The 72,089-nt window shown below is 40.4% G+C and overlaps 1 protein-coding gene and 1 pseudogene across 3 annotated transcripts; both read right to left on the bottom strand.

Annotated features, from left to right (window-relative positions):
* Positions 1 to 6,422: 6,422 nt before the first annotated feature.
* On the bottom strand, positions 6,423 to 27,053 carry LOC311090909 (alpha-2-macroglobulin-like). 2 transcript variants are annotated; one of them, XM_084126543.1, is made up of 34 exons: positions 26,897 to 27,053; positions 26,322 to 26,502; positions 26,056 to 26,212; positions 21,222 to 21,274; positions 21,079 to 21,099; positions 20,739 to 20,904; positions 20,536 to 20,620; positions 20,217 to 20,328; positions 19,996 to 20,116; positions 19,780 to 19,889; positions 19,517 to 19,687; positions 19,202 to 19,435; positions 18,885 to 19,094; positions 18,648 to 18,797; positions 14,528 to 14,653; positions 13,390 to 13,483; positions 12,198 to 12,306; positions 11,825 to 12,050; positions 11,628 to 11,754; positions 11,426 to 11,547; positions 11,276 to 11,327; positions 10,678 to 10,761; positions 10,418 to 10,594; positions 10,197 to 10,272; positions 9,849 to 10,005; positions 8,637 to 8,708; positions 8,393 to 8,555; positions 8,094 to 8,287; positions 7,798 to 8,010; positions 7,566 to 7,684; positions 7,177 to 7,258; positions 7,011 to 7,094; positions 6,808 to 6,913; positions 6,423 to 6,686 (listed from the first exon to the last, which is right to left on the bottom strand). In XM_084126543.1, the coding sequence occupies exons 1-34, from the start codon at positions 26,980 to 26,982 to the stop codon at positions 6,646 to 6,648; spliced, it is 4,281 nt and encodes a 1,426-aa protein (XP_083982669.1). In that variant the 5' UTR covers positions 26,983 to 27,053; the 3' UTR covers positions 6,423 to 6,645. The 2 variants fall into 2 exon arrangements, with proteins under 2 accessions (XP_083982669.1, XP_083982668.1); XM_084126542.1 differs by having other exon boundaries at positions 10,678 to 10,764.
* A 6,226-nt stretch (positions 27,054 to 33,279) lies between these two features.
* On the bottom strand, positions 33,280 to 59,963 carry LOC311090337 (alpha-2-macroglobulin-like; annotated as a pseudogene). The gene is made up of 26 exons (XR_014609633.1): positions 59,950 to 59,963; positions 58,482 to 58,659; positions 58,339 to 58,359; positions 57,999 to 58,164; positions 57,796 to 57,880; positions 57,477 to 57,588; positions 57,254 to 57,374; positions 57,036 to 57,145; positions 56,773 to 56,943; positions 56,458 to 56,691; positions 56,141 to 56,350; positions 55,904 to 56,053; positions 51,445 to 51,570; positions 51,136 to 51,273; positions 49,102 to 49,195; positions 48,729 to 48,954; positions 46,416 to 46,542; positions 46,206 to 46,335; positions 46,056 to 46,107; positions 45,456 to 45,539; positions 45,175 to 45,369; positions 44,995 to 45,047; positions 44,651 to 44,807; positions 43,443 to 43,517; positions 43,172 to 43,361; positions 33,280 to 33,362 (listed from the first exon to the last, which is right to left on the bottom strand). The product of XR_014609633.1 is annotated as an alpha-2-macroglobulin-like (transcript).
* Positions 59,964 to 72,089: the final 12,126 nt, after the last annotated feature.

The following is a 72,089-nucleotide window of genomic DNA, read 5'->3' on the forward strand; positions in this document are numbered from 1 at the left end:
TCCATTTTACTGCTAATCTTCATATTGAACGAGCGCCGCTGCGCGCATGCACGGAAAATAGGAGCGCAATAATTCTGACTAAAATATACATTTTGCTTGGAAAATTAATATGCGATATTTTATAACACTAGAAATATCTTCTAATTATAATAATTTATCTTTAGGATGTTGGATAAGTTGCAGTGAACTTCTAGCGAACAGAAGTACTTCAGTGAACAGAAGTAGCCTAATTCAGGGAAGATTTTTTTTAAGAAACTAAATATATAAAGATACAAAATATAGTTTTGGGTAAAGGACCTATGCTACTTAATAAATATGATGTATATTTATTTAGAATGCTGAGAATTACAGCTTTTAATGCAATAATTTTTTGGATAAAGCAAGAATCCCCAGTTTTAAATAAGTGGTTAGATTTAGTTTCTAGAATGTATTTTTTATATATTATACATATAATATAATATATTCTTAATGTACTTTACATTATGAAGAGGATAACATGAAATTAAGAGCAAATGTATACATTTTGAAAAGATATGTGCAACTCTAAAATCAAAGAATATTCCATAAAATAAAGGAATATATATTAGTCTACATTAACTACATTTTTATATAACCCTCCCTCCCTTTTATATCTAGGCTAGTTATTTGTTATTTTATTTATTTGCTTATTTTATATTGAATATTTGATATTCAAATAATATTACTTGAATAACTATTAGGAATTATGTGTCATTATAAGAGTTTGATATAAATATGTGAATGTTAAATTTGTATTAATATTTATTTATTGTTTTTTGTCTTTTCCCCCTTAAATCATATGTAAAAGTGTCTAACTATGTACTTCTTGGTTATTGTTCTAATCATGTGTGTTGGTGGGTATTATCACAAAAGAAAAAAAGTAGAAGGAAAAATAAGGAATATTTATTGGGGGGAAATATGATGTCTTTAAAGGAACTGTCAATTTGTATAAGTGTGTTAAATGTGTTTGAATTGAAAGACATAATAAAGTACATAATATAGGCTATATATATATATTCATCTTACCAGTTAAAATTCATACTGTGCTTTTGTAATTATTTATTTTTTATTTTGTGATTTTAACTCATGCTTTACAAAGCTTTTTTTTAGATTGTGTTCTAATGTTCTTCTAATAATCATAAACATATACTACAGCTGCCAAACAAACCAGAGAGAAATGTATTCATAAGTCTATATTGTCTAATTTATCATTGTAGCCTTATTTAAGTTGATTTTCTGTATACTGTGTATTTATGTTTGGACTAATAATGGTTAATAAAGTCCAATAATTGTATGAGAGAGTGTCAGTGGTAATATCATTTTGTTCTTGTTGGTCAGTGTTAGAGGATCTGTGTAACAACTGAGGCTTAGCCTGACAGTTAGCCTGCCCTGGACCAGGCTAGTTTCCCAGCATAAGTTGCCAGGGTAACTGAGTTTGAACTTTTTTAAGTTTGATTTATGAAACCGAATCTACCAAAAATAAGCCTGACTAACCGAAATAAGCCTGGCTTATACTCTAATCTTGGTTTATGGAACAGCCCCCAGGAATTTTTGTCATCAGAAATAAACCTTTGTTTAAAAAACAAAACAAAAACGTTTTGTGGGATAGCAACGATGCACCATTTTATAAGACACTTCTTTGATTCTATTGTATACAAAAATATTTTTTGTGGCATATGTATTATACATTGAGATGTGGCACAATCTGAAATAACTTGTTATTAAATCCCTTCATAACAATCCCAGAAGGGATATCTTAAAAAAAAAAAAAAACAACAAAAAACATATTCCTTTGCTGTAATTGGGATTTTAAAATGTGACAAAAATTCTTCATATTTTAAAGGAATTCCTTGGTCATTAAATAACTGACTCACTAAAATAATATTATTTTTAACCCAATTATCAAAGTGCATTGATTTATTTTTGTACAGCATACCTCTGTTTTGCCAAATTATATAACTGTGCGGAGAAAAGTTATGCTTGTAAATTAAAGACCACATTAAGACACATTGTTTGTGAAAGTAAGATAATTTGGAAGGAATTTGTCAGGATTTGTCAGATAAAAAATTAGACTCGCTAATTTAGAAAAAGTTTAATTTTGTATAAAGTTCCACAAAGAGATGGGATTTTTCAAATGTTGTTTAATCCGATTAATTTTAAATGTATGATTAGCGTAGAGAAGTGGATAAAATTAAGTCTATTCTATAAGAATTCATAACTACAGATTTTCTAGTGTTTCTTATTTTTCCATAAGAAATTAAATAAACATTGGTAAACTATCTTGGAAGTCTGAACATCAACATAAAGAGATGTGGCAGAGTAAGCAAGACGTGAAAGATGCTTTGGAAAGTAAAGTTCTACCCTTGAGAGACAAATCTCTGTGTAACCAGAGATTTCGTTTCTTTTATTTTTTTTTTCCAATAATCTGAGAAAATTATCAACACTGACATCTGTTCTTCATATCCTTAGAAACAACTATATCCAAATATATGCCTTCTATGTATGTCAAACAACAATTTTTGATTGAAAAGAGTTTATGGATATTTAAGGGGAAGCCTGATGCCCTGAGAAATAAACTAATAATATTAATAGCTAAAGAAACCTGAGCAGAGTTGCGTAAAAACAGTGTAGTATCATCTGCAAGTTGACTTATTATCATCTCTCTATCTGCGATATTAATGCCCTGTATAACACTTGCCCCAAGATGAACAGAAAGTAATTGACCAGCTAATAGAAATAAATGCAGTGAAATCGGACAGCCTTGTCTTATTCCACGTAGTAAAGTAAATCTGGTAGATGAGCCCGTCTTCAATTTGATAGAACAGTTTGCATTTACATAAAGTTTTTGAAGAGCTTTCATAAAAAACGACCAAAACCAAACTTTTCTAAGGCACGAAAAATAAAATTATGTTCAACGGAATCAAATGTTTTATAAAAGTCTAAAAACAAAATAAAGCTCTCATCTACAATTCAATCAGAGTAATCAATAAGATAACACTTATCTAATATTATTTGAAATATGCTTCCCCGATAAGAAACCAGGCTGGGATTCATATAAAAGAGAATCTATTACTTTTTAAAGACGTTTAGCAAAAATTAAAGGAGCTGTATGTAAGATTGTGGCCAAAACTGGTACTGCAATCACTTTCTAAATACTGTAGAGCGGTGTATCCCCTCCCCCTCCCCCTGACTTGAGGTTGCCAGATAGGCTGCAGGATCCAGCAGGAACGTAGGCTGCTATGTAGCTGTGGAAACTAGAGCAGAGCTGGCAACCCGGCTGCCGAAACACTACTGACTTTGTGATTGGTAGATAGGTGGAGGGTGGAGCATCAGGCCAAAACACAACATGACAACATCAACATCAGTTGAGGGCTGCAACTTCACTTTTTAAATGACAATATCCTGGCCGGACTACTGTTGTCAGTGATATAAGTATTTGAAATGAACATGATTTCTTAATGTCTAGTGACATATCAGGGCCATTTTATGATTAATTGAAATACATTTCTTACATAACAGCTCCTTTAAGGCTAGAATTTTATAACCATTATTAAGAAGACATATTGGGCGCCAATTATCAAGACAAAGAACATCTTTTTGGGGTTTTGGAAGTAATGTAATAAGGCCTTGCGTTATTGTAGGGGGGATTGTGCCTTTTAAAATACTTTCTCTAAAAATTGCAATAGAAAAGGAGCTAATTGTTTTTTAAATAATTTGTAGAAATCTGAAGACAAGCCATCCACTCCTGGAGATTTGTTAAGTTTGAGACAATTAATGGCTTCAGTGACTTCCTTCTGAAGGGCTGGATTTTGGAATCCACTGCTGCTTCAATGTGTATCTAATTACTAATAGAGTGATTATAATCAAGGTATTAATTTTTCTTTCTAAATATCAAATGAGTTGAATGACTTCTCTAGGCTTGTGAGATTTTACTTTGTTATAGAAGTCACCAGTGTGATTACTGAAATGTTCTTTTCATGTATTTAATGTCTGTATTTGATATGAATGCAGTGACAGTGCTTGCTCATTTAGCCCGGCTTCCAGAAATGAAATATGGACTTCTTTAACGTGTCAATACATCCATCTGCTTTTCTAGGGTACTCTGACAGCTATGGTCAGAGGGGACATTGAAGTCTATAGTTTGAGCGACCATTTTAGCTAAAGTTTTTACTGTGTTAGATTAAAGTCTCCTCTCCTTGAGAGAAAGAACGTATTATCTTGATGTTTTGAGAATACTCTCCTGTTTATAGTTAAAGCCCGGCCAAATCCAACCTTGTGGAAGCTGTGTGTCGGTGTGTGTGTTAGTATTCTTGCTTACAGGTTAAGGAGCCACTGGCATTATTGGAGATTGACTGAGTTGTTGTTCTGGACATGCTGGCGCCCAGCAACCCAAATCTGCGACCTGGAAGGTCACGACGTGCCTAACTTCAGGGTCTGAGTGTCAGCTGCATAATCTATGGATATGCTTCAGTCTATCTGTTTATGTGTGGAAAATTACTATGTTTATCTATTTCTTAGCCAAAGAGAATGATTCAACCTGTAAGCAATGACGTAGCTTAGACCTTGGTGTAGGATATAACTGCTGTGATCTTTGTAACTGTAAACGGGGCGGCCTACAAACTCTTTGTGAGTCTTGAAGCTGACTTCTGCTGCTGAAACCATAGATATCATATAATAAAGGCTAGATGTCTCGTCCGCGCTGCTGGCCAATGGAGGTTGACGTCCGCACACGGCGGCCATCTTGCCACAGGGAGCTCGCTCACTCGTAACATTGTGTTTTAATGGTGCATGTACTTTTAAATAACCATAACTTGCTAAATTTTCTACCGATTTTCAAACGGTTTGGTTTGTTATAAACATCAGAGATGTAGTTATGACACTGCATACATATGAATAATTATAATAATTATAACAATGGACTCTGAATTATAGCCACGTTAATAACGTTTGTAAGAAACCAAACCATTTGTAAATCCATCAAGATTTCAGCGAGATAAGAGGATTTGTGTTCGTGCTGATCACTCACCTTACTTCAGATACCACAGAGCACGCCAGAAAGCTTCCCTGTGGCAAGATGGCCGCTGGTTGATGCCGGAAGAGAATCCGCCTTAAGACATCTAGCCTTATATGGATATCTATGAATGAAACTGCAAACTATCTTCAGTAAAACTTTTCTTCATGACGAGCGAACATCCAGGTCATGAGATAAACTGGACCGTCTCTTTTAAAGGACTCTCATGCTAAATGAGGTCCATCAAAACATTTCTATTGATCATCTGATAAATTATTCAACAATGTAGGCAATGCTTGAAAACTTTTGCTAAATTAGCACGACTAAAGCCTTAAAAATACATTTGAGACAAATACTAAAAATAGTATTCAGGCATGCAGCAAAATATAGATGATTATATAAATTATATTCAAATTATATAATTACTAATACACTGCCTTTTTTTCCCTACCTACTCCATTAACACGTTTAACAACTTAAGAGTTAATGCATGTATTAGTATATAAGAAAATATTTTCATTATATTAGAAAATATATATTTTTATATTAATGCCATTTACAGTTAAAGTAGATCTGTTGTACTGTAGAAAATAGTAAGATATACACATCATATCATCTGAACAATCTATAGGCTCATACACAGAAAAAACAAAACAAAAACCAAAGAACATGCCACTGACTTGTTTCCTGAAAACAATCAATACTGAAATCAAGGGTCAAGAATCACCTACACCCACTCAGTCAGAGTGAGAGAGTTACTGTAAATGTGTTTATATTTGCAAATCCCTTGATCCCTTCTAATATTGTGTCTGAAAAGATCTTATCATTAAAATGTCAAGTAAATCTATTAAATGAGCAATTAAATGATACTTTTACTTGAGATTTCACACCATGATTAAGATTTTACCATGTTTGTTTTTCTGCCTGGGATCACTTATAATGTTAGTAACAATGTTTTGTAACACTGAATGCAGATTGGCAAGTGCGACAGGAAAAGCACAAGGATTGGCAAACTTTCCTATGTTATTGTGAGTTCTTCTGGTTTTTAAGAATAATAGTCTGTCTTTTCCTGATTACCCATTCTATGATGAGATGAGTGAAGTTTCTGACCTCTCAATTACTTTAGGTAAGGTGATTTGTTATTTGTTCAAATTTTTCATAATTTAGTTGTTTGATGATGCTGTTCAGTTAATGCAGGATAAAATTAATATTCTACAGCATGAGGACCTTTAATGGTCATAAATAACCCTCTTACAAGACAAGATAACTGAAGCAGAGCTGAGACCAGATAAAAAACAATCCCAACTATAATCAAAACATCTTGTCTGATTCTAAAATGTTGCCATAGCATGTAGCTACTACACATTCAACAATTCAACCAGCTCACTATAACTTGTTTTCATCACTTTTATTAATCATATGCATTGTGAATTGAACAGTCATGTTCTCAAGAGACGTGTCCAAAAACTGATGAGAATTTGGGTTGTTGTTCTAATTTGGGATGATATTGGAAATAATTTTGCACAGGATAAAGAATAAACATTATAATATTATGCATTAGAGTGTTCAAACATCTTTATCCGAGCTGAACTATGAGGTGATGCACTTCAGCAGCTTCATTCACAGTGAAAGGAGTACTCGGCCTCTGACTGATCACCTGAAGGAAAAGAAAGATGTTCACATTCATACAACAATGGAAACCTGTACATGGAATAAATCTGAATAAACAATGTGCATCGCATGATCAAAACATTCAACACATGCATTTTAAATCTTACTTTTTTGGTAGTAATCGTACACTTTGACCACAGCTGGCTTGAGATTCTTCACTGGAAGAATCTGTTTCATTTGTATCTGGTAATTCATTGGAATATTTTGTGGGATCTGCAGGAGGAAACAAACACATTAGTCATGGACATTATCGATAAAAGTTTTATGGATCGACCTAATTAAAATAATATGAATGTTGCTGTTCTCTCACCTCCTTCAAATACACAATGACATGATCATCTTTAGAATCGACCCGTTCCACAAGTGGTACGTATGATCTGGAAGAACTTCCAAGCTGTGGGGAAAAGTGCTGGTTAATTTCTATATAGGGAATTCTAAAAATTGTACAAATTTTGTTATGAATCACTCAAACACACCATTGATGTATCAGCTGTGAATCCAGATAAGAGTTTAATATCCACAATGACCATGTTAGTCCTTTCCTGTAGACCATCGTATCTGGAAAAGAGCAAATGAAAAGGTTTGGTTCTTAAATGCCTCATAAATTAATAAATAAGCGAGAACAAAAGCCAGTCATTTACCAGACATGCAGAGTTTATCACTCAAATCACTCATAATGTGTCAATCATAAAACTGTTTTCTTGTTTCTCAAGTAAGTGTTTAGTGTTGCAGTTTTAACTACTGAGATATGCCTTTTCAGTTTATATTGCTTTTGTGTTTATTAAGATGTTAAAAATATTCAGTAAAGCCTTATTTGTTAGTTGATCTTATGTTATAATCTTTTGATTTGAATAAAAATTCTTACTTGACAGTGAAGTTCAAAATGAAATTTTGTCCCAATGTTTTGCAATCTCCCTCAATCTTAGCGTCAATGCTCAATGTTTTAGCTTCAGTAGGAGTGGGAATGTTGTAGAACTGAGCTATCTGAGAGAGTCAACACAAACAAAAATAAATGAATAAACCATTTCACAGCAGAATAACCACAATGCCAAGAGAGAAAGAGAGAGTGAGTAAATGAAGCTGAACACACTACAGACCTGCACCGACACACAGGTTGAGCCCTTCACTTCAATGCTGTATTTGGCTGGAACAGTCTGCAGCTGCTTCTCCTGGTACAGTAACTTGTTGTCCTGATTGACATCGAAGTGGTGAGTGTCTCCTGCTGACTGTACAGTCACTGTGCTGGAGCCGTCAGAGCTGAACACTTTGGTGGCGTACAAAGACAGAGCCTGAAGAGCCACCACTGTGTCCTGGGAAATAAATGTGTTCAGTAATGTCACTTTTACTCATTCACACCGCTAATAATGTGTTTGATTGGAGTAGTTTGAGTAACCTGTGTGGAGGAGAATCCTCCATAGGCATTCTGCTGCTTCACAAGCCAGCTGACAATCCTGTTAGCATAGCCCAGATCAGCTGTAGTGACTGAATCTGCAGAGAGAACAGCTAGCAGCACATATGAGCTGATCTCCACTGCCAGAGAATCAGAGTCATCAGCAGATGCAGACTGAGACCAGTGGAGATGAGACCCTTGAGGACAAAAGACACACGCATAACTCAATGATCATGACAAAAAAAAAAGCAAATAGTCCAGTCATAAAAGACAACAGAAATCATCAGAAACAAACCTCTTACCGTCTGAAATAGCAACATCCTCCAGTTTCTTGAAAAGCTGCTGTCGAGTGTCCGTGTCATTAGCCAGACTGAAAGTGTAGGCGAGCAGAGCAGTGGTGTAAATGTTTTTGACATCCTCAATGACGGACCTCAAGCATGACAAACCTTTACTGACGACAGGATCCTGTGACAAAAACAGAGAAACAGACACTGTGAGTGTAATTTTTCTATGAGTTTATACTGTGTTTCCTGAAGATGAACTTACTGTGACTGTTTCCAGTTCAAGCAATGATGCAGTAATGTAGGCAGTCATGGTCACATTATCATTCACTCCACCCTGGAATATATGAGAAATGAAGGATAAAAAAAGCAACACACTCAAACTAGGCTACTAAAGGAAAGTTCTGGTGTTTCTGATGTCAACAAGTGGATCTCTGAGCTGACGTGATTGACTGGGGGTCAATTTGTTCATTTGCATATTCATAGAACCACGTATGCTAAATGAGGCAAGGGTGTAGTTACATTCAAGCTATTTTAAGGCATGACAAATGTTTTTCCAAGGAAAACACATTTAACCCTCTACCACACGCATTATGATAGACCTATAGAAAAAAATATTTGACTCTTTGACTATTTAGAATGGCTTAACTTGAAGTGCTGTAAAAAAATGTTTAAAAAAATTGGAAAAAATATTGTTTTAAGGTACTTTATGATATGTTGCCATACGGCAACAACATACAATAGTGGAAATTTTTTTGAAAAAAATTGCCATTTAAATTTGAGTGGACCAACATTCCACAGGCCACAATCAACAACCTGATCAACTCTATGCGAAGGAGATGTGTTGCAATGCGTGAGGAAAATGGAGGTCACACCAAATACTGACTGGTTTCTGGGACAGCAACTACCGACAAGAGACCGCAGTCTGTCAAAAATCGCGCCACAGAAAAAAACTGCATGTCATGTGACTTAACCAAAGCACATCATTGGCTAAACTAAGGTCTTCTCATTCCAACAAAAAACACGAGAATGTTTTCTTAAAAAGACAATGGCAAGGAAATGAACACAAAGAGTATGTTCTTGTTGCCATATGGCAACACCATGCGGTAGAGGGTTAAATATGTAATTTTGGTGATTAAGAGTGAGTTTTATGAGATCAAATGATTGACTACAGGGGGACTTTAAAATATTACACTGCCATTGTTTTGTCTCAAGATGCACACCAGTAATGTTTTTTTAAGGCACGTTTAAAAAAGGTACTTAAATATCCTAATTTAACTAAGGCCTAATCCTGGCCTAATCTAAACCATGTCTGTGAAACCAGGCCTAAAATGTTTTTTTTTTTTAAAGCTTAAACATTTACAGGTCTAAGATTCCAAGTTTTCTAGATAGTTACTAGACCATTTCTAGGTGGCTGCTATTGTGTTCTAGATAGAGAGAGAGATAGAGAGATATAGATAGACAGAAGTTGACAGACCTTCATTCTGTTGTTGAACAGTCTTCCCTGTTGGATAAAACAGCCGTCTGAATCCCGTCTACTTATTAACCAGTTTTTTGCACCCCGAATAATTTTTGGATCAATAAATATGTATTTCTGTGCTCTGCCAAAAGACCTCAGCACAAAGGCAGTCAACCTGGTGGTGTGGAAGATATAATAAAAAAAAATGTCATCAGGTGTTTCATCCATCATACATTTCAAAACAAATTATTTGAACCGAGAGACACATTTTTAAATGTGTTTTTTTTTTTGTACCATACTCTTGGGTTTATTGCAGATTACCTTGATATTTCTGTTTAACAAAAGTGTAATTGAAAATATATTTACCATGTATTCCCATCACCATAACCAAATGTGCTGTATGATCCATCAGAATGCTTGTAGTTCATTTGTCTCTGGTATCCTGTTTAGTGTGATAATGGTTAACACTTCAATGGTTTGTTTGGGTTGATTCAATGTGTCTGATTATTCAACTTTACTGAATGACTTTCAGGTGTGTTGAAAAATGCATAATTTGGTATTTTCTTGACATGATTTATGTCTCTCACCGCTCTTCAGGAAGCCTGTGGCTCTCTCTCGGATGGCTGAGGTGAGCTGCTCTGTGTTCTCCAGATACTGCAGAATGTAAATATTGGGAGAAAGAACAGCCATGTTTTGCTCTCCACAGCCGTACGGCATCCGTAATAATCCGTGAAGATTCCTCAGTGCACGACCCAATATGTCTCCTATAAACCATACACAAATAAAACTCACATTTTATAAGTCCAAACCCAATCTCCTCATATATGCTTGTATTTGTAAATGTTACCAATGACTGAAACAGAGGATCTGGCTGATCCCTCTATCACATCTTTAGGGAGAGTCAGAGCCACTTCCTCTGAGAGACTGTCACCTACTGTATGAACCATAGAGACAGAAATAAAATTAACATTCTAATACCATCTGTGAAGTCCAAATTATTGTGATTCAAGCACTTTGGAAAAGGGGGAGAAAATAGCCCAAATTTCCAAATTTGCACACCTGAACAACTAAACTTGTTGCATAAAAGTTGTCATGAAAGCCTGACAAATTTCTGCTTTCTCAATTTAAATGTCAGAGACATATAAGAATATTTTGGTTACTGTATATTTTAGCTCCTTCTATTGGTCTTCAAATATTGTGTGTCCTCAAAATGTCCTCTATGCAATGTGTACTAATTTTCATGAAGTTAGAGTTTATGTTTATAAGATAAAGAGCCAATTAGTCTTTTATATGGCAAACATATTGACAGCCAAAATTCTTTGAGCAACTTTTTGTCAGTTAAAAAATCTTCACCGCTTGATCTCTCCAAAAATGAACAAAAGCAAAAGGGTTCTAATATTATTGGTGCTTATACACCAAAATATATAAAATATTTGCAGACTAACCCTTTGGACACAATAACCAGCTTTGAGTCTCTGTCTTTTCAGTTCCTTCCGCCTGCAGCATAAAACAATCACATCAACACATCTTTTTGACATAAGCAGCATTAGGATAAAGGGTAAATAACATCTAAGAGACAGTTGACGTGCGCTGACCTGTACAAGCAGACTTCGTGTGACCGTGTCAATGCGTCCTCTCTCTGGGACGCTCACAATCTCGTTGTCACACATAGTCTGGGACGCCTCTGCCTCTGCACTGACAGTAATATTTAAGACTCCTAAAACATAAAAAGAAATATACGTGAAGATACAACAGACACAAACACTGAGAAACAATGAGTCATACTGGAAAACTCACCAAGAACAGATGGAGTGAGGATCCATTTAAAGGTTTTTCCTCCATTAGCACATAGACAGGATGAATACTGATCATCAGAGGAGGCTTTGAGAGTGTAGTCTGAGGACGGAGCTGGAGTCACTTTAACCTGTCAATCAACCTCACATGATTAAAGGCATATTTGATATGATTTGATTAGAATGAGTCTGAAATCTCACCATGATGCACTTGGACAGATAGTTGAAGACAGTGGCCTTCAGCTCAAAGATCTCCCCACGGATGATGGAGTAAGGCAGAGAGAGCTCCAGGAAGAAGGGCTGGAAAACTGTCAGCTGAGCAGGAGGAGCGAGACCCAGACCTTCAGAGGACAGACAGAAGACCTCCGTCTCCCAAGTGGTGATGGTGTCAGGAACCGTGACAGGAACCTGAGCTGATCCAGAGTCCCTGTGGAGGAATTACAACAATAGGCATATTTGATTCTGACTCTGGTATCTGGTATTTTCTGTCCTGTGGGTGTGAGGGGAGATGATGTATTAAAGAAAAGTAATAAGATAAATATGATGTTAAATGTACTGATTACGCTTCACATACCCCACTTCAGCAAGTTCCCAGATCCACGTTTCTGGAAAGAAGGTCCGAATCGTCACTGCTGGAGAATTTCTGTCATTTCCACTAAAACTAGCCCCTCCCCAAGCAACACCTTGATACATAAATTGAAAAAAAGTTACATTTTGTAGTTTTAAGTGATATGTATGTGAAAAGCAAAATAACCAAGTCTATATAAAGTCATAAGTGAACAGAAAATGGATGGCAGATCATCATTTTAATACACATTGCTATTTTCATAAACAGGTTTATTTTGTGTTGTCAGGGTATTTTTATTTTACAAAATTTGTTTTACAAATGGTTAAGTTTTATAGTTAGAGTTTTTGTTACCAATGATAACACTGATTCAAAGTTAGCTAATTTCCTATAAATACATCAATACAATTGTGGAATTGTACGATTTCACAATTTCACAAATTGAACATATATGTATATATACATATATACACTCACCTAAAGGATTATTAGGAACACCTGTTCAAATTTCTCATTAATGCAATTATCTAATCAACCAATCACATGGCAGTTGCTTCAATGCATTTAGGGGTGTGGTCCTGGTCAAGACAATCTCCTGAACTCCAAACTGAATGTCAGAATGGGAAAGAAAGGTGATTTAAGCAATTTTGAGCGTGGCATGGTTGTTGGTGCCAGACGGGCCGGTCTGAGTATTTCACAATCTGCTCAGTTACTGGGATTTTCACGCACAACCATTTCTAGGGTTTACAAAGAATGGTGTGAAAAGGGAAAAACATCCAGTATGCGGCAGTCCTGTGGGCGAAAATGCCTTGTTGATGCTAGAGGTCAGAGGAGAATGGGCCGACTGATTCCAGCTGATAGAAGAGCAACTTTGACTGAAATAATCACTCGTTACAACCGAGGTATGCAGCAAAGCATTTGTGAAGCCACAACACGCACAACCTTGAGGCGGATGGGATACAACAGCAGAAGACCCCACCGGGTACCACTCATCTCCACTACAAATAGGAAAAAGAGGCTACAATTTGCACGAGCTCACCAAAATTGGACAGTTGAAGACTGGAAAATTGAACAGGTGTTCCTAATAATCCTTTAGGTGAGTGTATACATATATATGTTTTTTTTTTTTTTTTTTACATTTCAAAATAAGCACCTACATATTAAAATATTACAGTTTGGATTGTGATATCAGTACATGTACCTATATCATGGTATCGGTGATACATCAAGCCTCTGTATGACAGACACTGAGGCACTCGCACAACCAAATTTGTTGCCATCTTCAATCCCACTCTCTGTCAAATGATAATAATGACAAAATGATAAAATGATAAAAGTCGTGAAAATACAAATTACTTTTTATTGTCAGTATAACCAAGGATGCTTTTTATGCATTTAATTGCACATGTGCAGTATATACTTGCCCAATCATTATCTAGTGCACTGCCACACATATACTGTAATCCACCTGTTACCTTTAAAGGTCCCGTTCTTCGTGATCCCATGTTTCAAACTTTAGTTAGTGTGTAATGTTGTTGTTAGAGTATAAATAATATCTGTAAAATTATAAAGCTCAAAGTTCAATGCCAAGCGAGATATTTTATTTAACAGAAGTCGCCTACATCGAACGGCCCGTTTGGACTACATCCCTCTACTTCCTTCTTTAATGACGTCAGTAGAACAGTTTTTTGACTAACCTCCGCCCACAGGAATGCTCCCTCAACTCTACCGAAATTCGTGTATGTACTTGCGCACTTCTTATAACTTACTGTGTTTACTCAGCTCTTACGGTGATTTTCTGAAGTAAAACTGACGCTTCATCTTTTGTGTGATGTACAATAAACTTTATTAAACTCATCAGTGTTGAGTTTGATCATCATTCGGACCTGGTCCGAAACAGCAGACTTGTAGGCTATTAATAAATAATGGATACATACAAGCAGATGACAAATACGTTATAATAACCGTAATTAAACTACTAAACTATACCTGTTCCATCTCTGTACAGCACTCTGACTCTGTAGGCATTATTGTCCGACTCGAAATGAACACCGTTACTGAGAGTTTCTGATATTACCATCATTCCGTGAGATGAAATTGTCCTGACAGACTGAGCGCGAGCTCATGAAGCTCCGCCCCCTGGGTCGTCCAGCAGCAGCTTATTTGCATTTAAAGGGCACACACTAAAACAGCGCGTTTTTCTGAGCCCCAAAAACTGACAATTTAAACATGCTGTAAAAAATGATCTGTTGGGTATTTTGAGCTGAAACTTCACATACACACTCTGGGGATATCAGAGACTTATTTTACAGTTTGTGAAAAGGGGCATAATACGGGACCTTTAAGGATTCATAGGCGTTGTCTGTCGGCACAGCTCGACGGGGTCTCACATGCAGACACTCCCGCTCATCTTCAACAGTATAAGGATAATCTGACCCCGACTGCACTGGCAGCAAGTTGAAGACCTGTGACGGGATGACATTCACACACTATCAGTATATCTAAATAATTAATTTATTTTTCAACAAAAGTTTAATTCCATTTTGGTGAGAAAGAATGAAGATTAATGTTAAATCTCCTGAGATTGGGATGTCATCTTAAACACTGATGGATCATGGCAGTAATATCTAATGTATGTTCCCTTTCGTGGTCACCACGAGTTACACCGTGACAACGAATGGGGTTTCGCTTAGAAAGCCTCTCACCTTCGAGAATACAAAATGAGCCAATGGCAAGAAAACATGCAGTTATGTTTTCGCTTCGGAGCCATGAGTTTTCTTCACTCCCACAAGCCATTCTGAATTATCTTCACTCTACGAGACGAGTGGCTCCCCAGTGTGTTGGTGCAACGGTGCGTTGCTGCAACATTGCCTGCTGCTGGTCTGTGCAGTGATCTGCCGACAGTGTGTGTGCTTCTCCCTGGGCGCTTCACGCTGCACGTGGCACGTCTTTTTCAAGACGGCTCGCCTGTATGTTTTCTGGATGTGGGTGCGTGATTCATCTGCCTAACGGTCACGAGCGCTGTTTGGCGTGTTGTCATGGATGAGTCATGTTTTCTTTGCGGGAACATGACCATCGCGATGTTTAGATCGAGACTCAATGATCTCCGTGTGGGTAGAGTCCCCTCTGCCACACCCCAATCTATCTCTTCCTCGAGAGGGGATACACTTTGGCTGGTGGCCAGGGTGATCTGAGGGTTATGGTGTGGCACAATAACCATCGAGTCATTCCTCGGGCCACGTCCAGAGCTGACGGCCATGCTGAAGCAGCGGTTGGAGTGTCACGGCCCTCCCCCGAGCGCTGTAGGCAGGACGATTGGATCCTGGGCGCGTCGCGTGCTGCATGTGCCTTTCTTCCTGCATCAGGATGCCTCATGGTTGCGAGAGTTCCCGCAGGCGTCCTCCGCCTTCACTGCCCTCATGGTCTGGTCTGGCGATGTCCACAAGTGTTGGCCAGGAATGGGCTCAGCCAGGTTGATGTCAGGGAGTCTGAGAACTCGTTTTCTCAGCTTCCCCATGTCCCAGGCTGGGCTCTTTGGTGGTGTGGTTGAGGACTGCGCCCAACAGTCTTCAACCCCCCCAGAAGCAGACTGAGGCCCTTCTGCACCGTGCGGTTTCCTTAGTCTGCTTCCCACTGAGGTCACCTCCCTGCGGCTCCGGAGGTCGCAGGAGGGCGGCACCGCCCGTCTCCGCCCCTTAGCCGGTCACGCCAGGCTAAGCAGGACTCCTGAGACGGGTAGCTTGGAGTTAGGGCTCAGTTCTTCTCAGGAGCTGGTAGCAGGACCACTCCTTCCTCTGGTAGAGAATCTTTTTTCTAAGAACTGATGCCCCTTCCTCTAACCCGCAAGAGGCTGTGGATGGCAGTGTGCGATGCCATCCTCGCCACTCTCATCCCCCTCTGTCGCCAGACCCCTGTCAGAGCAGGCCCCCGTGGAACGCTGGTCCTTCCCTGGCCTACTCTGTCAGGACGCGGCTTATGACCGTGCCCCCACACCAGGACGCTATGCCTCCCTTGTCTGGGCCGGTCATTCCGCTTCACTGCCCCACGAGGGTATGTCTGTGGTTCACACGACCCCACTGGCTAGAGCTTCCAAACCTGTCCCGCTGGGTCGTGAGAACCATCAGGCTTGGCTATTAGATTCAGTTCGCACAATCTCCTCCGCACTACCTGGGAGTCCGTTACACTATGGTGGGTGGCAATGCCCCTGTCATGCATGCAGAGGTGCGATCAAGATTGTCCCTCCAGCCGAAATGAAGTCCGTGTTCTCCAGCCCCTACTTCATTGTACAGAAGAAGACCGATGGGTCACGGCCAATCCTGGACCTGCGCGTCTTGAACCGATCCCTTCACTGGCTTCCATTCAAGATGCTCACGGCCAAACGCATTTTTGAATGTGTGCGACACACATTCAAAAATGCGGTCCTCGACACAGACCGTTCCTACAGTTTGCTTTACATGGTTCTCCCATTCGGGCTAGCCCTGTCTCCTCGCGTCTTCACGAAAGTCGTCGAGGTAGCCCTTGTGCCACTACGGCAACACAGGATTCGCATCCTGAACTCTCTCGACGACTGGCTGATCCTAGCTCACTCTCGAGACCAGGTTTGCGAACACAGGGACCTTGTGCTCCGGCACCTAGCCCGTCTGGGCCTTCGGGTCAACTGGGAGAAGAGCAAACTTTGCCCCGTGCAAAGGATCTCTTTTCTCGGTATGGAAATCGACTCGGTCGCCATGTGTGCGCAGCTTACGAACGAGTGCGCGCAGTCACTGCTGACTTGTCTGAGACAGTTCGAGGGCAAGAGTGCGGTTCCTTTGAAGTTATTTCAGAGGCTCCTGGGGCATATGGCATCCGCATCCACAGCCGCAGCAACGCCGCTCGGATTGCTTAATATGAGAGACCGCTCTGATCAGCTCTGGCTTTGCGATCGAGTCCCGAGGTGGACATGGCTACAAGGCACGCTCCGAGTACCAGTTACTCCGACCTGCCGTCAGACCTTTACCCTGTGGACGAACCTCAGCTTTCTACGGGCCAGAGTGCCCTTAGAACGAGTTTCCAGGCATTTGTTGTCTCAACAGATGCCTCCACCACCGGCTGGGGCGCCATGTGCAATGGACATGCTGCCTGGACAGGACCCCAGCGCCTTTGGCATGTCAATTGCCTCGAGTTGCTGGCGGTACGTCTGGCTCTGCACCACTTCCGTGCGTTTCTCAAGAACCAGCACGTACTAATGTGATCAGACAATACTGCGACAGTAGCATACATCAACCGACAAGGTGGTCTACGCTCCCGTCATATGTCGCAAATCACCTGCCACCTCCTCCTATGGAGTCAGAAGCATCTGAGGTCGCTTCGAGCAATTTATGATCTCGGCACGGACGCACTGGCGCACAGCTGGCCGTGGGGCCTCCGCAAGTATGCGTTTCCCCCAGTGAGCCTTATTGCACAGACCCTGTCCAAGATCAGGGAGGACGAGTAGCAGGTCATTTTGGTTGCGCCTCATTGGCCCATCCAGACCTGGTTCTCTGAATTAGTACTTCTCGCGACAACACCTCCCAGGCCAATTCCTCTGAGGAAGGACCTCCTTTCTCAGAGATGGGGCACCCTATGGCACACTCGTCCTGATCTTTGGAACCTCCACGTGTGGCTCCTGGACGGGACGAGGCAGGTTTGAGTACCCTACCACCAGCGGTGGTGGCTACCATCACTTCCGCTAGAGCATCGTCCACGAGACATGCCTACGCGTTGAAGTGGAACCTCTTCATCACCTGGTGCTCTTCTCGCTGAGAAGACCCCAGAAAATGCCAGATCAGTGTCGTGCTTTCCTTCCTGCAAGAAGGGTTGGAGCGAAGGCCGTCTCCCTCCACCCTGAAAGTGTATGTTGCCGCTATCGCCGCACATCACGATGCAGTCGAAGGTAAGTCCGTGGGAAAGCACATGTCATCAGGTTCCTGAGAGGAGCAAGGAGACTGAATCCTCCTCGCCCTCCTCTCATACCCTCTTGGGACCTCTCAGTGGTTTTAACTGCCCTGCAGAGTGCTCCCTTCGAGCCTCAGCAATCAGTGGAGCTTAAGTTCCTGTCAATGAAGACAGCGCTCCTGGTTGCATTGGCCTCCATCAAGAGGGTAAGGGACCTGCAGGCATTTTTGGTTGACGAAGCGTGCCTGGAATTCGGGCCGGCCTACTCTCACGTGATCCTGAGGGATCCTGCTTCCCAGTGTACATTGGTATTCCTGTGATAAGTAGGAGTCCTTCGTCCGTGCCAGTATCACGACAGGGAGCTCAGACAGCCGAGGTGGTGTGATTAGACTGGGGACCCCATTTGTCGTTACAACGTAACATCTCCGTTCCCTACTCAGGGAACGAGGGTTACATATGTAACCGAGACGTTATCACTAGATTCACACTGTAGATTCCCACTTTGAAGACGCAATTAATCAATACTGAATCTTAAAGCATCTACACCTTGTCAGCATCCAGACGTTTTCCTGACTTCAGGATCAGGACGCTCTGATCTACAGCACTGAGGCCACACAGTGAACCAGGCTGAGCTGAGAGCTGGAGAGTGTTTTTCTCACCAGGAACCGCTTTAGCAGGAGAAAACTGCAGAGACACCTATGAAATACAGTGAATAGGATTTCTTTTAAAATTGAGTCAGCAATACAGTTTAAAGAGGCTCATTTCTAAAGCTACAATACATACCTTGTTTTTGAAACACTTTTCAATGTCGAAATTTTTGCTACTAGCAACAACATTTTCACTGGGCAGAACACAGTATGCCAGAATCTGCAGTACAGGAGCCAGATCTAAACCAACAGACAGTTTGAACGACATTATGCCACTTGCTCCATTAGAAGACTTCACTTCAATCTTCTCATATCCATGATGAACGATCACTCCTCTGGACAAGACCTGAAACAGACAGATGACACTCTAATAACAAACTGACTAGTGCAGCCAAATAATACTGTTAAACAAAAACATCTCTGTAATAATATAAATACTGCCGATGTTCTCACCATATAGACAATGTCCGTTTTGAAGTCTTCAGCAGTCTCTCCAATAAAATAATACTTTATGGTGGCTGTAAACTCAGAGCCACACTTTAATGGTTGCTCAGTATTCTCTATAATCAATTCACTTAGTGTTGGGGTGTATGGAGTGGCAGGCTGGAAGAGCTGAACTGGTTGTATACCCACAGAGATGTAAGGCTTGTTGTGGCCATAATAACGGCCTTCTTGAGAGACACTTGCCTGATAATAAAGAATCAGAAATAACTCATGTAACTGAACTCTTCAGGTAACACAAAACTAAGTGAACACAAATGATCTTACAATCAGATTAATATCACTTTTAGAATGACTGGATGTATTAAAAGAGAAGCTGGCCAGTCCATCGCTGTCTGTAGTGAGATTTAGGAGCAGTTTTGGGGACCAGATGTTACCCTCCATAAGATAAACCTCTTTGTTTTGAATTGGTGCACCTTTGAAATTTGAGAGTTTGATCTGTTGAAAATAAGAGTTTGAAGGAATAAATTAATGAATAATTCTGTACATCTCAATGGTGTTAAACTGAGATAAACTGATTTTAGATTTACTTTTCCTTCTATAATTGATCCTTGTTCATATGTTTTGGGCAGCTCAGTAAATGTAGCTTTGCCAATTTCATAAGTGAGAGTTACAGATTCAGATTTTGTCATGGTGATCTCTGAAAAACAGTAAAAACACCTAAATAAATATGTTAAAATAAAAGTAAAACATAAAAAATGAGAAGAAATGTAGGTAACGGGATCTGACCAAATCCTGCAGCTAACCTGTTCCTTCTTCTGTAACCATTGCCTCAACACGAAGAGAATTCTTCAGCCTATCCTTTAGTGTGGCGTTGTAAAAGACTGATGTTTCTAAGGTATGGATGGCACAGCCTGTCTTTTTTATCTAATTATAAGGAATGAACGCAAACATAGCAAGTGGTGTAATTGGATAATTGTAGGAAACATATTGTGCCATTATTTGTACAACGTTTCAACTCACATACCTCAATGGTTTCCTCTAAACACACTGGATTGATGTGGTGGGTCTGGTAGGACAATTTTTTACGGCACACTTTCACCCATGATTTACCAGGTACAGGCTGTCCATAAGTGTATCTGTGAAAAAGGTACAAGCAACTGATCTACAGCCCAGGGTTGAGTTAAGCAACTAATATATTAGGATGGGGGTTACAGTAAATATCTGACCCCAAAGTAAAAAGAAAGAAAGAATACAATTAACAATTAAATGAAAGTAACTTAATTGTGATAAGATTTTAAGAACACACTGCTCGCTTAATGCAGGAAGTAAAATAAACCACTTACTTTCCGCAAACCTCAATTATCAGTTCCTCTTCTTCAACACATACTTCATTTGGGCTTTTTACAGTAACTTCAAACTTAGGCAAAACTAGAAGTCAGAAGACAGAAATTAGAGTTATTAGTAGTCAAATTACATATTAATATACACACATGTTATTGAAATTCTTCCCATGCAACAATGCAAATCATTTGTTTTAATGACTTACCATATTTTTTCACCTCAAAATCATGTGAGATCATCCTGTCACCAATAAAAGCCTTCAGTTTGTACATGCCTCGACGGGCCTCTGGGTTTAATTCATAAGAACGCTGCAAAATCCACCTTGTTGAAGAAACATTTGTCCATTGACCAATCCGGTTACGTCGACTGTCCTGTTTAATACCAGCGACAGTGCAGATATTTAGTTACAGTCAGCTACACATATCCTGACCATCAATGAAGAAATGTATAATTAGCCTACTGAAAATACAATAATTGTAAAAATAAGTGTTAATAAGATTTAAAAGATGCTAGTTATGACTGCACAGAAGGTTTTGTGTTCTTACCTCAAGAACCACTGTACTATACTGTAAAAGAGCAAATAGTAATTAAAGAATAAAAACCCAAAATGTGTTTATTTATTAAACATGTATTAAAAAAATGCAAGAGAAAACGAGGGCGATAAAGATGTAAGAAAAACACATCAGACCTGCTGATCAAGGGGTGCAAAGTTTGTATCCATGGTAACAACTCTGAAGTTCACTGTAAAATAGAAATATGTATTTAAAAACTCCACTGTAAATGACCAAACTGTGTGTGAACGTAACTGTATTAAGGATCAAATGCAGGGCTGACAATATTCTGCTGCTGTGTGAACATGTCTTTTGAGCCAAATTAAACTGTCACAGCCCGATTTAGCTGTCATTTTACAAAATGTCTGACCAGTTTGCACCAGCTGACCAGTTAGAATCAAGTAGGCTCATACCAGACAGCTATTATCACATGTAAAGATCGATAGCAGGAGTGTCAAACTCCTGGAGGGCCACAGAGTTTAGTCCCAACCCTGCTTCAACACACAGACCTGTAGATTTCAGATAAACCTGAAAGACTTTATTAGCTGGATACCTGATCCTGACATTTAATTAAAGTTAAAGCTAAAATCTGTAGATTTCATATAAAATAAAGTCATATAGATATACTGATATCAAGTGATTTACATTATCAATTATTTGTAATTACAGTATGTAGGCTGAATATATGTTAAAATCAGAGGCGGACAGAGTACACAGCTTCATTACTTGAGTAAAAGTACAGATACCCCCCTTGCTAAATTTTACTCAAGTACAAGTAAAAGTACTACAGTCAGATGTCTACTTAAGTAAAAGTACTGAAGTACTTGTTTTTAAAAGTACTTGAGTATCAAGAGTACAAGAGTACATTTTCTAAATATTGCATTACTACTGCCACAGTGCTTACATTGGTAAACACAGCAAACACTTGCAGCGAAAACTATCATTAACTTGTTCAGAAAATTTAAATAGTCTGGCGAGGTGGGGCCACGGGTTGGCACATTCCCGGGATGGACCTGCTGCGTCTTCATCCATTGTTTCGTCCATGGTTTTGTCTCTTATCTAAATCTGACCATGGAGTTGACTTTGGCGGAAAGCTGAAGGTGATTGCTGATAGGCTGTCCCAATCAGTGGCGCCTGCACAATCCAATCACGTTTGAGAGGGAAACAACAAATTGAGGGTTTCCGAGATTTTTTTTTTTTTCCTTTTTTCTTTTTTTTTTTAGAAGAAGTAACGGGTACTCACGGTTATGGATAGAAATGTAGCGGAGTAAAGAGTACAATATTTCCCTCTCAATTGTACTTGAGTAAAGTCATGAGTACTCCCCAAAAATGATACTCGAGTAAAGTACAGATCCCTCAAAATTGTACTTAAGTACTGTACTCAAGTAAATGTACTCCGTTACTGTCCGGCTCTGGTTAAAATGTGAGGAGATTGTTTAAACACACACTACAGTGTCCAAAACTGTTTATTTCAAAGCTACTCATCCTTATCTGCTTTTGTAATATTTTCTTCTGCTCATCTTTTCTGTTTACAAGTTTGTTCATTCATTGAACTGTTTACTTTATTTTATCATCTTCTGGTTTGTGCAACATTTGTCATTTTTGACCTATACAGTATGGTACATCAGCTCATTGGGTAACACTTTAGAATACTGTTCCTTCATTAATGAATAATTACACAGGAACAAATGAGTAACGTATTATTAACATTCTAGTAACTACTATTAACTAACAAGAAACTCTGATTAACAAATTAGTAAGTAATAGCGCTCAGATGAATGTAGTAGTCCATTATAAGCTAATCAATAACTACTATTTTTTTCATTCCTCCCAGAGAACTACTATCTACAGGTTCATAATTAACATGAATAATGCATAATTTATAATAAAAGTAATGGTAACCCACTAGTAATGACTCAAGTATTACTACATGATTTTAAAGGAACTACTAATTATTTGGATCAGTATTCTAAAGTGAAAAACATGATAACTACCTAATATTGACTGAAGTCACTGTAAGCTTTTGAGATTTTTGTAAGATTTTGAATAGCAATTCCTTCCAATGGATTTGGTAACACTTTAGTCATTACTAGTGTGTTCCCATGATCTTCACTTTAGAATATTGATCCAAGTAATTAGTAGTTCCTTTAGAAAGATGTACACTGTAATAAAAAATCCTAATTTTACTGAAAATAACTGTGATTTTTTGACGATCATTTTCTTTAATTTTAAATTGTACTCAAAACACTGTAAAATTACAAATAATATCTGTACAATAAAAATTCAGCTGTTATTTTAGGTATTGTGACATTAATGACAAATTACAGTAATTCACATTTTTTATACAGAAAATTTATTGTATTTTTCATACAGTATTTTTTTCTGTTTTCTTAAATTACATAAAAATGTATGTAAAATTACAAATATAATCTGTAATTTAACAGAAACAAAACAGTTAAATGATAAAATGGTCAAATGACTGTCAGCCCCCCAAAAAACTGTAAAACATCCTAAATTAAATAAACTGAAAAACACTGTTATTTTGCAGGTATTTCCTGAATAATCACGATCATATTGCTTCATTGTAAAAAAAAATCATAAAAAAAGGGTCAAATGACTGGCAGCTGTGGTTGCCAAACAAAAACCATAAAATTAAAGTAAAATATTCTAATTTAAATAAACCGAAAAAACACTGTTATTTCACAGGTATTTCCTGCATTATTATGATCAAATACCTTCATTGTAAAAAAAATCTTTAAAAAAGGGTCAAATGACTGGCAGCTGCGGTTGCCAAACAAAAACCATAAAATTAAAGTAAATATGCTAATTTAAATAAAGTGTAAAAAACTTTAAAATAAATTTGATGTCACCATGATTGAGATCAGTGTCTGCTTTAGTTGGGCTCATGACCCTTGAGTTTTTAACTTTTGTTTTTCTCTGGCTGCTTTAACTGTGTATTTGATAAACATTTGTTATAGCAATAAATGCAGGAGAAAATATCAGATGATCTTGGTCATTCATTGATGATCTGATTCACTGATATGACAGTCAAATCTCTGAATATATTTACATAATATGTAGATGGAATTTAGCTTTATACAAAGTCTTTAATTAATGTCATAATTTTTCACATGACCCTTTAAATATTGTGGCATCAGTATTATAACAATATGAATTTTTAAATATATATTATACAGAAAAAGTTTTGAGCTGGTTAATTTTTTTAGTAGTATAGAGACATCAAGAATCAACATATGAATCTCAACAATGGTGACAACCAACAAAGCCTTTTTGTGACTTTATAGTAGTTCAGAGTTGATCAGATTTTTTTTTCATTGTCACCATTGTTGCGATTCATACGTTGATTCTTGATGTCTGAGTGAGTCTATATGATCCTGTCAAAACATTTTCTGTATAATGACTTGAAAATCTGAGTATCACAGCAGGATCTTCTATAGCAGTTTTATCATGCAAAATTAACAACTAATATTTAACGACTTAAATAGATATTACACTTCAGATGGTATCAATGATGGTATTATCACTAAAAAGCGACCAACATCATCTGATCTGAGTTTCTCTTGGATTCCTACCATAACTAATATGCATCAGAGACACAGTTAAAGCAGCCAGAGTAAAACTCATGTTATAAACTAAAAGGAAACAACTAAAGCAAATACTGATCTCCATCATGGTGACATCAAACTTTATTCTTTTCAATAAAACTTCAACTTCTAAACCTCTGTTAATTCTCAATAAGAATGTTAGTATGAAAGAAATAAAGTCTGGATTGTAATAAGTGAAGATGCTGAGATCCTGAGAGATCTGGTAGTGTTTAATGTTCTGTTGGGGTTTAAAGTGTTTCTGTATGGTGTGTTTCGTGTGTCACCATTGTATTGAAGAGTAGAATCTGTGCTTCAGTTCAGGATGAGCAGAGAAACACTGATGATATGCTGCATGTTGCTTTATTTAACAGACAGTAACTGTGTAGTTGCTGATGCAGTGACGTATAGTCACAGCAAATCATGCATGTAATTAACTGCATGTTTTTCAGTAAAAAATTCAGAAAATAAATGTGAAATAACTGTGTTTTAACTGTGTGTTTCTGTTAAAAAAGATTAATGAAGATTTCTGTAAAAGAATTTTGCACTTACTTAAATTAGGATATTTTTCATTAATTTTACGGTTTTTGTATGGCAACCATTGCTGACCGTCATTTGACTGTTTTTTTATGGGATTTTTTTACAGTGAAGGTGTTTGATCGTAATAATTCAGGAAATAGCTGTAAAATAACAGTGTTTTTCTGTAAAACATTTAAGGAAAATTTCTGTAAAAGTTTTTTGCACTTCATTTAAATTAGGATATTTTTCTTTATTTTTACGGTTTTTGTTTGGCAGCCGTAGCTGACAGTCATTGACCGTTTTTTTACGATTTTATTTTTTACAGTGTAGTAACACTTGATTCATTACTATCCAAAACCTTACAAAAGCCTTAAAAGCTTACAATGACTTCAGTCAATATTAGGTTGTTATCATGTTTTTCACTTTAGAATACTGATCCAAATAATTAGTAGTTATTTTAGAAGGATGTAGTAACACTTGATTCATTACTAATGGGCTACCATTACCTTATATTAAACATTGTGCATTATAAATATTTATTAACCTGTATATAGTAGTTCTTATAGTCTTCAGTGAGGTATGAAAAATAGTAGTTATTGATTAGCTAATAGTGAACTACCACATCCGACTGAGCACTATTACTTACTAATTCGTTAATCAGAGTTTCTTGTTAGTTAATAGTAGTTACTAGAGTGTTACTAATGCATTACTCATTTGTTCCTGTGTAGTTATTCATTAATGAAGGAACAGTATTCTAAAGTGTTACCGCTCATTGTATGATCATAACATGCTTTACTTAATGTATACAGTATGTGCATGAGGTTTAGCCTTTAAGACATTCAAAGCTCACCTGTCTGTCCTGGAATATATATAGGTTTATCAGTCTGGATAAAGGTCAGAGGATGGAAAGGCTTGAACATGACTTTTCTCTCTTCAGTCATCTTGAAAGTTTCTCCCTGTAGTTCGACCTTCATTTTCTGCATTGATTCTGCTTCGACCAGAGGAGCCTGATGAGAAATAACATACTTTATTTACAACCTGCCATCACAAAAACTAGATGTGTTATGGTGAAATATATTTGATAATAATTATCTTGTGCAGATTTTGATGGCTGACCTTGAAGTTAAAGCAGCGGTGAAACTCTTCCTCAGCTTCCTCCTGCAGCAGTAAAGTGCTCTGGTTACCATGAACCAGATGAATGGTCATGACAAGGCTTTCATTGGGCTTGAGAAGACTTGCACACAGTTTGGCCTCAGATCCAGACCCGATCACTGCAGGAAACGTCACCATGAAAGATCTGTCCAGAGAAAATGATCATACAACATTGCCTGAGTGGTTAGATACAAAAAAAACAAAAAAAACAATACAGTTGATTTGCTATTGATCAATTATATGAGAAGTGAGAATACAAGAGCAAACTGTGTATTTCAGTCTGGTGACTTAATTCATAACTTTTAATGTTTATTATTCAGAACAATATTACCCTTAAAATACACTGTAATTAATTATGAATGATCTTATACATGCCTCAAGTTGTCTTTTAAACAGCAAACCTCTGTGCAACATAGATCCGTTAAATCAATACAGGATAAATCATCAAGACTTACCTTACACAATAACTAATGGTATAAAAATGTATCACTTATAAAGCAAAACACTGCCTTCCTCAGCAGAAATTGTTAAAAACTTACGGCCCGGATGTTTGTCCATTGACACAGATCAGGAGGAAAGAGAGCAGAAGGAGCCCTTTCCAACAGCAGCTAATATTCAGAGTCATGATGACGAGCAATCATCTAGGTCATGAGATGAACTGGACCGTCTCTTTTAAAGGGACTCTCGTGCTAAAGGAGGTCCTTCAAAACATTTCTATTGATCATCTGATTAATGATTCAACCATGTAGGCAATGCTTGAAAACTTTTGCTAAATTAGCACTACTAAAGCCTTAAAAATACATTTGAGACAAATACTAAAAATAGTATTCAGGAATGCAGCAAATAGATGAAATTATATAATTACTAATACATTTATACTAAAACTTTTTTTTTTTTTTTACACAAAACTGAGTTCATACCTACTCCATTAACACATTTAACAACTTAAAAGTTAATGTATGTATGGTGCCATTGTATAAGAATAAATATATTTTTATATTAATTCCATTTGCAGTTAAAGTAGATCTATTGTACTGTAGAAAATAGTAAGATATACACATCATATCATCTGAACAAACTATAGCAGTGGTTCTCAACTCCAGTCCTCGGGACCCACTGCTCTGCACATTTTGTATGTCTCCCTTATTTAACACACCTGAATCAGATCATCAGCTCGTTAAGAGAGACTCCATGAACTGAACTGAGTGTGTCAGATAAGAGAGACATACAAAATGTGCAGAGCAGTGGGTCCCGAGGACTGGAGTTGAGAACCACTGAACTATAGGCTCATACACAGAAAAAACAAAACAAAAACAAAAAAACAGGTGTGATGGATTTTAATTAATCAACTATAATTAATCAACTAACATTTGTTTTTCTTGCAGGAACAACATTCATATGCTTTTAATGTGTCAAAACTCTTTGGGAAAAACTTGTGACTTGTGACTGTATGTGTTTAAATACAGAAAGGGGAAATGAAACTAGACAGTCTGTTAGAATCTTGTGATTAACAAATGAAGTAATCACAAGATCAGAGTTTGCTTTACCTAGCAACAGAGGGGTTTGCATATGAAGAACCAATCAAATAGTGGGGAACTTATGTAATGCAGCCTGACATTTATGCCATACCTCTATATACTATAAAAACGTACTCGGTTACTAACCTCTGTTCTCTCTAGAGAGGGAACGAGTACTGCGTAATATCTTACGCTATGGGGAAATCTCTTTTCCCCGAGATACTGAAGCCAGAAATGATCCTTAATTTTGGAATAATGTAAAACGCGTTGCAGCTGCATGCAGACATAGGCAAGACGGCCTATTGGCTGCCCTGCGGCAACTGCAGCAGCCTATCGAGAGACCCCGTGGTGACGCCAGAACCAATGGGGGGGCTTCGCGCCCACTGCGTCACGTCCCGCCAAAACGGGTGTGGTCTGGGCCTATAAATATAGCTCGAACAGGCTGGTAATCTGTTTTTTTCATCGCCGAAGCGAACCAGAGCGTGTTGCAGGCACGGCAAGATACGCAGTACTCGTTCCCTCCCGAGAACAGAGGTTACGTTAGTAACCGAGTACGTTCTCTTACGAGAGGTTCTCTCGTACTGCGTAATATCTTACGCTATGGGGAACACAGTGTAAAACGCCGTGCATGCTGAGATCCAATACCAAAGTCCCAAGGGCAAGTGCACTGGGCTCATATACTGTAGTACATGATCATCAGGGACTCGCAGAGAGTCCAGGAAGAGAGGCTAGAATAGCATCATTCCTGTAATAAACAGCATCCTATAAGGAGCAATACTATTGAGCATGTTCCACACAGCCAGGGCGAAAAACTCGGCCTGGTCTGATGAATATTATGGGTCTTACACACTGCCCATAGAGTTGCATGATCGATCAGCGAGCGTCGCTCAAGCAGTTTCAGTAATCTGGGCCGATAGCATCGGGGCAGACAATACTGATCTATTAGACCGAAAGCAGCCTAGCCTGCAAGGCGGGAACCTCTAGGTTATAAAACCTTATAAATGTAGACGGGGAGGCCCAGCCTGCCGCCATACAGATATCTTGCAAGGCAATCCCACTAGACCAAGCCCACGACGAGGCCATGCCTCTTGTGGAGTGCGCTCTGACACCTAACGGGCACTGCAGGCCCTTAGCCAGCACTATAGCATCAACTATCCATCTGGATAGGCTCTGTTTCGACACGGCTAGTCCCTTAGAACGTCCGTACAACGAGACAAAGAGCTGCTCTGTCTGTCTGAAGACAGTCGTGCGAGACACATAAGCCCTTAACGCCCTGACCGGGCAAAGGAAGCTCGCGTCCTTCTCCTCATTAGAGACCGGCAGGGCCGACAGGGAAATCACCTGAGCCCTAAACGGTGTGTTGAGGGATTTAGGAACGTACCCGTGCCTCGGTTTGAGTATGACTTTCGTGTCATTTGGCCCAAACTTCATACATGTCGCGCTCACTGAGAGCGCTTGTAAGTCCCCTATGCGCTTCACTGAAGCGAGAGCCAGAAGAAACACTGTCTTGAAAGACAAGTGTTTAATATCTATTGATTGCATTGGCTCGAATGGGGCACCTTTCATGGCTTCCAAGACCGTAGAAAAGGTCCCACATGGGAACTGAGGGAGGTCTGGGAGAATTTAACCTCTTTGCTCCTCTAAGGAAGCGAATGACCAGATCGTTCCTTCCAAGTGACTGGCCAAGCGTCGGTTTAGTAAAACGCTGCTATGGCCGCCACGTAAACCTTGAGTGTGGATGGGATTCTGCCCTTATCCAGTAGCTCTTGTAGGAAGGAGAGAACCTCCGTCACGCCACAATTTGGGGGTGATATTCCACGGGCTGTGCACCAGCTAGAGAACACAGACCATTTTGAGGAATAGAGCCGTCTCGTAGAGGGGGCCCTAGCCTGCATGATCGTGTTTAACACTCCCACCGGGAGGTTAGCGGGTACCCGTTGATGGCCCACGCATGTAGGGACCAAAGCTCGGGGTGAGGATGCCAGATCGAGCCCTTGGCCTGAGAGAGGAGGTCCCTCCTCACTGGTATCGGCCATGGAACCATGGAACCGGGAACCAAGCCTGGTTCTTCCAGAACGGAGCCACTAGTAGCACTGAGCATCCGTTTTCCCTGATCCGCTCTAATACCTGAGGTAGGAGCGTGACGGGGGGGAAAGCATAAAGTGGGCAGCGGGGCCAGACATGGGTCAGCGCATCCCTGCTCTTGGAGAAAAACTCCGGACAGTGAGCGTTTTCCTGAGACGCAAACAGGTCTACTTCCGCTCTGCCGAGTGTCTCCCACAGCAGCTGGACTGTCTGTGGGTGTAGAGACCATTCTCCTGCTGGAACATTGTTCCTGGACAGTCTGTCTGGTCCCACATTCAGGTGGCCAGGCACGTGCGCTGCTCTCAACGAGCGCAGATTGTGCTGAGCCCAGACCAAGAGGTGCTCCGTCAGCCTGTAAAGGTTTCGGGACCTGATACCTCCTTGGCGATTTATATAGGCCACCACTGACACGTTGTCCGAACGGACCAAGACGTGGTGTCCTTTTATCTGGGGACAAAAGCGCCTCAGCGCGTTGTCGACTGCCATCATTTCCAAGCAGTTTAAGTGTAGAAGCTTTTCCCGTTCTGACCACTGGCCGAAGAACGGTCTGCCCTCGAGCAGCGCTCCCCATCCCGAGGTGGAGGTGTCCGTAGACACCACCTTCACACTCGAGGAAGTCCCCAGGCTTACACCTGACTGGTACCAGTCGATCGCTCTCCAAGGTTTCAGAGCTGAGACGCATTTCTGATCGACCTTGAGGAGAGAAAGACCAGAGGTCCACGCTCGACGCGGTACTCGTGCTTTTAGCCAGAACTGCAGTGGGCGCATGCAAAGCAGACCCAACTGGAGTACTGATGATGCTGAGGCCATGAGACCCAGCATCCCTTGAAACTTTCTGAGTGGGAATATAGTGCTGTGCTGTCATAGACAGCGAGTCCAGTTCTGTGCCCAGAAAAGATATTCTCTGACTGGGAGACAGTGAACTTTTCGCCCAATTGACTTTGAGACCCAGATTCTTGAGATGTTCGAGTAATATGGTCCTGTGTTCTATGAGCTCTGAGTGTGACTGAGCTAGAATCAGCCAATCGTCCAAGTAGTTCAAAACTCGCATTCCCCGAAGCTTCAGGGGAGGATTTTCCTGGTTGCGAGCATTCTGAACCGGCGTTTCGAAAGCGCTTTGTTTAGCTGTCTTAGATCTAGAATGGGTCTGAGACCCCCGTCTTTTTTCGGTACCAGAAAATATCTGCTGTACAGACCCCCTTCGCTCTGAGCTTGAGATAAAGGCTCTATGGCCCCTTTGCTCAACAGTTTCGCAATTTTGGTTCGAAGTAGATGTGCTACTTCCTTTTCTACCGTAGTTTCAATTCGCGCCGCGCAATGGCGGGGGCGTCAAGCGAACTGTAGCGAATAGCCTCTTTTTATAATGTTCAGCACCCATTCTGATACCCCGGGAAGCTTTGCCCATGCATTTGCATGAATAGCTAGGGGTTGAATGAGATCTGGGCTCTGGTCGCGACATAGTGGTGGCCGGAGAGCTTCGGTATACAGTAACATAGACGCCGTGCTTGCAGCGTTCGAGGCAGGGGGCGCGCTGATCACAGCGGGCAGCCTGCCGGCGCTCGACTCTCCTATGGCGGCTTGCTGAGAGAGAGCAAGCAGGGTGAGCCCCGTGGGGCTTGTCATGTCTGTGAGTGAATGTGGGCGCGGGACAGTGGGCACATTTACTACACTGAAAACACCGTCTGCTTGAGCTGACTGTATGTGCGTTGGTTTCATTTTACAGAAAACGTGAGACATGCAGTGTGTAGTGTTTGTGGGCACTGGGTCGTGGGCACATTCACTACGTTTAATGCACAATTGACATGAGTCGATTTCATGTGTGCGAGCCCTGTGTGGCGGGCTGTGCTTGTGTGTAGGAATGAGCACTGGGCTGTGGGCATTTTACTACACTCATAACACCATCGGCCGAGGCCGGAATACCAGAAAATACACTCTTTATCTGGGTAAAAACGGCGTTTGTGTGCATGCAAACGGGCTGTAGTACCGGCTTGTTTTCTGTTAAATACACTGGAACAGTTGCATTTTCTGGAACTGAACGAGTGGGAAGTTTTGGTGAAAGTCTGGCTGCAGCGGGACTTGAACACTGTCGCTTTCCTAGGCGGGCTAGGAAGACTTTGAGGCCTTGTTTTTAGAAACGGTGTTTGGGTGCAGGCGAGCGGGTTGTACAACGCGCTCGTTGGCTGCAAAATACACATCTGCAGTCGCCTTTTAAGGGAACTTGACAGAGCGAAAGCCTTGACGGCATAATTTTATCTGCCGGCAGACCCGGGATTCGAACACAGGTCTCTGGCGCGAAAGCCTAAGATTCCGCCACTGAGCCACAGGGGGAATCACATAAGATTTCAGTAAGCGCGAGCATATAAGAGAGCGTCAACACGTCTTGTGACGGCGTTTGTTTGCAGGCGTGCATGTATTAACAGGCTCGTTTACTGCAATATTGACATTTCCAGTCGCCTGAACTTCAGAGGGGACTGAGAAATGTGTGAGAAAAAGGAGGTTGGTCCGGCCTCGGCGGGACTAAAAACACTCTCTTTCCTCCTTTTGCCGGCGACGCACGCGAATGGGCGCGAGGGCGGGGTAGCTTTCTTGTAACGTAAAGAAAACTAGCCCAGTGACCGTCCGTTTCTGACATCCCTTGTGAATGGCGCAGTTTGCGCGGCACGAGCAAAGGGAGAGAGAGCGGGAAGAGAGAGAGCGTCATCATGTTTTGCTTCGCCGTTTGTTTGCAGGTGTGCGTGTATTATAACAGGCTCGTTTGCTGCAATATTGATATTTCCAGTCGCCTGAACTTAAGAGGGGACTGAGAAATGTGTGAGAAATGGAGGTTAGTCCGGCCTCGGCGGGACTAAAACACTCTCTTTTCTTCTTTCGCCGGTGAGTGACACGTGAATGGGTGCAAGGGCGGGGTAGCTTTCTTGTAACGTAAAGAAAACAAGCCCCGGGACCGTCCGCTCCTGACCTCCCTTGTGAACGGCGCAGTTTGCGTGGCTCGAACAGAGGGAGAGTAGGTATCATCCCCCACAGACGCGGCTTCTTGGTCGATATCCACGACGGAAGCGGCGGCAGATGGCGGCCGCTGTCCATCAGGAAGAGACTCTAGCGAAGCGGGTGAAGCAGGCGGGCGAACCGGGCTTTTGCGGGTTGGGGGAGGTTCCGCAGGAAAGGGGCATCTTGAAAAAGACGCCCGGCTCTTTTAGTGCAATGAGAGTGTGTGTCGCGGCGGCGAACACACACACACACAAAACACAGTAGCAGAGAAAAGGATATAACGCCGGATAGCGCAGGAGGAACGGCGGCTGAAGGCGGCGCGGCCAGCGGCTTCAGATGCAAGGCTCGTCCCGCTGAAAGGCTTTTTCTGACGGCGCGGCTTCTTCTCTCAGGATCCAGCGATGCGTGAGCTCCGCTGAAGAGATGAAAAATCCAGATTACCAGCCTGTTGGAGCTATATTTATAGGCCCAGACCACGCCCGTTTCGGCGGGACGTGACGCAGTGGGCGCGAAGCGCCCCCATTGGTTCTGGCGTATAAAATATGTATTTTTATGTGTGTATAATTTCCATGGCAGATTGAGATTTTCTATGTTCTATCATAGAAATCAATGGACTCTTAAGATGCTCAGAATCCTACATTAGAAATGCATATCTGTATTTCCCATATTCTGTACACCATGTCTAGTATCATTCTAATCGTAGTGATCCCACGGAATTGCATATATGTATGAGATTACAATGAAATGTATTCTTATGGGTATTATCTTTTCTGAAAGAGAAAATACGAATTCCATCTCTCACATGACAAAGTCAAAGTAGGCGTTTCTTCTTCACACAAAGAAAATGTTCCCGCTGTCAGATAAGGAGATCTGATTGGATGTTGTCCCCAACAGGAGGGTGTAAACAAGTGTCTTTAAAAAGCAAGAGACCCTGTTTCCTCTCTCTCTCTCTTCTCTCATCGATCCCGCTGATCCCACTTCCTCGCTTCTCCGGTCCCTGACCTCCTCCTCTTTCTCCACGTGCAGCGCTGCTCCAGTTGGAGAGGCATTGCCTTGGCCTCTGGGACACATGGCCCGCGTCATGTAAAAGCCTGCCGTCTTTGCAACCAAGATTTGCAACCTCTCCCGTCCCGGGAGACGAACTTTCTCGGTAACATTACAGTCAGTAAGCCTTTTAAACTTCCGCGGCACTGGAAGACGCAGCGGAAACAGGACACCACCCTCGCTTCCTGCCTCAGCCTCAAACGAACAGAGAACGAACGTGCAAGTAACTTTAAACTCTCTCTCAAAGCTGTTTTCCAGGTGTCTCGTGAACCTAGGTTTCTGTATGTAATAATTACTAGCTTTTCTTTTCTCTTCTCTTCTTTCTTTTTTTCTTTCATTTCATGTTATTCTGATCACGTATTTTCTTGTTTGGTTAAATGTGTGTTTGTTTTATTGTTTGTATTTTTACGTACGTTTGTATTTATAGCTCATATAATCTTTAGTTTTACATGTATTAAAATCCATATATCCTTTTAACTGTCTCTGTATTTGAAAGCCCACTTTTATAAAGTCAATGAGACAAAAGATCTTGCTACAAGCTCGATATATATAGACTACATTGAGTAGTTTTAATTAATAAACTCAGAAAGTTTGATGTTCGTGGCCAGAAGATAAAACTTTCTTGGAGTTTGTAAAGAGATACCCCTTCTTAACTGTGATAATCTCACCTTTATTCGCTGGACGAATAACGATCAGACCAGTTACAGAACAAGGTAATCTCTATAATTGATAAAATAAATGTACATGCGACTTATGAATTATGACCATGAGTCATAATTATTAATATTTCCAAAATTACCTATATTCTTGAGCTAATTCAAATTAACCCAGAGTCGTATTCGTTACAGAGAACTGTTGTATTCGTATTTTTCGATTCTCAATGGAATTTGTCTGAGATCCTCCGGCCTTGCTTCTTGGGAGAGATTCCCTGAGAACTGCTCGGGAAGATCTCCTGGCTGTGATTAAAGCATTTAAAGGACATTTGCAGGTCTGTTTGTCAATTTATTCCTGCGCAGGAAGCTAGTTTAGGGAAGCAAGTTAGTTAGAACTCGGCCAGTTGTCGACTGAAGACGCAAGAGCTAGAGTATAAAGGTATTGGGTGTCGATTAGTAGACGCTCCAGTTTAAGGTATTGGTGTCGATTTGGAGACGCCAGAGATATTAAGATCAGTTGGGTGTCGAGTGGAGACGCCCCAGATAGTTAGGTTTAGGGAAAAATCTACCACATTTTGCCGGGCCAGATCCAGGAGTCCTCGGAAACTCCCTCTGTCGGGTGGATGGGATGAGGAACCACGTTGTCTTCACTCTGCCAGACTGCAGAACCCTGTTCGACAGAGGGACCATTCCAGTCGGGCTAAAAGGACTTAAAGTATTAAGGTAGGATGGACAGACTTGACATTTTTCCTTTGAAATGCTTCTAAATTAATTAAAAGGTTTAATTAAAAATGGACTTTTCTGTTAAGTAAAATTTTGAAGAAAACTGGTAATCAGATTTAAAAGATTTAAGGATTAAAAAATGTTTTACCTTTGCTAATAAGAGCAATGATTATGGTTAAATTCAACCAAATTAGTATATGTTGAGTATTTTATTTGTTGTTTTTAAGAGTGCGCCCAGAAAGCTGTTAATGAAACTTTGTTCTGCAAATAGCAACTTGTCATGCTGGAAACCAGATTTGAGAGGGAAAATACCCTGAGATGCTGCAGTACGGAAACTTGCTTTTTGTTTGAAGTTTTGTTTGAAAAAGACTTTGATTTTGATTGAATTAAAGAAAGGTTAATAAAGAAAGATAGAAAGAAATGTGGGGATAAGTTGTAAGAATTGATAAATTAGGAAATTCCGGACAGTCTGCTTCGGGGGTGACCAGACCCTGAGAGGACAAAAGGACCTCTCTGGAAATTACCATTTGAACTGGCTCTCGTGCACCATCGAGACGAAAGTCTCACCTCCAAATCAACTTCATCTACATCTCTTTCCCTCTCCCCTCACCCCCTCTCTCTCATGCTCAGATGATTCACCTGAATTCCCAAGAAAATGTATAGTTTAATGTGAATGATTATCACAGAGTATTTTCATGTTTGGTATCGTTTAAAATGTCACAGTGCGACTGGTACAAATGTCTTATTTCAGAATAAGTAAAACACAAGGTAATAAGGTTTTAAGAGTTTATGGATAGCTGACTTACAAAGGAAGATGGTCTCTCAAGACAAATGGTCACTCACCCCCAAGAGGTGCTACCTCTGAATGCAAATTTCTTTTGTTAGCACATGTTTCCATGTGAAAGAGGTCTGACTATTTAATGAAATGCAGCAGGGAGATCGAGTCCCTTTTCTGTACTTCAGATTGGCCCGTGAGGCTGACAGAGAGATCTCTTAGCCTCACGTATTTCTTAAAGTTGGATTTACATCTTCTCTCTATTCCAGAGCATTTGATGTTTTGTATCGATTATCTTTGAATTGATTATGAAATTGGCATGATACATTTACCTGACATAATAAATTGTTACATTTGATTATTCTAACTGACTTTGATATTATTTTCATTGAAGAGTTAAACGGAATAGTCAAACATTCACTCATGATTAATGATCCACAGATATCATTAAAACCTTTTCATTTACGATTTATGAGTCAGATGAAATAACGAGAGAATACATAACTAAATGTATTGCAAATTTAACCAACCAATACTATGCATGAGTCAGGACAGAACACGTGATAACCTTCCCCGTGTATTGGCGAACCGGCTTTGGACCAATATAGCGGGCCTTACAAAGTAAACAATCAATATTGTTATCCTGAGATTTATGAATTTTTTACATTTTGGAATCAATTAAAAAAAAATGAAGAAATTGTTAAAATTATAAATCATAATAATAGGAATATGCATTCTGTTATAATTAGGAAATTTCGAGTCATGAAGAAACTTTTATGAGCTAGACTTTGATTTATTAAAGTAGATGAGATATATAAAACCGAGAAATAGGTGCTCTTAAAGTGATGAATAAATAATAAGATATTAACTGAACGTGTTTAAATATTATACTTTCTATATGAAGGTGTCTAGAATTTGTATCCCGTTATCCCTTGTTGGAGACAGCGTGAAAAAACTGATCCATTGCAGAGATTCTAAGAGTCAATGGTTTATGTTTAACTAAGATAATTTTTGTGCATTGTGCATAGTATGAGAATGAGATTGGGTGACCAACTTTAAATAGAAATTGTGATTTGAACAAGCACATAACAGACATCTTAGAGTCATTTTATTTTGGTTTCTTGTAAAAAAAGAAAAGACAAAGAAGTATTTTTGTTTACATTATACACTGTATTAATTAGAGGAGTTTTTCTGCTTTTTCCTGCGTTTTTGCAAAGAAGAAGTGCTTGCTTTTTTCCGCAATGAAGGACTAAGCTTTTTAATAAATTGAAGAATTGCTAAAACCAGAAGAGACTTTTGGAAATTAAGCTGTTTAATTTGATTTTTGCGGTTCTCTGAGTGTTCAAGATTTCAGACAGCTGCCTTGGAAAGTGGGATGACTGCAGAAAAATAAAAGAGGAAGTGGGGCCTACAGCCACCCTCCTGAAAGAGGAAGTTGACACTTTTGAGAGGGGTCAGCATGGGGAGACTGATTCAGCCTGCAAAGGTGACAGTTCACTTGAGACTTTTCCTAAAGACAATTTTGCCATGCATTATGAAATTTTGTGGCAGGAGATGCAAAAGCCAGACCGAGGAGAGTGCCATCACAGCCTGACAATCCAATGTATCAGCCTGAAGTTCAACTGAATGACAATCCACACAGAAAGACAATCAGCCTTGTGGACAAGGTGCTGCATTTTCAATGATCACTACAGAGACCGTATCAAACTGAGTTATTATTTAACTTGATTGTTTTTGATTATCCACTGGTTTCAGCAATTCTTCATATTTCTTCATATTCTTCTCTGTTTAAACTAACTCTTTGAATCTGCTTTCAATAGGTACCAGTCAGTAACAGCCCTTCTGCAGGAAGTTCAATAGTGGAAGTTAACAATCAGTTAAAACTGAGGCTGGATATGGCAGTGAGAGTTATGTAAAAGCATTAATAGGTTATTGACTATGCAGAATTCTTTGGAAAAGAAAAATACAATATAGGCCACAAGGCGTCTAAAGAGAAATTATGACTAGAAAAGCAAAAATATTGGTCACTCCATTTCATTTAAAGGTAATTTTCTAGATTCAATAGAAACAATGTTTTCTAATTCTAAACTTTTGAAATCACATACTGTCATCACCAGGGGTACGAGATGGAAATGTTATTTTCATGTTATATTAATGTCCATGGATCAAAGATTGTGTGAAGATTTCTAAATCTTCTTTTAAATAAGCTTATGAGCAACAACAAAAAGACTGGAAAATTGAAATTGTGCAAAGAATGACAAATTGCATTTGGGAAATTAAAACTGATTCTCTCAAACTGCAACTAAAGGTCTATACGATTATTATTATTTAAAGTGTTTCATCTATTTGATTTTTGAAAAGTTAGGTTTACGTTTACTGTGTTCAACTCAATCACATGGCGACTACATCGGACAATTGAAAATTGATATCCTAACGTTTAGACACTGTCGCAAGGGGAATGCCACAGTGTGTCTACGTTCAGTAGTTTCTGTCGTCGGCGAAGTTGTTACCGTTCAGATTTGGTGGTATTCCACTCCTAATATATGTTCCCCATTCAGTTCATAAACTGCTATGGCAGACAAGAATGTATGAATCTCTGGCCAGAGAGGGGTGTGTGAAAGTGTGTGAAAGTGAGTGTGTGAAATATGGTGTTCAGAGACAAATAAATGATGTCAATCAAAACAGCTGTATCTAAATTTATAAAATATGACCCAACAGGGAAGAAAATATGCCCAATAAAATAACGGCCATGGATGATTTTGGCTAACTATCCTGAGCTGGGTTATTGTTGTGGCAGAAATAAACAATGCCACACCTGCACAGCGTATAACTTTGGGAAGGTAGAGAGCAAGCAAGCTTGCCCTGTCCACCCCATATTTAACTTTTTCCTTTTACAGGGATGTCATGATGGATCTTATCGAACAGAACTGGTTCTGTTCCAAATGTATAAAAATATTGTCTTGTTACTGTTTAACATGAAATTTTACAGGTCTCATCAAAAAAGGACGGCCGGCCAGACGAGCAGACGACATGATACATGTTGTTACTAACAAAAATACTTAAGGTCTCCATTCACAGGTTGTTCTTGTGGTTCACTCCACAAACAAGGTCTCATCTGGGGTTCGGTGACACCTCCGTCCAAGCATCTCGACTTAAACTACACCAACTAGCCCTCAACAAACCCACACGCCGACACCAACGCCAACGTGAAGCATAAAGTGGGGGATCAAGGACGTGCTAGAAACGCACCTCCCTTGCCAACGAGGAAAGCCCATTGCAACGGTTTGCAAAGAATCACCCTGGTGAGGATGGAACGTCCATGGGGCAACGAGATGATCAACACACCTGGAGGAAGATGTGGACCAACTAATGGTTCAAGTTTAGCAGAATAATTAATTTTGTGTGATGTTTTATTTGGTTCGATCAAACTGTACTGTACTGTATGATTTAGATCTCATGATTTGAACAATTACTGATGAATTTGAAAATATTTCAGGCATATGTAAAGAGGAAAATCTCTTAATTCTGTAGAGTATAGGGACTCTAAATAGGTACATTACTGTAAAGATAATAAATAATCTAGGGACTATTTTTGAAGAAACTTGAGGGTTTTAGAACCCTAATTCAGATATCATAGATGCTAAAAAAAGTAATAGTTGTACCCTAATAAGAGAGGATAAGTTACTTTGCCGGACTAGGTCCGAATAGATAATTGGGTAAACTTCTATAGCGATTAATTAATTATTTTTTAGGTGTTTCCATTTGTTAAAATAGCAAAAGAAAAACTTTCAAAAGGAGATTGATTTTGGGAAACATATTTAATTTCTGGATTATTATTAGTTAAAGAAGTTACCAGTGTGATTATTGAAATGTTCCTTTCATGTATTGTCTAATGTCTGTATTTGATATCTGAGAGGTGACTGTGGGTCTAGTCTAGGAATACAGTAACAGTGCTTGCTTATTTAGCCCGGCTTCCAGAAATGAAATATGGACTCGTTTTGTTGAGAGAGGTCTTCAAAGTGTTTAAAAAAAAAAAAAAAAAAAATGTAGGGGGCACAAAGTTAAAACCAAGACCAAGAGAAATGTGACACAAACATGTTCAATTTAAACTAAAATGAATCTAAACAGTTAAGACATTTCAGTGAAATAGAATATTTGCTCATAAAGCAAAATTCTAAAAGCTTTCTTAATTCAGAATGAAGTTACAGATTTAATTATCTGGATCAATGGATCCATTATGAACTATTCCGCATTGCCAACAAATAGAGGCAGGACCTGTTATGTCCATCAGTTAATTCTGGAAAATAGGATTTTAGGATAGGTAATTAATGATTAAATGGCAAATCAGCAGCTAAAGCTATTATCATGGCAACAGCTGGGTTAAGTTAATATTAAAATAATGACATTGTTTTAAAACAAAACAATACAATTATTGATATTTGTGTTAAGGATAAAAATGAAAGATTTTAGCACTTTTTTGGTTAGATTTTATTACACAGATCCTTAAATAGATCTTACTAAATAAAACAATCGCCTACTTGAATTAAAAGCTAGTAAAAAAGGTTAAGAAAAATGGTTAATCAGCAGTATCAGCCTGTTAAAGGCCTAATAGATCAATGAGATTCAAAATCCAGAGAAAGATGATAATTAAACTTGACTCAAGGTCTACTACAGTTAAAAGGCAATGTACTATGGTATGTTTAGTGTTTAACTAAAGATATAATTAGATTGATAGAAGATGGTATGTGTATGTGGTAACATTGGAAATAGGTGGTATTTTCATTACAGTTTAGGATTCTGATTGAAGGAATATCTTACAGGTATTATAAAGTAGATGATGAAACATGGAAATGATTAGAGATATCAGGTGGTATTAAAGTCAATGACTTATAATGGGATGATTTGGTAAAGGTAAATTAGATTGCAGGTAAATCAGGCGGGTATGGAATAATTCATTAGAGTAATTAAAAATCTAGCTATTTGGTCGTGTTTGATTACGACCAGAGAGAGGAATGTGATGGATTTTAATTAATCAACTATAATTAATCAACTAGCATTTGTTTTTCTTGCAGGAACAACATTCATATGCTTTTAATGTGTCAAAACTCTTTGGGAAAAACTTGTGACTTGTGACTGTATGGGCCCTATTTTAACGATCTGAAACGCAAGTGTCAAAGCGCAAAGCGCAAGTAACTTTGTGGGCGGGTCTTGGCGCTGTTGCTATTTTCCCAGCGGGATAAATGACTCTTGCGCCAGGCGCAAATCTAAAATGGGTTGGTCTGAAGTAGCTTCATTATTCATAGGTGTGGTTTGGGCGTATCGTGAAATAAACCAATCAGAGCGACATCTCACATTCCCTTTAAGAGCAGGCGCGCTTTGTTCTAAAGTGGATTCCTATTATAACGGCGGATTTGCCAGGCGCGCACCAGGAGCGGTTCACAGCCAAGGAGAGCAACGCTCTCGTCAGGGACGTTGGGGATGGAGAAACCCACCCAAATTAACTTCGGTTAAAAAGGCGTATGATAATTTGGGTAAATGTGTAAGCTAGATGTATGCTTTTATAATAAATTGTCTATCTATCTATCTATCTATCTATCTATCTATCTATCTATCTATCTATCTATCTATCTATCTATCTATCTATCTATCTATCGTAATAATATATGATTTGCAAAAATGAAAACTGCTGCTTCTGTGTAGATGAGAGAATCAAAGTGTATGCGCGTTGTGCACACGCTACATTGATTATGGCCAAGCATGCGCCCTTAAAATAGCATATGAATAACATGCGCAACGCGCCACTGACTTTAAACTATTTTTTCCTGGTTAGTGGCGCAATTGTTTTCTAAACCTGCAAAATAGCATGAAGGAACGTTTGCGCCGGAACACACCTCCTTTTTTGCGCTGAACCGCCCAGGGAGCGCAAGTTCATTCCCTAGTTTAGCGACGTGCTTCTGTGGAGGGAAAAGCGCGCTTTGCGCGGGTGCAAAATAGGAATGATACATGCGTCGTGGAACAAAGTCAATTGCGCTGGGTGCAAGATAGGGCCCTATGTGTTTAAATACAGAAAGGGTAGGCTAAATGAAACTAGACAGTCTGTTAGAATCTTGTGATTAACAAATGAAGTTTGCTTTACCTAGTAACAGAGGGCGCTAAGTTTGCTTTACCTAGTAACAGAGGGGTTTGCATATGAAGAACCAATCAAATAGTGGGGAAATTATGTAATGCAGCCTGACATTTATGCCATACCTCTATACTATAAAAACTGTTGTATCCGTATTTTTCGGTGGGATTCTCAATGGAATTTGTCTGAGATCCTCCGGCCTTGCTTCTTGGGAGAGATTCCCTGAGAACTGCTCGGGAAGATCTCCTGGCCGTGATTAAAGCATTTAAAGGACATTTGCAGGTCTGTTTGTCAATTTATTCCTGCGCAGGAAGCTAGTTTAGGGAAGCAAGTTAGTTAGAACTCGGCCAGTTGTCGACTGAAGATGCAAAAGCTAGAGTATAAAGGTATTGGGTGTCGATTAGTAGACGCCCCAGTTTAAGGTATTGGTGTCAATTTGGAGACGCCAGAGATATTAAGATCAGTTGGGTGTCGAGTGAAGACGCCCCAGATAGTTTAAGGTATTGGTGTCGATTTGGAGACGCCAGAGATATTAAGATCAGTTGGGTGTCGAGTGGAGACGCCCCAGATAGTTAGGTTTAGGGAAAAATCTACCACACAGGCCACTGACCTGTTTCCTGAAAACAATCAATACTGAAATCAAGGGTCAAGAATCACCTACACCCACTCAGTCAGAGTGAGAGAGTTACTGTAAATGTTTGTTTATATTTGCAAATCCCTTGATCCCTTCTAATATGGTGTCTGAAAAGATTTTATCATTAAAATGTCAAGTAAATCTATTAAATGAGCAATTAAATTATACTTTTACTTGAGATTGCACACCATGATTAAGATTTTACCATGTTTGTTTTTCTGCCTGGGATCACTTAGTATGTTAGTACAGAATGTTAGTCATAAAAGACAACAGAAATCATCAGAAACAAACCTCTTACCGTCTGAAATAGCAACATCCTCCAGTTTCTTGAAAAGCTGCTGTCGAGTGTCCGTGTCATTAGCCAGACTGAAAGTGTAGGCGAGCAGAGCAGTGGTGTAAATGTTTTTGATATTCTCAATGACGGATCTCAAGCATGACAAACCTTTACTGACGACAGGATCCTGTGACAAAAACAGAGAAACAGACACTGTGAGTGTCATTTTTCTATGAGTTTATACTGTGTTTCCTGAAGATAAACTTACTGTGACTAGAGTTTCCAGTTCAAGCAATGATGCAGTAATGTAGGCAGTCATGGTCACATTATCATTCACTCCACCCTGGAATATATGAGAAATGAAGGATAAAAAAAGCAACACACTCAAACTAGGCTACTAAAGGAAAGTTCTGGTGTTTCTGATGTCAACGAGTGGATCTCTGAGCTGACGTGATTGACTGGGGGTCAATTTGTTCATTTGCATATTCATAGAACCACATATACTAAATGAGGCAAGGGTGTAGAGTTACATTCAAGCTATTTTAAGGCTTGACATGTTTTTCCAAGGAAAACACATTTAACCCTCTACCACACGCATTATGATAGACCTATAGAAAAAAATATTTGACTCTTTGACTATTTAGAATGGCTTAACTTGAAGTGCTGTAAAAAAATGTTTAAAAAAATTGGAAAAAATATTGTTTTAAGGTACTTTATGATATGGTGCCACGGCAACAACATACAATAGTGGACATTTTTAGAAAAAAATTGCCATTTAAATTTGAGTGGACCAACATTCCACAGGCCACAATCAACAACCTGATCAACTCTATGCGAAGGAGATGTGTTGCAATGCGTGAGGAAAATGGAGGTCACACCAAATACTGACTGGTTTCTGGGACAGCAACTACCGACAAGAGACCGCAGTCTGTCAAAAATCGCGCCACAGAAAAAAACTGCATGTCATGTGACTTAACCAAAGCACATTATTAGCTAAACTAAGGTCTTCTCATTCCAACAAAAAACACGAGAATGTTTTCTTAAAAAGACAATGGCAAGGAAATTAACACAAAGAGTATGTTCTTGTTGCCATATGGCAACACCATGCGGTAGAGGGTTAAATATGTAATTTTGGTGATCAAGAGTGAGTTTTAAGAGATCAAATGATTGACTACAGGAGGACTTTAAAATATTATACTGCCATTGTTTTGTCTCAAGATGCACACCAGTAATGTTTTTTTAAGGCACGTTTAAAAAAGGTACTTAAATATCCTAATTTAACTAAGGCCTAATCCTGGCTTAATCTAAACCATGTCTGTGAAACCAGGACTAAAATGTTTTTTTTTTTTTTTTTTGAAGCTTAAACATTTACAGGTCTAAGATTCCAGGTTTTCTAGATAGTTACTAGACCATTTCTAGGTGGCTGCTATTGTGTTATATATATAGAGAGATATAGATAGACAGAAGTTGACAGACCTTCATTCTGTTGTTGAACAGTCTTCCCTGTTGGATAAAACAGCCGTCTGAATCCCGTCTACTTAGTAACCAATTTTTTGCACCCCGAATAATTTTTGGATCAATAAATATGTATTTCTGTGCTCTGCCAAAAGACCTCAGCACAAAGGCAGTCAACCTGGTGGTGTGGAAGATATAATAAAAAAAAATGTCATCAGGTGTTTCATCCATCATACATTTCAAAACAAATATTTGAACCGAGAGACACATTTTTAAATGTGTTTTTTTTGTACCATACTCTTGGGTTTATTGCAGATTACCTTGATTTTTCTGTTTAACGAAAGTGATATTGAAAATATATTTACCATGTATTCCCATCACCATAACCAAATGTGCTGTATGATCCGTCTCTGGTATCCTGTTTAGTGTGATAATGGTTAACACTTCAATGGTTTGTTTGGGTTGATTCAATGTGTCTGATTATTCAACTTTACTGAATGACTTTCAGGTGTGTTGAAAAATGCATAATTTGGTATTTTCTTGACATGATTTATGTCTCTCACCGCTCTTCAGGAAGCCTGTGGCTCTCTCTCGGATGGCTGAGGTGAGCTGCTCTGTGTTCTCCAGATACTGCAGAATGTAAATATTGGGAGAAAGAACAGCCATGTTTTGCTCTCCACAGCCGTACGGAATCCGTAATAATCCGTGAAGATTCCTCAGTGCACGACCCAATATGTCTCCTATAAACCATACACAAATGAAACCCACTACATTTTATAAGTCCAAACCCAATCTCCTCATATATGCTTGTATTTGTAAATGTTACCAATGACTGAAACAGAGGATCTGGCTGATCCCTCTATCACATCTTTAGGGAGAGTCAGAGCCACTTCCTCTGAGAGACTGTCACCTACTGTATGAACCATAGAGACAGAAATAAAATTAACATTCTAATACCTAATCTGTGAAGTCCAAATTATTGTGATTCAAGCACTTTGGAAAAGGGGGAGAAAATAGCCAAAATTTCCAAATTTGCACACCTGAACAACTAAACTTGTTGCATAAAAGTTGTCATGAAAGCCTGACAAATTTCTGCTTTCTCAATTTAAATGTCAGAGACATATAAGAATATTTTGGTTACTGTATATTTTAGCTCCTTCTATTGGTCTTCAAATATTGTGTGTCCTCAAAATGTCCTCTATGCAATGTGTACTAATTTTCATGAAGTTAGAGTTTATGTTTATAAGATAAAGAGCCAATTAGTCTTTTATATGGCAAACATATTGACAGCCAATATACTTTGAGCAACTTTTTGTCAGTTAGAAAATCTTCACCGCTTGATCTCTCCAAAAATGAACGAAAGCAAAAGGGTTCTAATATTATTGGTGCTTATACACCAAAATATATAAAATATTTGCAGACTAACCCTTTGGACACAATAACCAGCTTTGAGTCTCTGTCTTTTCAGTTCCTTCCGCCTGCAGCATAAAACAATCACATCAACACATCTTTTTGACATAAGCAGCATTAGGATAAAGGGTAAATGACATCTAAGAGACAGTTGACATGCGCTGACCTGTACAAGCAGACTTCGTGTGACCGTGTCAATGCGTCCTCTCTCTGGGACGCTCACAATCTCATTGTCACACACAGTCTGGGACGCCTAGAGGCCTCTGCCTCTGCACTGACTGTAATATTTAAGACTCCTAAAACATAAAAAGAAATATACGTGAAGATACAACAGACACAAACACTGAGAAACAATGATTCAGACTGGAAAACTCACCAAGAACAGATGGAGTGAGGATCCATTTAAAGGTTTTTCCTCCATTAGCACATAGACAGGATGAATACTGATCATCAGAGGAGGCTTTGAGAGTGTAGTCTGAGGACGGAGCTGGAGTCACTTTAACCTGTCAATCAACCTCACATGATTAAAAGCATATTTGATAGGATTTGATTAGAATGAGTCTGAAATCTCACCATGATGCACTTGGACAGATCAAATCAAATCAAATCAAGTATATTTGTATAGCGCTTTTCACAATACAGATTGTATCAAAGCAGCTTCACAGTATTAAATTAAAATAAAATAATACAACAAGGTTTGTTTCTAGTGGAATTTATTGATTGATAAAATAAAATTAAATATCCCCAAAATATCCCCAACTGAGCAAGCCAAAGGCAACAATGGCAAGGAACCGAAAAAAACTCCATCAAGTGACCTAATGGTGTCCTAAAACTCCATCAGGTGACCTAATGGAGAAAAAAAAAACCTTGGGAGAACCCAGGCTCAGTCGGGGCCAGTTCTCCTCTGGCATTTATGAACTAGAGGCCGGATTGTAGTTTGAACTGTAAGATTAAAAATATTATATGAATGCCTGGCCGAAAAGATGCGTCTTTAATCTAGTTTTAAACTGGGAGAGCGAGTCCGAGCAACGAACAGTATCAGGAAGACTATTCCAGAGTTTCGGAGCCAAATGTGAAAATGCTCTCCCTCCTTTGGTTGATCTGGATATCCTAGGTATGACCAAAAGCCTCGAATTTATTGATCTTAAAGCGCGCGATGGATTATAGGGCGATAGAAGATCCGTTAAATAGACTGGAGCTAAGCCGTTTAGGGCTTTATAAGTCAGTAGCAATACCTTGTAATTAATACGGAACTTTATAGGTAACCAATGCAGTGATGATAAAATCGGTGTTATATGATCATATTTTCTTGATCTAGTAAGAACTCTAGCGGCTGCATTTTGGACTAACTGTAGCTTGTTTATTGAGGATGCAGGACAACCAGCTAATAAAGCATTACAGTAATCTAGTCTCGAGGTCATGAATGCATGAACTAACTTTTCTGCATCAGAAACTGATAGCATATTACGTAGCTTAGCAATGTTTCTAAGGTGGAAAAAGGCTGTTTTTGCAACATATGAAATATGATTTTCAAAAGACAGGTTACAATCGAGTATAACACCCAGGTCTTTTACTGTAGAGGATAAAGTAACAGGACATCCTACGATGTCAAAGTTGTATTGTGAGAGGTTCTGTGGGCAGTTTTTTGAACCGATAAGTATTACCTCTGTCTTGTCTGGATTTAATAAAAGAAAATTACGCGTCATCCAATCTTTTATATCTTTAACACACTATGTCAATTTGGATAATTTAGCGTTTTCATCCGGCCGTGATGAAATATATATTTGAGTGTCATCAGCATAACAATGGAAACTAATTCCATGTTTCCTTATAATATTTCCAAGTGGCATCATATATATTGAGAATAATAGAGGGCCCAACACAGATCCCTGCAGCACTCCATAGTTTACTGAAGTTATGATCGATTTTTCTCCATTCAAATAGACAAAATGGTAGCGGTCAGATAAGTATGATCTAAACCAGCTTAATGCTTGTCCTTGAACACCAGTATAATTTTGTAGTCGATCTAAGAGTATTGTGTGATCTATAGTATCGAATGCAGCACTTAGATCAAGTAAAACTAGTATTGAGATACAGCCTTGGTCAGAAGCTAAAAGTAAATCATTTGTGATTTTAACGAGCGCAGTTTCAGTGCTATGATGCGGCCTGAATCCTGACTGAAACTTTTCATAGATATCATTTTCTTGCAAGAAAGAGCCCAGTTGAGCGGACACAACTTTTTCTAGTATTTTAGACATAAATGGAAGATTTGAAATGGGTCTATAATTTGCTAGATTATTATGATCTAATTGTGGTTTCTTAATGTGAGGTTTTATAACTGCCAGTTTAAATGTTCTTGGAACATGACCTAAAGATAAAGATGAGTTAATAATATTGAGGAGAGGCTCTTCCACTACAGGTAACACTTCTTTCAGTAGTTTAGTTGGTATAGGATCTAATAAACATGTTGTTGTTTTAGATGAAGTGATAAGTTTATTTAACTCTTTTTGTTCTATAGTATAAAGCACTGTAATTGTTCTTGCGGGGTGATAATTGAGGCTGAATTATAAGGCGCGATTGAGGATTGAACGTTTACAATTGTGGTTCTGATGTTTTCTATTTTTTCAGTGAAGAAGTTCATGAAATCATTACTACTAAACTGTAACGGGATATTATGTTCGGTTGACGTCTGTTTATTTAGTTGAAGATAGTTGAAGACAGTGGCCTTCAGCTCAAAGATCTCCCCACGGATGATGGAGTAAGGCAGAGAGAGCTCCAGGAAGAAGGGCTGGAAAACTGTCAGCTGAGCAGGAGGAGCGAGACCCAGACCTTCAGAGGACAGACAGAAGACCTCCGTCTCCCAAGAGGTGATGGTGTCAGGAACCGTGACAGGAACCTGAGCTGATCCAGAGTCCCTGCGGAGGAATTACAACAATAGGCATATTTGATTCTGACTCTGGTATCTGGTATTTTCTGTCCTGTGGGTGTGAGGGGAGATGATGTATTAAAGAAAAGTAATAAGATAAATATGATGTTAAATGTACTGATTACGCTTCACATACCCCACTTCAGCAAGTTCCCAGATCCACGTTTCTGGAAAGAAGGTCCGAATCGTCACTGCTAGAGAATGTCTGTCATTTCCACTAAAACTAGCCCCTCCCCAAGGAACACCTTGATACATAAATTGAAAAAAAGTGAAATTTTGTAGTTTTAAGTGATATGTATGTGAAAAGCAAAATAACCAAGTCTATATAAAGTCATAAGTGAACAGAAAATGGATGGCAGATCATCATTTTAATACACATTGTTATTTTCATAAACAGATTTATTTTGTGTTGTCAGGGTTTTTTTATTTTACAAAATTTGTTTTACAAATGGTTAAGTTTTATAGTTAGAGTTTTTGTTACCAATGATAACACTGATTCAAAGTTAGCTAATTTCCTACTAAATACATCAATTGAGCGTCAGCGTCAGTTCTGGCAGGCCAGGTAGTCAAGACGCTGCTAATGCTGTTTGCTAACAACACTGTCCCGTCAGCTGATCTGCTCCAGCTGAGCTGCATTAGCTCGTTAACTCCCCTCGCTGCTCAATGGCCAAGCTCAAACAAGGCGCCCTATTTAAAGCACATTCAGTTTGCTCATACATGCTTGCTGCTCGCTTCTGCTGATCTGTATGCTGGTAAAAAGCTGTTTAATTCCTTCATCTAGCTTGTTTCACAGAAGGTGACTTAGTCATCTCTTCATAGCGCTTACACTGTAGACTGTAAAAACAGTTCAAAGACATAATTCTAGGTAACAGCATGTTTTAGCTATTGTGGTCTTGAATAGTCATTTCAGTAATTAATAATTTTTACCATAATATAATTGCTAAATTAGGGTGGCTCAGACGACACCGTTCGAGACACTCAATTTCTGTTTTGGGGGGAATAGCTCATCTAGTCAAAATTATGTGAGAGCCCTTATGCTGCTGCTGCATCCCCTCATGCTGATAATACTCTGCTGTCCCCTGACTTCTGCTAATTCATGAATGGTCAGGACTCATCTGATCAGAACATACTGCTGCTGCTGTCCCCTGATTCTGCTAACTCATGGGTGGTCAGGACTCATCTGATTATAACATATTGCAAATTATCCGTGTATTTGTAGATTACTAAGCATATAAATTGTTAAAATTAAATCATCCTCTGTATCTCAGAGGATTGCCAGGTGTGGTTTTGTTTGGGGGGATATTTTAGCTCTCACAGTCCTAAACTGTGTGAGCGTTCCCTAATGCTGCTGCTGCTGCTGTCCTCTGACTCTCTGCTATTTCATGGTGCTCATGAAAGGTCAGAGGACTCCCTGAACAGAGCCATACCGCCAAATTTCAATTCAGGAACATCAACTTGTTTGCAATCTATTCAATAAAAATTCTTTATTTTTATTGTCTGTGTTCTTGACTTAATGGACCTGATAGAAATTGAGCGTCAGCGTCAGTTCTGGCAGGCCAGGTAGTCAAGACGCTGCTAATGCTGTTTGCTAACAATACTGTCCCGTCAGCTGATCTGCTCCAGCTGAGCTGCATTAGCTCGTTAACTCCCCTCGCTGCTCAATGGCCAAGCTCAAACAAGGCGCCCTATTTAAAGCACATTCAGTTTGCTCATACATGCTTGCTGCTCGCTTCTGCTGCCCGCCACCTCCCCAGCTCCTCCTTATGCATAACGTGGCATTTGCTTATGTCATGTTGCCTGCTCTGTTCACAGGGGGGATATTTTAGCTCTCACAGTCCTAAACTGTGTGAGCGTTCCCTAATGCTGCTGCTGCTGCTGTCCTCTGACTCTCTGCTATTTCATGGTGCTCATGAAAGGTCAGAGGACTCCCTGAACAGAGCCATACCGCCAAATTTCAATTCAGGAACATCAACTTGTTTGCAATCTATTCAATAAAAATTCTTTATTTTTATTGTCTGTGTTCTTGACTTAATGGACCTGACAGAAATACAATTGTGGAATTGTACGATTTCACAATTTCACAAATTGAACATATACTGTATGTATACATATATACATATACATGTTTTGTTTTTTTGGGGGTTTTTTACATTTCAAAATAAGTACCTACATATTAAAACATTACAGTTTGGATTGTGATAACAGTACATGTACCTATATCATGGTATCGGTGATACATCAAGCCTCTGTATGACAGACACTGAGGCACTCGCACAACCAAATTTGTTGCCATCTTCAATCCCACTCTCTGTCAAATGATGATAATGAACCACAATAAAAGTCGTGAAAATACAAATTACTTTTTATTGTCAGTATAATCAAGGATGCTTTTTATGCATTTAATTGCACATGTGCAGTATATACTTGCCCAATCATTATCTAGTGCACTGCCACACATATACTGTAATCCACCTGTTACCTTTAAGGATTCATAGGCGTTGTCTGTCGGCACAGCTCGACGGGGTCTCACATGCAGACACTCCCGCTCATCTTCAACAGTATAAGGATAATCTGACCCCGACTGCACTGGCAGCAAGTTGAAGACCTGTGACGGGATGACGTTCACACACTATCAGTATATCTAAATAATTCATTTATTTTTCAACAAAAGTTTAATTCCATTTTGGTGAGAAAGAATGAAGATTAATGTTAAATCTCCTGAGATTGGGATGTCATCTTAAACACTGATGGATCATGGCAGTAATATCTAATGTATGTTCCCTTTCGTGGTCACCACGAGTTACGCCGTGGCAACGAATGGGGTTTCGCTTAGAAAGCCTCTCACCTTCGAGAATACAAAATGAGCCAATGGCAAGAAAATGCCATGGGTCTGCGGAATTTGCATAGCTTAACTCCGCCCCATCTCGTGGATATATAAGGAAGTATGCTGGCAACATGCAGTTATGTTTTCGCTTCGGAGCCATGAGTTTTCTTCACTCCCACAAGCCATTCTGAATTATCTTCACTCTACGAGATGAGTGGCTCCCCAGTGTGTTGGTGCAACGGCGCGTTGCTGCAACATTACCTGCTGCTGGTCTGTGCAGTGATCTGCTGACAGTGTGTGTGCTTCTCCCTAGGCGCTTCAGCACTCTGCTGAGCTTTTTCCTCTCTCTAAAAGAGCTGCACGTGGCACGTCTTTTTCAAGATGGCTCGCCTGTATGTTTTCTGGATGTGGGTGCGTGATTCATCTGCCTAACGGTCACGAGCGCTGCTTGGCGTGTTGTCGTGGATGAGTCATGTTTTCTTTGCGGGAACATGACAACACCATCGCAATGTTTAGATCGAGACTCAATGATCTCCATGTGGGTAGAGTCCCCTCTGCCACACCCCAATCTATCTCTTCCTCGAGAGAGGATACACTTTGGCTGGTGGCCAGGGTGATCTGAGGGTTACGGTGTGGCACAATAACCATCGAGTCATTCCTTGGGCCACGTCCAGAGCTGACGGCCATGCTGAAGCAGCGGTTGGAGTGTCACCGCCCTCCCCCGAGCGCTGTAGGCAGGACGATTGGATCCTGGGCGCGTCGCGTGCTGCACATGCCTTTCTTCCTGCATCAGGATGCCTCATGGTTGCGAGAGTTCCCGCAGGCGTCCTCCGCCTTCACTGCCCTCATGGTCTGGTCTGGCGATCATGGTCTGGTGATGTCCACAAGTGTTGGCCAGGAATGGGCTCAGCCAGGTTGATGTCAGGGAGTCTGAGAACTCGTTTTCTCAGCTTCCCCATGTCCCAGGCTGGGCTCTTTGGTGGTGTGGTTGAGGACTGCGCCCAACAGTCTTCGACCCCCCCAGAAGCAGACTGAGGCCCTTCTGCACCGTGCGGTTTCCTTAGTCTGCTTCCCACGAGGTCACTTCCCTGCGGCTCCGGCCTTCCTGCTCTGCAGCCTTCACCGGCCCCGAGCACCGCCCCTTAGCCGGTCACGCCAGGCTAAGCAGGACTCCTGAGACGGGTAGCTTGGAGTTAGGGCTCAGTTCTTCTCAGAAGCTGGTAGCAGGACCACTCCTTCCTCTGGTAGAGAATCTTTTTTCTAAGAACTGATGCCCCTTCCTCTAACCCTCAAGAGGCTGTGGATGGCAGTGTGCGATGCCATCCTCGCCACTCTCGTCCCCCTCTGTCGCCAGACCCCTGTCAGAGCAGGCCCCCGTGGAACGCTGGTCCTTCCCTGGCCTACTCTGTCAGGACGCGGCTTATGACCGTGCCCCCACACCAGGACGCTATGCCTCCCTTGTCCGGGCTGGTCATTCCGCTTCGCTGCCCTACCGAGGGTACGTCTGTGGTTCACACGACCCCGCTGGCTAGAGCTTCCAAACCTGTCCCGCTGGGTCGTGAGAACCATCAGGCTCGGCTATTAGATTCAGTTCGCACAATCTCCTCCCCACTTCCTGGGAGTCATGCCCCTGTCATGCATGCGGAGGTGCGATCAAGATTGTCCCTCCAGCCGAAATGAAGTCCGTGTTCTCCAACCCCTACTTCATTGTACAGAAGAAGACCGATGGGTTACGGCCAATCCTGGACCTGCGCGTCTTGAACCGATCCCTTCACTGGCTTCCATTCAAGATGCTCACGGCCAAACGCATTTTTGAATGTGTGCGACCGCAGGATTGGTTTGCAGCGATCGACCTGAAGGATGCCTACTTTCATGTCTCCATTCTTCCTCGACACAGACCGTTCCTACAGTTTGCTTTCGAGGGGTGGGCATATCAGTACGTGGTTCTCCCATTCTTCACGTCTTCACGAAAGTCGTCGAGGTAGCCCTTGTGCCACTACGGCAACACAGGATTTGCATCCTGAACTCTCTCGACAACTGGCTGATCCTAGCTCACTCTCGAGACCAGGTTTGCGAACACAGGGACCTTGTGCTCTGGCACCTAGCCCGTCTGGGCCTTCGGGTCAACTGGGAGAAGAGCAAACTTTGCCCCGTGCAAAGGATCTCTTTTCTCGGTACAGAAATCGACTCGGTCACCATGTGTGCGCAGCTTACGAGCTAGTGCGCGCAGTCACTGCTGACTTGTCTGAGACAGTTCGAGGGCAAGAGTGCGGTTCCTTTGAAGTTATTTCAGAGGCTCCTGGGGCATATGGCATCCGCATCCACAGCCGCAGCAACGCCGCTCGGATTGCTTAATATGAGACCGCTCTGATCAGCTCTGGCTTTGCGATCGAGTCCCGAGGTGGACATGGCTACAAGGCACGCTCCGAGTACCAGTTACTCCGACCTGCCGTCAGACCTTTACCCTGTGGACGAACCTCAGCTTTCTACGGGCCAGAGTGCCCTTAGAACGAGTTTCCAGGCATTTGTTGTCTCAACAGATGCCTCCACCACCGGCTGGGGCGCCATGTGCAATGGACATGCTGTCTGGACAGGACCCCAGCACCTTTGGCATGTCAATTGCCTCGAGTTGCTGGCGGTACGTCTGGCTCTGCACCACTTCCGTGCGTTTCTCAAGAACCAGCACGTACTAGTGTGATCAGACAATACTGCGACAGTAGCATACATCAACCGACAAGGTGGTCTACGCTCCCGTCATATGTCGCAAATCACCTGCCACCTCCTCCTATGGAGTCAGAAGCATCTGAGGTCGCTTCGAGCAATTTATATCCCGGGAGACCTGAACTGTGCAGCCGACGAGCTCTCACGGCTTCAGCCTCTTCCTGGAGAATGGAGACTCCATCCCCAGTCGGTTCAGATGATTTGGGAACAGTTTAGGGACGCAAAGGTAGATCTGTTTGCCTCCCACAACTCTTCCCATTGCAGCCTGTTTTACTCCCTGACCGAGGGCACGCTCGGCACGGACGCACTGGCGCACAGCTGGCCGTGGGGCCTCCGCAAGTATGCGTTTCCCCCAGTGAGCCTTATTGCACAGACCCTGTCCAAGATCAGGGAGGACGAGTAGCAGGTCATTTTGGTTGCGCCTCATTGGCCCATCCAGACCTGGTTCTCTGAATTAGTACTCCTCGCCACAGCACCTCCCAGGCCAATTCCTCTGAGGAAGGACCTCCTTTCTCAGAGACGGGGCACCCTATGGCACACTTGTCCTGATCTTTGGAACCTCCACGTGTGGCTCCTGGACGGGACGAGGCAGGTTTGAGTACCCTACCACCAGCGGTGGTGGCTACCATCACTTCCGCTAGAGCATCGTCCACGAGACATGCCTACGCGTTGAAGTGGAACCTCTTCGTCACCTGGTGCTCTTCTCGCTGAGAAGACCCCAGAAAATGCCAGATCAGTGTCGTGCTTTCCTTCCTGCAAGAAGGGTTGGAGCGAAGGCCGTCTCCCTCCACCCTGAAAGTGTATGTTGCCGCTATCGCCGCACATCACGATGCAGTCGAAGGTAAGTCCGTGGGAAAGCACAACCATGTCATCAGGTTCCTGAGAGGAGCGAGGAGACTGAATCCTCCTCGCCCTCCTCTCATACCCTCTTGGGACCTCTCAGTGGTTTTAACTGCCCTGCAGAGTGCTCCCTTCGAGCCTCAGCAATCAGTGGAGCTTAAGTTCCTGTCAATGAAGACAGCGCTCCTGGTTGCATTGGCCTCCATCAAGAGGGTAAGGGACCTGCAGGCATTTTTGGTTGACGAAGCGTGCCTGGAATTCGGGCCGGCCTACTCTCACGTGATCCTGAGGGATCCTGCTTCCCAGTGTACATTGGTATTCCTGTGATAAGTAGGAGTCCTTTGTCCGTGCCAGTATCACGACAGGGAGCTCAGACAGCCGAGGTGGCGTGATTAGACTGGGGACCCCATTTGTCGTCACGACGTAACATCTCCGTTCCCTACTCAGGGAACGAGGGTTACATATGTAACCGAGACGTTATCACTAGATTCACACTGTAGATTCCCACTATGAAGACGCAGTTAATCAATACTGAATCTTAAAGCATCTACACCTTGTCAGCATCCAGACGTTTTCCTGACTTCAGGATCAGGACGCTCTGATCTACAGCACTGAGGCCACACAGTGAACCAGGCTGAGCTGAGAGCTGGAGAGTGTTTTTCTCACCAGGAACCGCTTTAGCAGGAGAAAATTGTAGAGACACCTATGAAATACAGTGAATAGGATTTCTTTTAAAATTGAGTCAGCAATACAGTTTAAAGAGGCTCATTTCTAAAGCTACAATACATACCTTGTTTTTGAAACACTTTTCAATGTCAAAATGTTTGCTACTAGCAACAACATTTTCACTGGGCAGAACACAGTATGCCAGAATCTGCAGTACAGGAGCCAGATCTAAACCAACAGACAGTTTGAACGACATTGTGCCACTTGCTCCATTAGAAGACTTCACTTCAATCTTCTCATATCCATGATGAACGATCACTCCTCTGGACAAGACCTGAAACAGACAGATGACACTCTAATAACAAACTGACTAGTGCAGCCAAATAATACCGTTAAACAAAAACATCTCTGTAATAATATAAATACTGCCGATGTTCTCACCATATAGACAATGTCCGTTTTGAAGTCTTCAACAGTCTCTCCAATAAAATAATACTTGATGGTGGCTGTAAACTCAGAGTCACAGTTTAATGGTTGCTCAGTATTCTCTATAATCAATTCACTTAGTGTTGGGGTGTATGGAGTGGCAGGCTGGAAGAGCTGAACTGGTTGTATACCCACAGAGATGTAAGGCTTGTTGTGGCCATAATAACGGCCCTCTTGAGAGACACTTGCCTGATAATAAAGAATCAGAAATAACTCATGCAACTGAACTCTTCAGGTAACACAAAACTAAGTGAACACAAATGATCTTACAGTCAGATTAATATCACTTTTAGAATGACTGGATGTATTAAAAGAGAAGCTGGCTAGTCCATCGCTGTCTGTAGTGAGATTTAGGAGCAGTTTTGGGGACCAGATGTTACCCTCCATAAGATAAACCTCTTTGTTTTGAATTGGTGCACCTTTGAAATTTGAGAGTTTGATCTGTTGAAAATAAGAGTTTGAAGGAATAAATTAATGAATAATTCTGTACATCTCAATGGTGTTAAACTGAGATAAACTGATTTTAGATTTACTTTTCCTTCTATAATTGATCCTTGTTCATATGTTTTGGGCAGCTCAGTAAATGTAGCTTTGCCAAATTCATAAGTGAGAGTTACAGATTCAGATTTTGTCATGGTGATCTCTGAAAAACAGTAAAAACACCTAAATAAATATTTGTTAAAATAAAAGTAAAACATAAAAAATGAGAAGAAATGTAGGTAAGGGGATCTGACCAAATCCTGCAGCTAACCTGTTCCTTCTTCTGTAACCATTGCCTCAACACGAAGATAATTCTTCAGCCTATCCTTTAGTGTGGCGTTGTAAAAGACTGATGTTTCTAAGGTATGGATGGCACAGCCTGTCTTTTTTATCTAATTATAAGGAATGAACGCAAACATAGCAAGAGTGGTGTAATTGGATAAGTGGAGGAAACATATTGTGCCATTATTTGTACAGCGTTTCAACTCACATACCTCAATGATTTCCTCTAAACACACTGGATTGATGTGGTGGGTCTGGTAGGACAATTTTTTACGGCACACTTTCACCCATGATTTACCAGGTACAGGCTGTCCATAAGTGTATCTGTGAAAAAGGTACAAGCAACTGATCTACAGCCCAGGGTTGAGTTAAGCAACTAATATATTAGGATGGGGGTTACAGTAAATATCTGACCCCAAAGTAAAAAGAAAGAAAGAATACAATTAACAATTAAATGAAAGTAACTTAATTGTGATATGATTTTAAGAACACACTGCTCGCTTAATGCAGGAAGTAAAATAAACCACTTACTTTCCGCAAACCTCAATTATCAGTTCCTCTTCTTCAACACATACTTCATTTGGGCTTTTTACAGTAACTTCAAACTTAGGCAAAACTAGAAGTCAGAAGACAGAAATTAGAGTTATTAGTAGTCAAATTACATATTAATATACAAACATGTTATTGAAATTCTTCCCATGCAACAATGCAAATCATTTGTTTTAATGACTTACCATATTGTTTCACCTCAAAATCATGTGAGATCATCCTGTCACCAATAAAAGCCTTCAGTCTGTACATGCCTCAAGGGGCCTCTGGGTTTAATTCATAAGAACACTGCAAAATCCACCTTGTTGAAGAAACATTTGTCCATTGACCAATCCGGTTACGTCGACTGTCCTGTTTAATACCAGCGACAGTGCAGATATTTAGTTACAGTCAGCTACACATATCCTGACCATCAATGAAGAAATGTATAATTAGCCTACTGAAAATACAATAATTGTAAAATTAAGTGTTAATAAGATTTAAAAGATGCTAGTTATGACTGCACAGAAGGTTTTGTGTTCTTACCTCAAGAACCACTGTACTATACTGTAAAAGAGCAAATAGTAATTAAAGAATAAAAACCAAAAATGTGTTTATTTATTAAACATGTATTAAAAAAATGCAAGAGAAAACGAGGGCGATAAAGATGTAAGAAAAACACATCAGACCTGCTGATCAAGGGGTGCAAAGTTTGTATCCATGGTAACAACTCTGAAGTTCACTGTAAAATAGAAATATGTATTTAACCCAGATAGCAAAATTGGTGTGGCCCAGATCCGGCCCACACTTGACACTTTCATCTGGCCCACATACCGCGTGGAATGATGGCACTTGGGCGGTCCGCTCCTGTTTGCCAGATTTGGGCCACAATTAAGCCATAACAATGCCACATGTCAGCCGTAAACAAAACAAATGAAGCAGAACTGGCCCATATCTGGCCCAGACACCAAAGTTGCTGTGGCCCAGATCCGGCCCACACTTGACACTTTCATCTGGCCCACATACCACGTGGAATGATGGCACTTGGGCGGTCCGCTCCTGTTTGCCAGATGTGGGCCACAATTAAGCCATAGCAATGCCGCATGTCAGCCGTAAACAAAATAAATGAAGTCAAATTGGCCCACATCTGGCCCACACTTGACTGTGGCCCATATCCGGCAACTTATTTAAGATAAGTTACAACAGATGATTCAAACACATTTCTGAAAACATTTGCATCATTTATTAATATTGCCAAAGAACAACCCACTGCAAGTTTACATTTTCAAAACATTTTGGAAAGAAATCTAAACAAAAAAACAAACCAAAAAAACCCCCAACAATAAACAAACACAAAATATATGTATAGAAAGCATAGTAAAAACTAAATAAAAACAAAACATGTTTCCAGTGGCCTTGGTCATCAAAAAAACAAACAAACATACAACACAGAAGTTAACACACTACAAAACCTTAGCAAATGGAACCATCCAAAATTATAGAATTTGACCTCCTTGACTGGGCCCATCTGCATCATGGCAATCTTGCAAGCCTTTATTGGATACACAAATGAAAAAAAAAAAAACTGTTGAATCAGTAACAGGACGCTGATAACACAATAGTGTTGAAGTACAAAACAAACACACACACAACTACTTAGAAGCCAAATTAAATAAAAAAGCCCTAAACAAAATATAATTAAAAAATAAAATAAATAAATACAAAACAAAAAAAGCAGGCACTGTAGTGAGAGATGTGTTCAGGAATTACCTGCGTCTATACACCGTCTACTTACTAATAGTGAAGCTGCAAGTTTTAAAAACTTTAAAAACGGCTGTCTCTGTGCTTTAATCAAAGCAGCACATTAATACTGAATGGTGAATAAATGGACTGGAACTACCAGTGCATTAAACGGTTTGGTAACACTAACATTAGTTAATGTATTAACTAGTATTAACTAACATTAACTACATTATTTATTAAGCTTTCTTAAAGTTACAGTCAATCATTGTTTGATCATGTTAGTTCACAGTGCATTAACTAATGTTAACAAATACAACTTTTGATTTTAGTAATGCATTAGTAAGCATCACAATTAGCATTAATTACGATTAATAAATACTAGGGGTGGAACGGAAGTCATGGTTCGGTTCATACCTCGGTTCGGACATCACGGTTCGGTAAAATGGAGGGAAAAGCAAAACAAAAATGTAGAAGGCAAAATGGAAAATAAATGTCTTAAAGGAGAACTCCGGTCAGTTTTAACATTGAGCTCATTTTTTTGTAAATTTGGAGTGCTGTCAGTACAGAGAACAACGACAAAAATCGGTGTTGCCTACACCGTGTTATCCTCTTTTTAAAATTTGCACCCTGTTGACTTAAATGGGGCAAGTTTTAAACCTGCTTTTAGCCACTGTGAGTGATTCCTTCAGAGTGAACACGGTGAATCTGACTGCAGTAGATGTGAAAGATATGAATAAAAGTGATGTTATTTCAGCCAGCGCACATACCTGTATTTACTTCCTGTTTTCGGTCGAAGTCCACAGTAGTCGATTGTCGAGTTCTCCACTGTTGCTTAGTTACCTATGATCACGCGCGTGAACTCGAATGAATGTGTCAGATGAAATGTAAAGTTAGTGTATTGGCTGAATAACTTGGTTGATTGACTGACTGGTCCCACCCCTTGCTAATGCACCAAATGGTTTAGTCCTTCTGCACGCATTTTGTTTATGTTAGTTAGTTGAGCATCTGGTGGAGCGCAAACTTCTGCTGTAGAAAGCCAAATCAGGCCACCAAAAAAGAAAGGAAAGACAGGAGAAGGAAAGAAAACAAAATGTGGGGAAACAATTGGTAACTGACTTCTTTTCAAAGAAAGGTGAGCGCAAACTAGAACACGAAATCTATAGTGCTAAACTGCTTGAATATCTCCGCGATCGTTAGTACTAAAAATTAACTGAGACAACCCACTGAAAGAGCAGAAGATACACTTTCAGATGATAATTTGGTTAGGCTATACATGTAATCTGAGGTAAAGGCTACACAAATAAACTGTACACTAACAATGCTGTTTGTATAAAACACACCATTATAATAGCCTAAATTGAAACCTGTTTAATTTTAAATTAATAGGCTATAATATCTAAAATTAGCAATTTTATAGCCTACATTGGGTGTTATACAAAAAAATATTGTAATATCATTTAGCTTAACCTTAGTAACCACAGTAAAGTAGGCTAGAGAATGTTGGGAAAGGAGGTTTGAATGTGTGCAGACCTATGCACACACAACAAATTATCAGGGGTTGAGGAACATGGGGGCCCATCAGGACCCAGGACCTTGTGCTACGCCCCTGCCGATGAGGAAAATGAAAGAGTTATGAGTAGGGTTCCTGAGGATGACTCTCTTTTTCTTCCTCCACCACCATTAGAAATGGATGAAGAGGAAGACCACAATCCTTATTCATCAGTTACATCCCTGAATGAACGCATTGTGACATTAGAAAGTCATATGGCAGACATCAAACAGGTGGTGAGTGACCAAGTTTTTTGGGATACTTTTGACAAACAATGTAAAAAGATAGAAGATAGGATGACATACAGTATCATGTTCAACGGAAGTGTGAGAGGGTTAAACTTCAATTGGAAATGTTAGTTAAGGATTTGGGACAGACAATGGTAGATTGTTTGAAAAGAAGAGATCGGCAATGGGAGCAAAAATTTCAAGCACAGAGAATGACTTCATCTACCCCAAAAATACCAGAAACTAATCTATAGTCTAGTAAACCCCATTCTCCGTCTAGTAACATAACCTACAACCCAGCCATATTAACAACCAATCTTTAGTTCAATATAACCCTTCTGTAAAACTTGATTTCCCCAGTTTTAGCAATACCCTTAATGATGATCCAGTTTTGTTCATCGAGCGGTGTGAGAAATACTTTGTTGTTCGACCCCTTAGTGATGCCGAAATCCTGGCCTCACTCTCGGCTGTACTAAAAAGAACTGCAAAGGATTGGTGGATGGCAGAGAGGAGAAATGTGATCAACTGGAAACAGTTTAAGGATAGATTCCTGCACTCCTTTTTAAGTGAGGACTACAAGGATGTAGCAGCTAGGAAACTGCTAGAAAGGAAACAAGGGGCCAAGGAAAGCCTCAGAGACTTTGCATTCCATTATCGTGCATTGTGCTTGCGATGGAAAAAGGATATGTCTGAGAAATGGTTCAGGCAATCCTGAGAAACTGCAACCCACGGCTGGCCAGTTTGCTACGAGGAGCTGTTAAAGACGTGGGAGAATTGGTCAGGATTGGGACACAAATTGAACGAGACTTTGATGAGTCCAAAAGGTATTGGAGTCAGGTCAATGGGGAGGAACAGAAAAAGAAAATGGCACCTGTTCAAGAACCTCAGCGGAAATTACCACAGGCTGGCAACAGATTTGTGCTACTTGACCAGAGTCCAGACCTTCATGCCTATAAGAACATCACCCTTCCCATAATTCTTAGAGACAGTTATATCATTTCCATTGTTGACACATGAAGCACTTGTTCACTAATCCAAGAATCTTTATGGAAACGGTAAAAACATCATGAGGAATGTCAACCTAGTGGAGGTCAATCGTTCCTGCTGGCCAATGGACTGAGACAAAACTCCTTAGGCAAGGTCTGTTGGAGATGTGAAGTTCAAGGACAGTGTGTGGATGTAAATTTGTATATCATGAAAGATGCTGATCTAACAATACCAGTTATCCTGGGGGAATTGACTTTCTGTTAGAATCCAAGATGGTATTGGATTTTCACAAAGCCCAATACTGTATGCCTGCAATTTCTGAAACAAAAACGTTTCCTTTTCAACAACATGATGTTCAACCCTCTTCATATTTCTGTCTTGCTCTACTGGGATCTAATTATGATGAAGAAGCCTGTCAGCAGATTCACAGTTTAGCCCAAGGATCAGACACAGATCTCCCTACACAAAAAGAGGTAGAGGATCTCATGTTAAGATGGCCTACTGTGTGTACCCGGCAAATTGGTCGAACCAACTGTATAAAACACTGTATCATAACTGTAGATGAGATTCCGACAAGAAAACGTGCTTACAAGGTTTCACTACAAAAGCAGCAATTCATCGAATCTCAAGTGCAAGAACTATTGGACAAAGGAATCATCCGACCATCTACTTCACCTTGGGCATCACCTGTGGTTATAGTTCAAAAGAAGGATGGAAGTTCTAGATTCTGTGTAGATTATCGAGGTCTTAACAGCAAGACGCATCTGGATGCTTATCCCATGCCTCAAATTCAGGACATCCTCGAATCTCTCCATGGAGCAACAGTTTTCAGCACCCTAGACTTGAAAAGTGGATATTGGCAGTTGGAAATGGATGCAGAAAGTATTAAATAAACAGCCTTTGTAACATCTAATGGGCTATATGAATTTCTTTGTTTACCTTTCGGCCTGAAAAATGCAGCAGCATCCATCCAACGGCTGATGGAACAGGTATTACGTGAGGTGAAAGGAAAGTGCTGTATGGTATACATCGACGATATCGTGGTTTACTCCAAAAACATTTCAGAACATCTCCATCATCTCCAACAAGTCTTCACGTGTCTCCATAAAGCTGGTCTCATCCTCAATAGAAATGCAACCTTATCCAGAAATCACTATCATTTCTGGGACACATTGTGACACATGATGGAGTAAAGACTGATCCATCCAAAGTCTCAGCAGTCGAATCATTTCCCATACCAAAATCTATCAAAGATGTTCAAAGGTTCCTAGGTTTAGCTGGTTGGTATCATCGTTTCATACCCCAGTTTTCCGAAAAGGCAGCTCCATTGCATGCTCTAAAAAAAAAAATGCCACATGGGAATGGACTGAACAATGTCAGCAAGCATTTAACTCCATAAAACAAGATTTGGTGCAAGCTCCAATTTTGATCACCCCTGATTTCTGTAAGCCTTTCAGAGTGCAAACCGATGCAAGCGATATTGGGTTAGGAGCTGTTCTTACCCAAGAGTTGGAGGGAGAAGAACATGTTATCGCCTATGCATCCCGGTTGTTGAGAGGAGCAGAGAAAGCTTATTCTGTGCCAGAAAAGGAATGTTTGGCAGTAGTTTGGGCCGTGGAGAAATGGAGGCAGTATCTGGAAGGACAGACGTTTGAGGTAGTAACAGATCATGCAGCTCTGACATGGGCATTCCAACATCCAAAACCTTCATCACATCTCATACGATGGACCATAAGATTGCAAGGTTTTCATTTCACAGTGAGGTATCGGAAAGGTCAGTGCAATGTTGTACCTGACGTGTTATCAAGAAGTCATAATACTCCTCAGGACGCGTTACTCATTGCTACTGCAAACAAAACTATTTCACCACCATGCAACCTACCAGATGACCTCTCACAAATTGCCATAGCTCAAAACAGCGATGTTGAGATTCAAGAACTAGTCTCTAAAGCAGAGAAACAAACTATTTGTGACATGGCCAGAGTTCATTATGTTGTGGAAAATGGGTTTCTATTTCGCGGCGTACCTGATGGTAAAAAACTCCAATTGATCATTCCTTCGGCACTACGGCAATCCTTCCTGCAGTATGCCCACGATAACCCTCTGAGTGGACATTTGGGAAAGCTTAAAACTCTACTCAGGCTACTTGAAACTGTGTACTGGCCTAGCATCAGGGCAGATGTATGGAAGTACTGTAAAGAATGTCAAACCTGTCAAAAATACAAACCATCTATGACTAAGACATCAGGTCTGCTACAAAGTACTCCTATAGTTGAACCTGGATTTATGTTGGGAGTGGACCTTATGGGACCTTTCCCGAAGAGCAATAAACAACACGAGTATCTTCTTGTTGTCGTTGACTACTTCACCAAGTGGGTAGAGTTATTTCCTTTGAGAACTGCCAGAGCATCTCACATTGCCAAAATCTTAATAGATGAGATCTTTACTAGATTACTAGGGGAATACCAACCTACCTTGTGTCAGATAGAGGTACTCAGTTTACCTCCCATCTCATCGACGTTGTCTGCAAACAGTGGGGGGTAATTAAAAAATTAACCACTGCCTACCATCCTCAAAACAAATTTGACAGAGCGAGTCAATAGAAACTTAAAAACAATGATTGCGTCCTATGTTGAGGATCAGCATCGACAGTGGGATAAGTGGTTGGGCGAATTCAAGTTTGCCATTAATTCTGCCTGGCATGAAAGTACAGGGTTTACGCCAGCAGAAATAGCTCTAGGACGGAAGTTGAAAGGACCGATGGAAAGAGCCCTACAACAGCTACCTGATCCTAACAGTCCAGTTTACCCTATACTGGAACGGCAGAAGGAACTAGTCAGCTTGGTGAAGGAGAATGTGGAACGAGCCCAGATTAAGCAGAAAAAATACTACGACCAACGTCACAAAACAACACAATTTCAGGATGGAGACGTAGTGTGGGTACGAACGCATCCCTTATCCAAAGCAGATGATGGTTTCATGGCAAAACTATCCCCTAAGTGGAAAGGTCCCGCTAAAAATGTAAAGAAGTTGGGTCCGGTGAATTATCAAGTCTCCCTGGTATCTGTTCCAGATATTATTGATACATATCACGTGCAACACTTGAAGCTTTGTCATGGGTATGTTATTTCTTCTAATGAGGAGGGAGATATGTAACCACCCAAAGTTTGGTTACTGTTTTCTTGTAGTACCACTACTATCCAGTAGGGGGCTCTATGTGTCATGCTCCCTTGTATATAGCCATGTGGGAGAAGAAGTCAGGTTATAGTGTGGAAAGGGAAGCATGGTTCTTCTCTCTTAGTTCACCCAATCTGTTTAGAGTCCAGGTTGAGAAACTATTGTTTCAAGCTCAATCAAGTAAGTGTTTTTCTTTGTCTGATTTATGTCCACTGTGGTTATTTCCTGTGTAAACTGTATTTAGTTTGTTGGGTTTTACGGTTGTTGTTTGTTTTGAAATCAGCACGCTAATGCTAGTATGTATGTATGTTTTGTTTGTAGAAGGACTCTTTGAGTATCATCTATTTTCCTTTTTGTCGATGAGGCTCAAGATTGAAATTCAAACTGGAACATGATTTCCTAATGGACAGGGGCTTCAAAGCCTGACTGCGTTCGTTTGGGATTTGGAGTCATTGTGGACTGTTACTAATTGCTGCTTCACCTCAGTCACAGGACTTTTATTCTATTCCTCTCCATCACTGCAAATGGAACAATTGATTCTATGATACAAAACATTGGATGAACTCTATGGATCACAGGACAATGAAAAACTAATGTTATCAGTTCTTATTACTATTGCTACTCATCAATGACAGTATTGCTTTTGTGTGAATCTTTGGGGTTTATATTATTGTATATTGAGTGTTTGCTGGGTGGTGTCTATATAAATATACTTGTATGGGTCGTCTGATATAAACTGAAAGCATTTCTATTGGTGTGTTGAGGTTTATCTTTGAACTGTTTACACTCTTTGGGCCCTATCTTGCACCCAGCGCAATTGACTTTGTACACCGACGCATGTATCATTCCTATTTTGCACCCGCGCAAAGCGGACTTTTCCCTCCACAGACGCACGTCGGTAAACTAAGAAATACACTTGCGCTCCCCGGGGCGGTTCAGCGCAAAGAGGAGGCGTGTTCCGGCGCAAACGTTCCCTCATGCTATTTTACAGGTTTAGAAAACAATTCCGCCACTGACCAAAAAAAAAACAGTTTAAAGTCAGTGGCGCGTTGTGCATGTTATTCATATGCTATTTTAAGGGCCATAATCAATGTAACGTGTTCACAACGCACATACACTTTGATTCTCTCATCTACACACAGACGCAGCAGTTTTCATTTTTGCAAATCATACATTATTACGATAGATAGATAGATAGATAGATAGATAGATAGATAGATAGATAGATAGATAGATAGATAGATAGATTATTTAAGCATACATCTAGCTTACACATTTACCCAAATTATCATACGCCTGTTTAACCGAAGTTAATTTGGGTGTGTTTCTCCATCCCCAACGTCCCTGACGAGAACGTCGGTCTCCTCGGCTGTGAACCGCTCCTGGAGTGAGCCTGGCAAATCCGCCGTTATAATGGGAATCCACTATAGAACAAGCGCGCCTGCTCTTAAAGGGAATGTGAGATGACGCTCTGATTGGTTTATTTCACGTAACCACACCTATGAATAATGAAGCTACTTCAGACCAACCCATTTTAGATTTGCGTCGGGCGCAAGTTACACAAAGTTACTTGCATTTTGTGCTTGATACTTGCGTTTCAGATCGTTAAAATTGGGCCCTTTATATTCTTAAAACCAGTTTGGTCTGTGAGTCCCTCCCTCAAAATTATCTTGTAGCATGTCTCACTAGGAGTGGATAGGGAGACGGTTACAATGCCTCAACAGCAAACCTCTACTGTGCAACATAGATCCGTTAAATCAATACAGGAGAAATCATCAAGACCTATCTTACACAATAACTAATGGTATAATAATTTATCACACTTAGAAAGCAAAACACTGCCATCCTCAGCAGAAATTGTTAAAAACGTACGGCCCAGATGTTTGTCCATTGACACAGATCAGGAGGAAAGAGAGCAGAAGGAGCCCTTTCCAACAGCAGCTAATATTCAGAGTCATGATGACGAGCAATCATCTAGGTCATGAGATGAACTGGACTGTCCTTTTTAAAGGGACTCTCATGCTAAAGGTCATTCAAAACTTTTTTTATTGATCATCTGATTAATGATTCAACAATGTAGGCAATGCTTGAAAACCTTTGCTAAATTAGCACTACTAAAGCCTTAAAAATACATTAGAGACATGCAGCAAATGGATGAAATTATATAATTACTAATACACAGCTTTTTTTTTTTACACAAAACTGAGTTCATACCTACTCCATTAACACATTTAACAACTTAAAAGTTAATGCATGTATGGTGCCATTGTATAAGAATATATATATTTTTATATTAATTCCATTTGCAGTTAAAGTAGATCTATTGTACTGTAGAAAATAGTAAGATATACACATCATATCATCTGAACAAACTATAGGCTCATACACAGAAAAAACAAACAAACAAAAAATAAACCAGGCCACTGACCTGGGGCCAGTTTCAGAAAGGAGGTTCAACCAACTCTGAGTTAAAACTTGAACTCTGAGTTGACTTACCCTGAGATGGGAAACTCTGAGTTTTCGGTTACAGAACAGCTGAAATGAGTTAGTTCAATCAACTCTGAGTTGACCGACTCTGAGTTAAGCGTGTGCACCACGACTATAAAAAGCCATTATCAATGGAGCGCAGATATTATGAGTCACCATGGCAACAGCGCCAGACAAAAAGAGGTCTGCATATTTCTCATCAGCAGAACTGGATGTGCTTCTGCAAGCATATGGAGAGTATGAACACATAGGCCTATTATTATTTTTTTTTAAATATCGGCTGCAGCAGCGAAGGACAGCGAGTTAGCTAGGGAGAAAATAGTTGCTTGAGTCAATGCGTAAGTTTACATTTTAATTACTGTTATACAGTGTTGGGTGTAATTAATTACCAAGTAATCTAAATACTGTAATTTAATTAAAGGGATTACTCTTAATTCTTCTGTAATTTAAAGTCAAATCTGATGTAATTGCATTAGACTATAGAACAATTCTGTATATTTAACATACATTTTTAAAAGGTATATTTTTAATGTAACCTTCTCCCTCTACACACTTTGGTCAATTCAAGAATAATTCATGCAATTGTATATTGTTTATTTGAAAGCATTAAAAGTGCAGTTTCTTGTCTGTCTTTGTATTGTTCAAGTGTTTAAGGTTGACATGGGATTTAGTAATTAGTAATAAGTAGACCAATAATTTCTAAAGATAGTCATTATTACATTAATCTAATTACACTGTTGAAGATGTCATTTGTAGTTAGTAATACAAGTAACTTACCCAACTGTTATAATATCAGAGGTAAAACTGGAAGAACAGTATGTTATTCAACCTCATTTTAATTTTCATGTAGGTGCAATCCTCCAGGTATTAAAAGAACATGGCAGCAGCTGAAAATTAAATATAAAAACATAATTCAATCAAGTAAGGCTTGAGCATATCATGGGTGTAGGCTACCTGACTTTACATTTGACGTATTAAATAACTAAATAGCATCCAGTGTCTAGCAGTGCAGCAGCATTTTTGGCTGAGGGAATTCCTGGACGGACTTCAGAGCCAGTCACTCCCGAAGATCCAAGGGCCTCATAAAATGTAAGAGGTTTACATATGTGTTTTTTTTTTTTTTTTTATAGGCTATTTTTGATATTTCCATTTATTTTACTTTGGGTTGGGTTTTTTGTTGGTCCCAACAGATTCTGATGGTAATATCTGTCTTTTGGAGCCTCCTGTCCCAACAGAACCCCAGGCAGTTGTAAGTAGACACTCAATACACCAGAAATTATGACAAATAGTGTTATAAGGTGTACTCGACCAAATGCTCATCTTCACAGGATGATGGGGATAAAGAGTTTCTGCTGCCACAGAGAGGCCTACAGAGGTAATGTTAATATTATGTGCCTACACATCAAACAATCTACACATTCAGATTTTTTCACATTTTTATGTGGAGCAGCCTATAGAATCTAAGTTTAAATCTAAGTATAAACGGGTATTCTTATCTCTCCACCCGCCCCCAGAGAGTGGAAGAACAGCAGGAGGAGGGTCCATCAACTTCTGTTGCACAGATGAACACATTTCAGTGATTCTCAGTAAATGCCACAGTTTAACTCTGTAGAATTTGTTTAGAACTACATTATGTAACTCTAATCTACTACTGTATTTTCAGTTGCCAGTTAAGGAGTTATATAGACTTCATCTTATTAAAAAATAGAAAAAAACAGCAGTAAAAATAGCAATATTTTATTTATTGATAAAAGATTAATTTTATTAATATAAATGTACTGAAAGAATGAATGAGGTGTTTAAACACCACTTCCTCTTTAAAAAGGGGAGGAGAACGAAAGAAACTCTGGGTTTACCGAATAAAACCTGCTCCCGACCAGGTTAGGTTCACAGAGTAAGTTACCATGGTAACTGACTCTGAGTATAAGTTACCTCTCTTTCAGAAACGGGCTTGACTTACTCTGCTTTCTCAGGTTTGACAGACCTCCCATTCTGAAACAGAAAACCCAGAGTTTCCCTCATTTCAGGGTTAACATACTCAGAGTTTTCACTTAACCTCCTTTCTGAAACAGGCCCCTGTTTCCTGAAAACAATCAATACTGAAATCAAGGGTCAAGAATCACCTACACCCACTCAGTCAGAGTGAGAGAGTTACTGTAAATGTTTGTTTATTTTCGCAAATCCCTTGATCCCTTCTAATATTGTGTCTGAAAAGATCGTATCATTAAAATGTCAAGTAAATCTATTAAATGAGCAATTAAATTATACTTTTACTTGAGATTGCACACCATGATTAAGATTTTACCATGTTTGTTTTTCTGCCTGGGATCACTTATAATGTTAGTATCAATGTTTTGTAACATTGTATGGATAGGCAGATCAGCAGGTGCGACAGGAAAAGCACAAGGATTGGCAAACTTTCCTATGTGTTATTGTGAGTTCTCTTACGAGAGTCCTCTCGTACTGCGTTTTTGTAAAAACGCTACGGGAAAAACTCTTTTTTCACGAAATACTGAAGCAAAAAAAATTATCCTTAATTTTCCATATATGTAAAGCGCGTTGCAGCAGTACACAGCTATGGCGAGACAGCTTGCTCGCTCATTGGCTGTTCTGCGGCAACTGCATAAGCCTATCGAGCGAGGCCTGAAGTGACGTCAGGCCAATGAGGGCGCTTCGCGCCCTCCTTGCCACTTCCCGCCGGGTGTGGCTAACCTCTATAAAAGGAGCTCGAAAAGGCTGATTCACTTGATTTTCATCTCTTCAGCGAAGCTCACGCATCGCTGGATCACGAGGAAGCACGCGTCGTCTGATGCAAGCACTTCAGCGGGACGAGCCCTCGAAGCCGCTGGCCAACGCCGCCTTCTACCGACGTACCTGCTGCGCTTTCCGACGCCATATCCTTTCCATTCTATTGTTCTTGTGTGTGTGTGTGTGTGTGTGTGTTCGCTTTGCAACACTCACCCCTAAAAGAGCTGCGTCTTTTTCAAGATGCCTTCTCATGCAGCGCTCGCGCTCGCTGACGGCGAAATGCCTTCACTCCGAGCCAATTGCCTACGGTGACTCTGAGGACTCGCCGGGCATCCTTTCCGAGGCTGCCCTTCCTGGAAGCGGATGGCGGAATTAGTTTTTCTTTACGTTACAAGAAAAGCTACCCTGCCTCTGCACGTGTCATTCACCGGCGAAGGAGAAAAGAGTGTTCTTAGTCCCGCCGTTGGTCGGTCTGACCTCTTTTCTCTCACATTTCTCAGTTCCTTGTTCGCGACTGGAAATATTATTGCAGCAAGTGAGTCTGTTATAACACGCTTGCCTGCCAGCAAACGCCGAAGAATACATGTTGACGCCGCTTTCAAAAGCCTGTATCCCCCTGTGGCTCAGTGGTGGAATTATAGGTTTTTCCGCATGAGAGACCGGAGTTCGAATCCCGGTCTAGCGGCATATATATTTATGCCGCCAATGCTTCGCTCTGTCAGTCCCCTGAAGGCGACTGCAGAGATGCATTTTGCAGCCAGCGAGCGCGTAGTACCCGCTTGCCTGCAACCGAACACCGTTTCTACGGTTCCCGTGCGTCACTGGCGAAAGGAGAATGGAGTGTTTTCAGCCCCGCTGAAACTGGGCGATATCCACTCTTCTCACATTCTGGCATTTTTCAGGCGTCTGAAAATGTTAGTATTGCATGTTGTGCTTACTCGCATGCCTGCAAGCAAACGCCAGTGTGGATAATAGTCGCGCTGACTTTATGTCTATGTAGCTTCACTGTGGTCCAGTGGTAGATTCTTAGGCTTTCGCGCGGGGGATCCGAGTTCGAATCCCGGGTCTGCCGGCAAAAAATATTTATGCCGCCGAATGCAAATCACTCTGTTTGTTCCCCGAGAGGCAACTGCAGACGTGTTTTTTGCAGCCCACGAGCACGTGGTACATGGCCGGACTTCTACCGAAGTCCCGACCACGGCCGATGATACTATATGTGTAGAGAAGATGCTCACTGCCTAGTGCCCATCCCTACACACTAGCACAGCCCTTCACACAGGGCCCGCGCTCATATATTCGACTCGGGTCGATCACGCACACAACATAGTGAACGTGCCCACTGCCTAGTGCCCACAAACACTATGTTCTGCATGCCTTGT

Source organism: Abramis brama (assembly GCF_963993115.1).
Source record: "Abramis brama genome assembly, chromosome: 10".
Taxonomy (NCBI): Eukaryota; Metazoa; Chordata; class Actinopteri; order Cypriniformes; family Leuciscidae; genus Abramis; species Abramis brama.

Coding starts and splice junctions, on each gene's coding strand:
- LOC311090909 (XM_084126542.1), bottom strand. CDS start 26,982: ATGACTCTGAATATTAGCTGCTGTTGGAAAGGGCTCCTTCTGCTCTCT. Junction 20,329..20,535: donor ATAATTGAGGTTTGCGGAAA/GTAAGTGGTTTA, acceptor CCTTTTTCACAG/ATACACTTATGGACAGCCTG. Junction 8,709..9,848: donor TGTTCAACAACAGAATGAAG/GTCTGTCAACTT, acceptor CATATATTCCAG/GGTGGAGTGAATGATAATGT.